A 69,596-nucleotide genomic window follows, 5' to 3' on the forward strand; every position below is an offset into this window, starting at 1 on the left:
TAAAGATTTTATTTATTTATTCATGAGAGACACAGAGAGAGAAAGGGGGGCAGAGACACAGGCAGAGGGAGAAGCAGAGGCAGAGGGAGAAGCAGGCTCCATGCAGGGAGCCCAATGTGGGACTCAATCCCAGGTCTCCAGGATCACACCCCCGGCTGAAGGCAGCGCTCAATCCCTGAGCCACCCAGGCATCTTTCCACCCACCTTCAAGCTGTAGCTCTACCACCTACCTGTGGGATCTGTCCCTTAACCTTGGGGACCCTCAGTGTCCTCCTCTGCAGATTGAGATTGAGAGCACCTCCCTGGCAGGCTAGCTGTGGCGATTGGCAAAAATGTACATAGAACCGCCCGCAGTGTGTTTGGCCCATATGGTCACCTGAGAAACGTTCATTATTAATAAGCTAGATTATTTTTTTTCAGGGGAAATCATTCATTTTCCTTGCTTTCATCCTAGTGACACACCCCAAACCGCTATGATCGATCCTATTATATCCACTGTGTGCATGGACGTGAGCGCCTGGTGCCACAATGGCTTGCTGTTTTGAATTGCAATTGTTTGAATGCAATTGTTGTTGTTAATGTTGAATGTTATCGATGGGACAGTCTCTTTTCAAGATAGATTCTTGCATGATAAGTAGTTACTTGTAGCTGAACAGGTCCAGAGAATGAAACCTAGATTGCTTTATGAATTTGGCCTGTTTCGGGTTTGGAAAATGTGGATTAATCTGTCAAAAGAAAAAGAAAAAGTATTTAACCAATGGGGACACTTGGACTAATTGAGTGTTGATTCTGTAGCTACTCGGGGTATCCTTGGCAACTGTTTAGGGGAGCGCTGAGCTTGCTAGAGCTCTGCTTTCAGATGGAGGACACACAAAGGTTATCCTTTCAAAGCTCTCTGTGTCTGTCAGCTAGTGTCTGCAGGCAATATGTGTTTTTGAGAGAGCCTGATGGATTACAAGGAAGATGTGGGTGGCCAGATTCTTTGCTTTGCATAAAAATATTACACTTTTTAAACTAATGTCTGATCTTGATAGTTCTCTGGTTAAGAGGTACCCTATAACAGTATCTTAACCTTGGCTTAAGAGCAAACAGAAAGGTTACTCTTTCTTTGCATCTTTATGCTGGAAGCTAATGCTTTTCTATTCACAGGCCTTCCCTGAAAGAGCTCTGCTACTTGAATGGGCCATTGGTGACCTCAAATACAATGATGGGACTCTATTTTTTCTTTTACTTTTTTTTTTCCCCAGTATTGAGTATTTGCTGGAAACTATTTTGGTACATCCTAGTTGCACATGAGAGTATACAAAAAAAAAAAAAAAATTAGGAACACCAAAGAAGTTTAAGACATTCATATCAGCCACCTGAAATGTCTAGCAACGAAGTCCTGGGTAAGGGGTTTTAGAACACACCAGACGATGCAGTTTCACACAGCCGCTATAAGTTGTACTCATGGGAAGTTTTTAATGGGACACGTGGGGAAATGCCTGTGATGTAATGTTAAAAAGGGCATAAAATCATATGTAAGTTCTGATCTTGGCTTCACCAAAATAAGACATGAAGATGAATGAAGTCTGAAGGGATGTGTGCCAAGCTGATAATCGTCCCCAAGTTGTGCTTGTGCGTGGGACTGTGATTTTATCTTATTTTTTTATATCTTCTCATCTGTTTTTTTTTTAAACTTTTCCCAGTACACATTAAATACTTCAAGTAAGAAGTTATTTTGTTAAATAACAAAGGTAAGGACAAAATTCTCATAGGTTCCTGGAGGTGATAGCGATAGAGTTTTTAAACTAGAAATTGGTAGCGAGGGATAGCCGTTGGATATTAATGTTTAGCACTTACATAACATTTCATGGGAGGCTTTTCGGGTGTTTTATAGCGCCTGAGCTCTCATTTTCATACCATCCCCGTGTGGTAGGCAGCAGGAGTTGTAACGATTTTGTGCACTTAAAAAAAAAAAAAAAAAAAAGAAAAAGAGCAGGTGCTAAATGAAGACGGCATTTTGCTTGCTTCTACAGATGTTTTTTAGCTGTGAGATTAGACCCTGTGTGAGGACATTTGCCACTGCGCCGCATTCACAGATGCATAGGTGATCAGGATTGGCAGGAACCCTAGAAATAGCATATAGCCCACTGCCTTGAAAAGAGGAGACAGAGATGAACCCGTGAGCTTACCTAGTGTTTGAAAAGCTAATTCCCACGCTTTCTTGCTCAGCATGGAGAATGTTCTAGAGGCGCTTTTGCTTTTACATATAATCTATTCTTGCTGAAGCCCTTTAAAGGAAAAAGGAGGTAGGGGGGGTGCCCGGGTGGTTCAGTAGGTTAAGTGACTGACTTGACTTCAGCTCAGGTCATGGTCTCGGGGTCGTTAGAGGGAGCCCCGCTTTGGGCTCTGCACTGGGTGTGGAGCCCACTTGAGATTCTCTCTCTCCCTCTCCCTCTGTCCCTCCCCCTGCTTGTTCTCTAAATAAAAGAGGGTGGGGGGGGAGGAGGGATACTGAATCATTAAGGTTGGGATTGGAAGTGGGGTAGAAAAAAGGCTCTTGGCAGCCAGAGAAAGTGGCCCCAACTCCTGCTGGCTGAATTTCTACCAGGTCCGAGTGTCTGGTGCTCCTCTGGTCTCCTTGTGGCAGTGAGACCACCTGAGCTCTCCTCTGTGCCCGCCGCCCACTCCCAGTCTCCCAGATTTCCATGTCACTAGTGTTTCTGACACACCCGCCTGTCTATGATGTTAACTTTCAACTCTAGGAGTCAGGGTATAGAAGAATTTGAAGCTTCCCTCCCTCCCGGTTTCCCGATAGGGTTTTTAAGGGTGATCTGGTTCAAATATAGGGGGGGCAAATGCACACATTTCCCCACAGTTACCGTCTCTGCTGTTTTGATCAGTGCTTACCTGAGGATGGACTTTCTCCCATAGCACCCATGAGTTCGCAGGGATTCAGAGAGGGCAAATGTTAGCGCAGTAATGCTACTTTTGGAGTTCGATAGATACCTGGTTCTCCCTGTGGCTAGTAGACCCTCAATCTCTTCGGAGTGCAAACAGAAGGTAACGAATGAGAGCGGCAGCAGCTATATTATTAGTCAGGAGTAATAAGGAAATCTGGAAATATCAGTGCTTAATAAGGCAAACACTGATTTTTCTTTTTTTGCAAAATCTGCTGGGTAACATCTGGGCACTTCTCTATCTGATGACTCTGGGAGGTAGGCACCCTCCATCTAGTGTCGCTACATCTCAATATGTGGCATCCAGGATCAAAGGGTCAGAGAGGAGAGAGCTAAAAGGTCATGGACTAGCTCTTAAGTGTTGTGGCCAGAAATGACACATGGCACTTCCATTCATATTTTATTAACTCGGACAGGCCACACACGGCTTTGCTGGACCGCCAGGGGATTGGTCGTTCAGGACACACGGGCTTCTGAGTGAGGGCTAGATGTCTCTGGTGCCTGACGGATCTCAGCTGAGCCTCTCCTGTGAACCAAGCACTGTTGTAAATGCTTTACATGTTCATCCCAGTCGATCCTCAATCTTAGGAAGTAATCACTAATGTCTCCATCATACAGATGAGAAACTGAGCCACAGAGAGGTTAGGCGGCTTGCGAGCGGGTCCCAGTTATTAAGTGATGAAGCCAGGATTTTAAAGTCACATAGTCTGGCTCCAGGGCCTTGAGTTTTGAACCTCAGCACTGATTATCCCCCTCACATTATTTCTTCTGGGGGGATTTCTGTAAGATTATAGGCAATGTCAGTAAAACACACGGATGGCAGCGACTTCTGTCATTATAGTTGTGGGCTACCTCAAATCCTTTCTGAGTCAAAACAGGGCATAAATAGATGACTATGTGATAGAGCTTTATTAAAAAGGTATCTCTTTCATCCTGGCATCTGACGTTGCATGGAATGCCTTCATAGAACCTTGCAGAGAAGTATCAAGCAATTACCATTGCATGGGGGTATTTTAGCCAGCCGTGCCCATTCTTACCCTACAAGGGCATGAGAGCAAAGTTTAAATTTTAATTACTGGCCTGCCATGTCTCCTTACTGGAATCTGCAAGGCTGCTCGGAGCAAAATTTAAGGACACAACAGTAGTTTATTTTGTATTTGTTTTAATTAAACGCTAGTGCTGGTCTTGACTCGTCCTGTAGGTAGTTACAGCAAAAATACCATGTTGTAAAGGGATGTCTGAGCCCCTTCGTGGAACCAGAAGTATATTTGGTGTTGAAGTGACTCCCTGTGCATTCCTGCCATGGGTTAATTGATAGCGCTCCTGCCCCTTTATTAGGAAGCCTCAGCAGCTGGAGACAGCCTGGTGTGGAGGTGAGAAGGCAACACTACCCCCAGGAAAGGGACTGTTCGGAATTCTCTAGCTGTGCATAGACCAGGAAAGGACATCACTGAGGTTGTAGAAGGACTAGGGCAGTGAATGGTGTGCATAAACCCGAGTGGCTACGGCGGTTGGTACCATTCCTCCGTGCCAGGTGGGAGACGGAACACAGACTCTTGGTACTTGAGAAAGATTCCCAATTCATCCCTAATTCTGGGCATTGGGAGATGGCTCCTTTTTATTTCTCATCTTCTTTCTGGTGCCTGGTTTCTGCTTTAGATTGCAGCCCACCGTCTCTGACAAAGGGGGGTGCCCTCCTAGGAATCGCTGGCTCCCTGAGTTTAATCCCTGTGCTGGGCAATGGGCCAGGAGAGAAAGGTAAGGAGACACCACCTCAGCGCCAACCACACACACAGATGGGTAAACAATAAGCTAAGTGAGAGCGAACTTCAAATGTGCTCCGCAGAGACACGGGGGAGGAGGGGGGAGTGCAGAGGAGGGGCCAATTAACTCTGAGCATTGGGCTAAGATTGCTGAATCATGTCTGTGGGTGCCTCATTGTCCTTTGAGACTAATCAGAATCCATAGATATTACTATTTCTAAGAACTAAATAGGTTGCGTTAGGTAATGTAATCCCCCAGTATCATTTCAGCTTCCACTGAATATCATTCTGCAGGATCTTTGGATCAGGTATGGACAATTTAGGCATTGGGAGCTACATTCGCCAGATATTGGAGAAATATTGGCAGGTGTCTAAAAAGAAGTACTCTGAAGAGTAGCATGAATTCTATGATTACAACGATACCAAAATAGCTATGTGTGTGGCCAGCCTCCAGGCGGGAATACGCAGGGTGGTTATTTTATAGTGGTAAGATTACGAATTAATTTTTTATGAAATAGCTTTCCAATATAATATGGCCTTCAACTTAAAGAGAGAAGAACAAATAATTATTCTGTTATGTCCCAAACATTACATTTTTAAAAAACCAATGGGAAAAGCATCCATGGTGTGGATCAGAAAGGGAAGCTTTGAAAATAACTCAAGAAGAGTCACTCTTTTTTAAAAAAAATATTTTATTTATTTATTCATGAGAGACAGAGAGAGATAGAGGCAGAGACATAGGTAAAGAGAGAAGCAGGCTCTACGTAGGGAGCCTGATGTGGGACTCGATCCCGGGTCTCCAGGATCAGGCCCTCGGCCAAAGGCAGGAGCTAAACCGCTGAGCTACCCAGGGATTCCCCTCCCCCCCACTCTTTTAAAGATTTTATTTATTTATTCATGAGAGACACAGAGAAGAATAGTCACTCTTCATGGAAATTCTGACCTTTGAGCAGAGAACCTCAGAAAGGGGTTTTATAAAACTGAAACACATTTTTAGGGAAATACAGGATGCTTTTCAGGAGTCAATCGATCCTGGTCATCAAGGATTTGCTATTGATATAAAGCAAAACTAAGAATGCTCTAACTTGAAGAAAAATGACACAATGCCATAATGACATAAATGCCATAAATGAAACTATGTCTCTGTTTGTTCCTTAAGTTATAATATTTGCCCACATGCATGCACAAATTTAACATAGCTGTAGACATACTCCCCCCATAAGAGACTAAGTATTTTTATGCAATATTGTATTGTTTTAGGTTTTTCTAAAAAGGATTTACTGGCTACATTTTAAAATGTGGTTATCCTGGAACATTTGTTGAAATAAGCTATTTGGCCTTCTCTTTTAAAAAAATCAAAATTAGGGACGCCCTAGTGGCTCAGCAGTTGAGAGTCTGCCTTCAGCTGGGGTCTTGATCCCTGGGTCCTGGGATGGAGTCCCGCATCGGGCCCCCCCGCAGGGAGCCTGCTTCTCCCTCTGCCTGTGTCTCTGCCTCTCTCTGTGTGTCTCATGAAGAAATAAGTAAAATATATTTTTTTAAAATCAAGATTATAGTTGAAAGGAAAGAATGTCAGTCTTATCTTTGACTTAAAACAGACATGAGGGAAGGTGCTGGTCACAGGTGACCTGGACTCCCTCGGCTCAGGGACGAACTCCATGGCAGGGACTGTGTGGCCGAGGGCGTGAGCCCTAAGCTTCTTGTGAATGCTCTAGAGCCTTTGAGCTGTGGGGCTGACATTCTAGGAAGCAGAGCCTCACGGGGAGGTCCAGCACAGAGCCTGCCCCAGAACCCTCAGGGACCTCATCCTGGTGAAAATGGGGTACACACGTGGCAACTCAAGGAGATGCGGTGAGGATCAGAGTCCAGGACTGGCCTCGCCTGCCCAACCCTACCCAGCGCTTTATCCCTTTAAAACCAGATTGCTTTTTGAAATCTAAGCTCCTGACCAGTTCCTGTTCTGCCCTGATTCAACCTGCAGAGTCTGATTGCACCATCTCTGCCTGGTCCTGGAAGAGCGGTACCCCCACCCTGGCCTTCCCCAGCCGGCCAAGTGGAACTGCTGAGCAAATGTCTTACCACCCCCAGGCCTGGGCCCGGTCCTCCTGCCGCTGTTGGGGGCACAGTGCCATCTAGTGGAAAAAAAGAAGAAAAGCCCCCTCGGTTGCCTTTTTCTTTTTTTTTGAAATTAGTGGAGCATCATTGAAATAGACCAAAGAAATCAGCTGCCCTCATTTGATATCAAAGAAGCATCGAGAACCAGAGAAGGATATGGACTTCCCGAATGTCACACAGGCAGCCAGAGGCAGCTTCGACGTTACGGATCGTCCGGGTGGACCCTTGGCTCCAGGCTCTTGGAGCTGCATGTACCACGGTAATGAAGCCTGAGGATGAAAGAGCTTCTGGTGTCTGTGGCACTGGAGACCTCTGCTGAGGTGGAGGCGAACGTGGGCAGAGACCTCCGTTATTTACCGTCCTATAGAATGCCTGGGCCGCACTCTCTCGGCCACGGGTGCCAGGCCAGAGCAAAGTGAGTCATCCGTTTGGCTGCACCCCCTCTTCCCTAAATCTACCCTGAAACTCTGCACAGGATAAGGCCGCGTCTATGATGTAGTGCTACGGAGCAGGAGATCTTGCAGGTTACCTATGTCCTGAGGGGAAAAGAGGAAGAAGTGTGGGCTTCCAGCCCCAGCCCTTCCCGTGCTCTTGCCCTGTCCACTCTTTTGAGAGCCCAGGAAAAGGTTGTGCCTCTGATCTCCAGCCTACTTCCCTCTCCTCCCTTCTAGAAATTCCCTGCAAGTCTAAGTTTCCGGGTGCCCAGGTGCACAGGCTACCCAGACCCCAGGAGAGGGATGGGGTGCAGGAGGGGACACCGCACCCCTGTTTCCTGTGCACTAGGGACTGCCTGACCTTGACTAAGGCAGATTGCCGCGAGGAACTGCACACCATGTGGGCTTCTCAGCCAGTCTCCAGCTAAAAGGCATGTACACCGAGTAGGCTATTACCCACGATTGTGGAAAATGCACGCTGCATTATTCAGTGTCAGTGTGAGGGATGGAGGGAAAGGTGAACGCCAATGCCTAACTTCATTCCCCCAAAATAAAATCTTAAATGTTGACTCGAAACATATGGCTGTGCTTTGGGATAAATCTTAGTCTAGTTTCTCATGGAGATCCTAAAACAGCAAAAGGATTTCTTGACTGCACTGTCTTCCTTCCGAGTCTGGGCCTTCCCTTGACTCCTGGACCAGCAGCATTCCAGCAAGGAGCTCGAGCCCATCCCGCCCCGACCCGAAGATTGCTGGCAGAGTCCTAAGGAGTGAATGTGAGTATGAAGAGTGTGCTGCTAACCTTTAAGCGTGCTCCTTTCATTTCATTTCTTCAAAGCTGATTAGAGCAGAGGAACTTTTAATGCTGCTTGCTTTTCTAACCCAGGGAGTCTGACTCAGGGACTTTTGTGGACTGGAATGCCCCAAACTGGCCAGGATCTGACATTCCTTCGGTGCCCAGAGCATTGGCTGAGTCCCAGGCAGCATCCCCTGGCCTGATTTACCCCAGGCTGAGTGTTCTGAGGTCTCTGGATGACGGAACAGCCTCCGGACGCCGAGCGCAGGAGGTCTGCTGCCTGGCCGCCCCCAAACTGAGCCCCCCACCCCCAGGGAGGTCCTGCTTCCACCTGCTTCTATCGCCTCTCCACCATCAGTGTCTCCTGCCCTCCAAAATTCATTCTCCTCCAAAGCGCTTGGTTAAAACTGGGCTTTGTTGCCGCATCCAGGAATCTGTTGAGATGTAGAAGCATAGACAGCCCTGCTTTTCAGCCCAACACATCCCGGGGGAAGAGGCTATACAGAGGGTCTTCATGATGCAGATTGGATTTTCCCACAGGAATGGTTATAATTGGGGTGCATTGCTCACCAGAGTCCTGGCAGCGAACACATCACAGTGACATCCGGCAGCATGTCATAAAAGCCGACACGTCCCCAAACCTCTGTAATCATCTACCAGATGAAATCTAAGCCCTGACTAGCCTTTCTCTCTTGATTCCGGCAGGGCCTCGGCTCATTACTCAGTGTTCCTGAGCTGTCCCTCCCCAGCCGCACATGCTGGAGCCCCTTTCTTTCCTCTCCTGGCCTTGATCTTGAGGCCCCTAGTTGTGCCCCACGGGCCGGCTCATCTTTCTTCACTGAATCCCTTTGACTCAAAGGCCTTTGAACAATTCACAATTTCCTATGCCCTCCTCTCCCTCCGGCCCGGCAGGACGCGCACACACTGTGGCGGGCGGCCCTCCAGATGGTCACAACAGTGTCCCTCCTGGAGTTGTTGAATCTGGACGGTGATCAGCATGTAAACCAGGTTCCCACATAATGGCTTATAGGTCAGAGCCCTGAAACCAGGCTGATATAGCCCAGATCCACGGTGCCTTAAGGTGAATAGGGCATTCGTTTATTCCAAAGATATGACTGATTTTCTTTCTATATGCCAGGCATTTCCCAGGGCACTCGGAGCATAGCTGTGACTAAAACAGATAAAAACCCACACAGAGCTCTAGAGGGGAAGGCATAAGTGGCATTTGTCCAATGAGTAGAAAGACCATTGGCTCGGGAGTCAGGAAGGCTGAGGAGCTAGTCCAGATGCTTCTGCTAATCAGCCGAGTCCCTTCGTCCTCTCTGATCTAGTCTCCTCATCTGGAGAATGGAAAGACCAGTCTCGGTCCCCGGCAAGGACTTGCACCTGAGATTCTAAGAGCTCTTTGATTCGTGACCCTCCTTATACTATAGAGTTTTTGGCTTCCCAGTCGAGAGAGTAGAGCTCCCCTGCCTCTCCTTGAGGCATTCATGCCAGCTTCCCTCTCTGCCCCTTGCAGTTCCTTTCTGCTTTGATTGTTCTTTGGTCTTAAGAAAGCAGAGAACCTCTCCATCGAGTTAACCTGCCTGCCTTCCCTCTTACTCCCCCTGTGGTCTCCCTTCTCCATTACCATGTGGTCACAAACATTTTTCAAGAACTGTCAAACGACCCCATCTTCAAAGATGGTTTTTGTGAGTGCCTCTTTGGGGTCCCCATGATGCCTTTGGGGGTGTCTGTTCCCCAGAGCATGCTCAAGGAAGCCAGTGAACAGATCACAGGGAGGGATTCAGTACAGTTGGTGCAACAGAACCACTGGAAACCAATTAACAGCCTGGAAACCAGAGAAAGGATGGTGGCCAAAGAACAGGCACCCCGTGGTAAACAATTACCAATGTGGGCAGGGACAGCAATGTAGGTCAGCTCTCAGCCAGGAAATAGTTGTACAAGTGCAAAATGTGAATCCCTTCTGGAAGCAGAATCTAGGTAAAGGTTTTCTTTCTATATTTGGGCAGATGACCACCTGGTTGCCTTGCGATTCCCCTAGGTTTTTGAGACAGCTGGTCTTGGCTTCCACCTCTCCTCCAAAACAAAATGGCTCACGGGCTTTCTAAACCTTGACCCTCTGTTGATGATCGAGAGAGAGGGTTAGATTTTGCTTTATAAACTAGGTCTGGGCAGGGTACCCATACTGCACCCCCATATTCTGAGAGCACTGGATGTTTTCTGGCACAGGGTGCGGTGGATCCTTTTTTGTTTGTTTTGGAGAGCGTGCCTTTCGGCCTCTACAGTGCTGTAAAGATTTGCCAGTTTTAGGTGAATATCTGGGGAACCCTGAAATTAACATCAACACCCCAGCTTTAAGGACTATTCCGGCAGGGATTTGGTCAAGCAGAAACAGGGGACTCTGGGGTTCAGATCCAGTTGGGTATAAAACCCAGTCCTGTAAGCTGTCGGGTGGGTAGGGTCCCCGTGACATTTAGCCTCCTAACTTGACGTGGGCACAGCTTTTACAGGGTACGACATGCTTCTGTATGTGCTCTCTCTTTGGTTCCTCAGACCCATTCTGGAAAGTGGGCAGAGCAAGTGTTGACAACATCCCCACTTTGTAGAGGAGGCTGAGATTCACAAAGGCTCCAGGCGTGTGTCTGCTGAGCTGGTACATGACAGTCAGGACTGCGGTGGGGGGGGGGGGTCTCCCGGTACTGAGGCCAGGGGTCCTCCTACCAAACCACAGGGTGTTGGGGTGTCTCCTGAAAGCCCAATGTCAGGTGGGCGGTAGTACTTAGGACCGCACATTTCTGCTATCTCTCTCTCTTCTTTTTTTTTAAGATTTTATTTATTTATTCATGAGAGACAGGGGGGGGGGGGGAAGAGACAGAGGCAGAGGGAGAAGCAGGCCCCATGCAGGGAGCCCTACGCAGGACTTGATCCCGGGTCTCCAGGATCACACCCTGGGCCGCAGGTGGCGCTAAACCACTGCACCAGGGGGGTGTCCTCTGCTATCCCTGTTAACCTCCTTCTAGGCAATACTTCAGGTTTACCAGTAAGTCATGGAGGCTGATCTTCATACCCTACTTGGGAGAGGCGAGTGGCCCACTGATAGCGCTTTCCCTCAGAGGCCAGAGCCCCAGAACTCTGATGGGTGTTCTTCTCAGCAGTCCCTGACTCTGCTTCAAGACCAGAGAGGAAACAGTACCTCCTAAATATCCATGGCTTCCCAGGGAAGCCACAGTTGCCATATGTCAAGGGCCCCAGAGGCTTTCCTCTGTGGTCCCCACTCTGGTGTAGCTTCGCCCTGAGACTGTTTTCCTCACGTGTCACCTTTGATTTCTAGATCAAGTGCAAATGTTGACCAAATCCCAAGATCCTCTCTTTCTCAGGCCCTACATGGGGCAGCTCTCTGGCATACAGCCCTAGGGATGGTTGGACTTTCTGCAACTTTGTTCATAGAGGAGCAAAAAAATGTTCTCCTTCCCCAACTTGGCAACACAACCCTCCACCCCTGAAGACACCTGCTAGCAGCGAGTCATGCAACATTTCTTAAAATGGTACACGATAAAGTTTGCAAAAGCAGTTGTTTCGAATCCTTCTGTTCCTAGTTAACTTTGCCAGCCGAGTCGTCTTCCCAAGTTAATAACAGTAGAATCCCACAGGGACTCATCTCCAACCAGTCACACTAGCTGTAGCTCACACCTGACGCCCGCCCCCCCCAACCCCCACCCCCAAGATCCTTCCGTGCGGTAAATGCTTGGCATGAACCAGTTTGCTTCCAAGCCGCTCTCTGGGGCCTCGTTAGAGACGGGCAAATGTTAGGGGGCAAGGAATCCATTGTGCACCTGTAGAGCCTAATGTCTCTGGAAAACCATGAATTGGGGAGCTTAACTAATGAGCGCACCACGAAAGCCACAGATCACCTAGTTCAGTGTTAGAGTCACCTCTCAGGTTGGGTAGAAATGAAAGTCCCCAAAGAAAGGCCACTCCATCAATTAATGAAGAGCTTTTATTTTTCAGGCTGATAAATATGCAGCAGACGTTTTGATAGACAAAGAGTGTTTACTAGAGGCCTTCAAAAAAAGAAAAAAAAAAAAGCCACGCTGATTTCTGGTTGGGATGAGAGAGGTGGGGAGGAAGAGATTTCTCTACATGATGTACTCTGTTATCAAAACAGAGCAGCTGGTTGGAGATTTCGGTTCAGATGATTCTTCACTGCTCTGCCTCTCTCTGCAGGGCCACTTCTGCTATTCTGGCTTTTGCTTACCCTTCTAGAGCCTGCCCCTAGGACTGTCATGAGGTTAAAGGAGAGAATCCACAGAAAGCTGGTATTTTAGTGCCTGGCCTTGACGGTTTACGGGACTCATTACCCGCGTTATTCATAATATTGGCAGCTGGGGAGACGTGTCCCTTCCTGGGAAGGGGGAAACAGGCAGAGGTCAGGGGGGATTGCTGCCCGCGGCCGCTGGAGATCTCGGCTGCACTTAGGCTCATCTTCACAGGCCGATTGGACCCGAGCGACAGTGGTGGAGCAGCCCGGGCTGCAGGGGCGCCGCTGGCGGGGTCTGCTTCCACCGCAGCCCCGGACCTCCCCCGTGCACGCTGGCCATCCGCGTTGCCCTGAGACAGCGATGCTGGTCCACCAGCAGGACTGTAAATGCAAAAGCTCCGCTGCCCTTTATCGGGAACCTTAGCAACTGCCTAGTGGCTTGGAGTGAGGCCATGCTCATGCTGCCACGGCCTAAGCTCAGGCCTTCCAAACTCACGCTCCTGTTTCTTACCCTCCGCTTGCCCTTCCTCCAGCCACCAAGAGGCCTGTCTAGAACCAGCTGCTGATCTGGGACATGATACACTCCTGTTTTAAAGGGCCGGCTCTCCTTTGCCTGGGGGGTGGGGTGGGGGGAGTCCAGTCCACCCTCCTTAGAGAGGCCTGCAGGGCCCTTTACAATCGCCCCACTGTCCCAGGAGGACTCTCCTCACTCCTGGCAGGGCAGGCCCTTCCTTGACTCCAAACTTCGGCGCATGTTCTTCCCACTGCCTGGAGGCTATTCCCTACCTGCTTCTCTGCTTTGGCAAACTCCTGTTTGGTCCCACAAGACTCAGCTACAGGGTGGGCCCCTCCGTGTGGCCTTTGCTGACTTCCTCGAGCAGAGGTCCCACACTCCTCTGGGAGCAGGACCTCCTGCTTGGTGAAGGCAAATATGTTTCTTATCGCTCAAGAGGTGGCACCAGTGCTTCCCACCACCCACACTTCTGCGTGGGGCTTGGGTACTGCCGAATGGTGTGGAGCCTGGCAGTGCAAGACGTTCTTTTTTTTTTTTTTTCTCCTAATATATTAATGAGAGACACACAGAGAGAGGCAGAGACACAGGCAGAGGGAGAAACAACCTTCATGCAGGGAGCCTGGTGCGGTACTCGAGTCCGGGACCCCGGGAGGCAGACGCTCAACCACTGAGCCACCCAGACATCCCGGAAAACATCCTTCCAGATCTGGTGCTCTCAGTTTCGGCCTCCTTGGGAGACATCCTGAACCTCAGCACCAGAAATCATCCTAGACGTGGAAATGATGGAATTGATGAGATATTAAACGCCACTAATCATCTCATCATTGTTGTGATTACAAAAAGGAGAGACACCCAGAAGGGAATGGAAATGTTCTCTGAACTCCGGCAGGCGTTCCCAGCTGCGGGCGGGGGCGACGGTGTTTCTTCCTACACAGCCTAGAGCCTGGTGCCTCCCTCCGGGGGCCCACCCCACTCCCCTGCCACCTCCGTCCGTCCTGGTGGTCACTGAGCATCGGCGACACCCACGTGCTGGCAAGGTCCCTCTTCCTTTCTGAAGCCCCACCTGCTTGGTCTGTACACAGGCCCGGATGACGTCTGCCTCAGAAGAGCGTCCTGAAGATGGGAGGAGGGTCTACCTGTGGAGTTCTTAGTAGACACGGAACACGGTCCCATCCTCCGTCCCTTCCCCACTTCAGCTGGCAGTTCACCCTGTGCTTGGCAGCAGCCAGGAGAGAAAGTTCTCGGCTGTGACACAGAGAAGGGTCAGGCTAGAGGGGTGGCCGGGCCTTTGCTGCACACATCGGGACAGTGCCCAAGTGTCCACCTGATTTAGTCCCCGGGAGCAGCTGGGCCTGTGACGGACTGCCCCCCTCTTCCAAGCAGCATGGCAAGTGGTGCTGTGGAGTGACAGGAGGGCCCGCAGGGAGGGACCCAAAGGGGGCATCAGAGGGGTCACCAGGTGCCGCATTCAGTTCTGGTGCTTCATGTGTCAAGTTCTCACAAACTTGGGAGCTTGGTACACTAACTACTAAAAACACTGGGACACTGAGGCCCAGAGGGGCCAGGTGACCTGGCTGGCAGGTGGGAGGCCTAGGATTGAGCCCAGGTGTCCTTGCCCCAAGGGCAGGTGCTTCGACACCCACCACCCGACGCGCAGAGCTCAGGTTGCCCCAACAGCTTGAGCAACTGTACGTGGCTCCTCTAGTTGAGGTAGAGGCAGCAGCTCCGAAGCCAGGGGACAGAAGATCCTCCCTGGAAGCTGGGGATGCCACTTCCTCTTGTACCTTCTGGTTGCCATCTTCAAGATGCCCAAACCCAGTGGGCCAGAGCTGTGCCCTTGGGTGTGGGACGTCCATTCGTGTATTCAATACATGTTTAGCAGCCAGGCAGGGTGTGCCTGGGGTACGACAAGCAAGGTCCCAGACCTCATCCTGGGGTTGGTTGGGAAAAGAGCTAATAAAGAAATATGAAAAACTCAGGTAGTCCTAAAAAATGAAGAAGAGTCGAGGCAGGTGAATAGGGTAGAGATTGAACAGTACTGGGTGGGGGAGAGGTGGGAGGGAACAAGCTGGGGCAGCAGACAAGATCATTCTGCATGGATCCTTCTGTATGGATTTTTTTTAAATTTTTATTTATTTATGATAGTCACAGAGAGAGAGAGAGAGAGAGGCAGAGACATAGGCAGAGGGAGAAGCAGGCTCCATGCACCGGGAACCCGACGTGGGATTCGATCCTGGGTCTCCAGGATCGCGCCCTGGGCCAAAGGCATGCGCTAAACCACTGCGCCACCCAGGGATCCCTCTGTATGGATTTTAAACTAAATATTTCCCAATTCTGTGATCTCCTTCAGGCTGAGAAAGTGTCACCTGTCTTGTACAGCAGCTGTACACACACACACCCATATGGCTCCCTCTCCTGTTATAGCGTCGGCCTAGGCATGAAATAGGGGACGACCTGTACCCAGGAGGTTCTGGAGCTTGGTCAGGCTGTCTGTGTGCCTCACTTGCTCACCTGGCCTCAGGTACAGATGGTGCAGGAACACAGTCCTATTCAGGCTGGGTCGCTGGCCGTGTTCAACAGCCATTATTGAACTCCACTGAACTCCAACCTCAGATTTGAGCAGTTTGCAGAAAGGAGCCTGATCGCACTTTCAGCCTGGCAGCAGTGCTGGCTTCTAGCAAAATCTCCAGTCACAAGTAATCAAGACCCAAGCCCTGGTGTGCTGTGGGGTCATAGAATTAAAAGGGTCCTGAGAGATTGCCCAGCCTCTGTCGTCAGATAAGGAATGTGTAAACCACCACGCTCCCCAGGGCCCATTTCTCTTCTTGGATAAATTCAAGGACAGAGGTCACAGGACGGGGGCATCCCCAATGTCATCAGGGTTATGCTCTGCCTCAGGTCGATTCCCTGAGCCCAGGTCACAGTATTTTCATTCAGAAACGGAGTCCCTGAAAGAGGCCCAAACAAAGGCCATTAGAGTATTTGACGATTTGTAAGGTGGTGGTCTCAGCTGCAGACCGGGGGCTTCCGTGCTTGTGAAAATGTAAAATATTTAGAGAACAGGAACCTACCTGTCTCCACAGCCCTCCCTGCTAAGAATCTATTACCTTGATTAAGGCGAGGAGAGACGTGTGCTGATCACGTGGCTGAGGACCAAGCAGAAGGGCTGAACCGATCTGCGTTGGCCAGCTCTACACAGAGCACTTGTGAGGACACTGGAAATTCTTCCAAGTTCCCTGGGGACGGCATCGTTAGGGGACACGTCGCTGTGAACCGGTTGCAGGGCATGGATGATCCAAATGACCCAAGTTAGCTTTACACCTTGGATGCTAAGCAGGTGTTTTGTTTCGTAAGCAGGATCTTTAACGGTTTCATCCGGGGGAGGCTGGCACCTACCTTGCACGAGGCCCATTGCTGGGCACCCAGAGAACCATGAGGATGAATGAGTTGCAGGCTGTGGTCAAAGGGCTTCTGGGCCTGGAAAGAGAGGCCAGCTGTGTGCTGGTTCTAGGAGATTGATTGCTCCTCTCTTGGTTGGTTCTCTCCTACTCATCCCTCCCTCTGAGCCTCTGCTCCCACATTTACTTTCCAGAACCTTCCCCCATCCTCTATCTGTGATTCCCTACCATCTTTTGACGTATTCACTAATTCCACAAGCACTTACTGAGCACCTGCTGAGCTCCAGGCACTGTTTAGACCATTGCACTAGTCCCATGAGGTTATAGTTTTCTGTGTATGACCTGCTTCCCCACGCTAGACAGTTGCTACCAGGAGGCCAGCGAGCACACCTTCTCTTGCGCGTCCCCAGGACCTGGCCCAAAGCAGCTGCGCAGTAAATGTCTGTGTAACAAACGAAGAGAGGAAGAGCAATGATATTAGATGGGTGGTTACTGGAATAAGGACAAGCATTTGTGCATGTTTTTACAGATGTCAGACTTTCTCAATAAACAGAATGTCATCTGATTCTTCGCCACAGCCCCTTGGGAAACAGTTGTTTGCATCGGTCGGTGGGAAGATTTTTGATGCCAGTCCCGTGCTCTCTGGACTGCACATAGGACTATTTCTTCTGTGAGAACCTGAAGGGGGGAGAATGAGCCAGGGCAGCTCAGGGCAGGGAGGGATGGCTTCCCTCAGAAGCTGGGGCAGCTCCTGACTAGTGAAAGGGGGTCGATCCCCTGAGGAGGAAGCCCCAAGGGTAATTTGAGAGCAAGCCTGCCCTGAGAGGCAGGTTCAGAGGCCAGTCACTGATCTGGCTTGTTGAGACTGAGATGAATAGACTCAGAGATGATAAGTGTTAGTAGGGACCTTGACATGATCTAGCTTTGCCCAGCAGTTCTGAACCTGGCTGACACTTAGCGTTCTCTGGGTGGGGGAGATGGTTCCTAAACTCATGGTTCCTAGCCTCCAACCCCAGAGACCTTAATTCAGAAGATCTGGAGCAGATTTTTTTTAAAAAAACTTCCCCACCTGGCCCATCTTTAAAACCTATTATTCAATTTTTGCCCATCAAACACAGTCTTCGAGTTCAAAAGCCATTTAGGGGCATTTCGAGCCATGCTGAGTCAGAGGTTTGTTGGTGACTGTCTGTATTTTCCCCAGTGCTTGTCTGCCAGCTGCACCCTCTCCTGCTCCATCGGACACACTCTTCCACCTGAAAATGAAAGGATGGTTTCTGGGGTCGACTGTGGGGAATTATTTGAACAGCGTAGCACAGCCTGAACACCCAGGACCCAGACCAAGAGCTTTCCAGTAAGTCCCAGAGGTGTTGCCTCAGTGGCCCCTCTCCAGTAAATGGCAGTGGAGTCAAATGCTCTCTGTAGGGTGCACAGATTCCCTGCGCTCCCAGCCTGGTCATTGCCTCAGTCTGCTTGTCCCACGTCTCTTGCCCTCTTTTAAGACCCAAATTCAAAGGCATTAGGAGACAGTGGCTTGGTAGCCCAGGTCCTCAGACTGAATGCTCATGGCTTTGACCAGTGAAGTTGAGCATTCAGATATTCTTCTGAGACCATTTGCTGTAAGTCAGTAAGACTATTTTGCACCACTATTGTATTTTGTTGGTTTCAAACTATTGCCAAATGAGCTAAAAGACTAGTATAGTATTACCGCACATGTTTTGTTTGTTTTTGTTGTTTGTTTGTTTTTTTTTGTTTTGTTTTTTTGTTTTTGTTTTTGTTTTTGTTTTTGCATGATTCTTCCCACTAAATTGGAAACTCTTGAGAGCAAATACCTGATTGATCATTATGCCCCAGGTCCGGGGCATGTATGTGATTAGTTTGTTGGCTCAGTGAAAAGATAATGTATTTAACTAAGATTTGATTCCGAAAAATCCAACATACGTAGAGTTCAGTTCATGACTACATGTATTTTGAAAAGTGTAATACTTGAATCAGATAGAATGCGTAGATCAATTAATATATTGAGGACAAAGAAATTTATTTCTGAGCCCACCATCAGTCCCTGCTTGCCTTAGCTTTAACTAAAATAAAGTGCCCCAGGTTATGAAAGCAAAGTAACTGCACTGTGTTTTCTATTTTGACGTTAAAAATATGTTGAAAGACATGTAAGATTTTTAATATTTTAATATTAATTTAATATTCAATAGCAAAGATGTGCAAAATTATTTTTAGCCAACAAAAGTAAGGAATATTATATCCAAAGCAGTAGTCTCCAAGTTGGTGGTAATGTAATAAACTTGAGGTCCTTTCTATATAATCCTTCGAAAAGCAGAGCAAAATCCACAAGGTGTTTTTTTTAGATAATTTGACAGGCCAGTCCTATGTCTGGGAATTGTCCTAAAGAAATCATTCAAAAGATACAAAAAGCTACGTAGATGTAGCTTCAAGCATTGACTTTTTTTTTTTTTTAAGATTTTATTTATTTGAGAGTGAGGGAGAGAGAGAGCAGGAGCAGGGGCAGAGGCAGAGGCAGAGGGTGAGGAAGAAGCAGACTCCCCGTTGAGCAGGGAGCCTAATGTGGGGCTCTATCCCGGGACCCTGGGATCATGACCTGAGCCAAAGATAGATGTGTAACTGACTGAGCCACGCAGGTGCCCCCAAGCATAGACTTCTATAGCAAAACCTGGAAACATAGAAATGTTCCATAAAAGGGAAATAGCTTAAGAAATTATAGTACATCAACATGTTGAAATATTAGTCAACCTTTAAATAATTATGAAGACTGGAGAAATTTGGAAAAAGAATCTAAAATCGCAGTGTTTGTTAGGATTGCAAATGTTAAATGCATGCATGCCTACTGGCAAGTGAGTAAAGTGCAAAATGAATTTAATCTTTAAGAAAGAAACAACATATGTCAAAATATTAATAACCATGATCTCTGACTGAAAGGATTATGGGTGATTTTTAGTTTCCTCTTCCATCTTCTCTATATTTTCTAAGTTTTCCATCAAAAAAAAAAAAAAGGCGTGTGTTTTGTCTTAGAGACAAAGTGCAATGGATTCTCTAAGAGTGAGCCTCTCCTGCCTGTTGATTGATTGATGATGATGATGATGCATATTATGGGTTAGCATTTACTTTAATACTGTTTTTACAATAAAACTCAGTACTACTTTTTTAAAGATTTATTTGAGAAAGAGAGAGAGACAGGGAACGAATGGGAGGCACAGAGGGAGAGGGAGAGAGAGAGAACCTCAAGACTCTGAGTTGAGTGCGGAGCCTGATGTGGGGATCGGCCTCATGACCCTGAGATCACAACCTGAGCCAAACCAAGAGTTGGATGCTTCTTAACCGACTGAGCCATCCAGGTGCCCAAAAAGTAAGTACTACCTTTTTAAAAAGTAAAGAGATGATATGCCCAGGAGCTGACCCAGCTTCTCATGACATCTGTGGGTACCACTGGGATCTTCATCTCTTGCTTGGATGGCAAAAGTCATAACTTCTTCTTGGGATTCCATCTGCTACCTCTGCCTGTTCTCACCGCAGCAGCCAGATCGCTAATTTGGACATACATGTCAGGTACCGACTCCTCTGCTCAGCACCCTGCAGTGGCTCCCCATTTCACCCAGTGACAGTGCCTGGAAAATCCCGGTGAACTGTTCCCCCTGCCATGTCTGATGGCTCTGCCCTCCCTCACTCCAGCTACCCTGCCTGGGACCCTTCCCCTACGAGGCTGGATGTACTCACTCCTTAGGACCTCTGCATCCCCACTGCCAGGAATGGGCTTCCCCCACACCTCTCCTACCCTCTTTCTCTCACCTCCTTCAAATTCTCTGCCCAGATGCTACTTTGTCAATTAGGTCGGCCTGGACCACCATGTGATGTCTCATCCTCTACCATAGCCCCACTACTACCACCGTGGTCTCCAGATCTCCCTTTCCCTGCTCTGTTTTTCTGTTTTCCATCACCTGTATCCCCTTCAACCACACTGTATCGTTTATTACGTTCATTGTTCTTTTTCTGTATCTCCACATTAGAATGTAACCTGCATACGGGCAGGGACTTTTGCTCTGCTCTGTTCATTGATAGATCTAATAGGTACCTGGCAGATAGGTTCTTAGGATATACTTGTTGAATGAAATTGTTACAGATGATTCGAATAAGATGAAGGCTTGTTGGGAGCTCCAGGAAGAAGGCAAAGAGCAAGCCGAGGCCCAGGCTGGGTTGGGGGGACTAATCAACCCTCTACAGAGTCTAGATCCAGAGGCTTTGGGGACATGGTACATTTGAAGTCTGGTCTAGGGGGACATCTAGTTCCAAAGCTAGATGCAAGGCTGGAGTGGGGGCGGCAGGTCATTCCCAGACTCTACTGCCCAGTTGGGAGGAGAGTTCCTGCATTCACCCATGGTTTGTCCGCAAGTGGCTGGCCACTCTGGTCCACAGAGGGCGGGGTCTAGAGCTGACCTGGGGTGCCTGTCAGTGGTACTCACCGACCAGAGCAGGCCTCCATCTCCCTCACGGGACAGATGCCAGAAGGTGCTGTTCTCAGCCGGCCACAAAAAGGACCAAGGCCTTACTGCACAGATCTCCTCATTGTAAAAAAAACAAACAAACAAACAAAAAAAACAAAACAAAAAAACAGGTGGGCATGAAAATCATGAAATTTGGAAGCTTTGTTAATTAGGTCAAAGGACACTGGTTTTATTTGCCCTCCCAAGAAGAAATGCATCCCCAGTCAGCTGCTGGGTTTGAATGAACAGAATGGAGGCAGGCAGGAGCGGGAGAGGTAAATGATGTGTCATTTCACTGGAACCAGGTAGATTAAGTAACCTTGGCCAGTAAGCATGCCCCGAGAGTTTGATGGTAATTGATTTTCAGCGAAATAGTGACATTTTTAGTTGCATCTCTTCTCAAAGAGCAAAGAATGGCATAGGAATTCTCTGTAAACTTTTTCCAAAAAAGGGCACTTCCTTCCTTCCTTCCTATGAACATTGCTTCTGGTCAGTGCTTCTCCCTGCCCACCATGTGTTTGTTGCTGACATGTTTGCTCATTTTTGAAGGAACAGTCCATTATGGTGATATAGTCAAGTGACGTCCACTTGGGTAAATCCCAACTTGTCAAATCTATCTTGCCTCTTTTCTCCCTCGAGGGTTAATAAACAATGTGTCCAGAATTTGACACCTCTCACGACATCTATGGCTGCTGTTCTGGCCCAAATTGGCACCATCTCTACCCTGGTCACTGTCAAGGGCCACAGCTGGTTTTCCATCTACCACACTGACCCCTCCAGTCTACTCTCAACACAAGAGCCAGAGTGCTCCCGGCCGAGCACAGCAGTCCTTCTGATCGAGGCCTGCCTAACCACACCCATGGATGGTTGTCTATCAGTGGCTCAACCTCCTGGGACAGGATTCAAGTGTGTCCGAAAATACCTCCAGAGATTTGATCTTCCCCGTAAATTGTTCAGGAGCACCGCCACTTCCTGCACAGTTTGAAGGTAGAGAACACAGAGGTGTGTCAGAAAGGGCTGCCAGACACTGCCCTAATCAGAAAAGGAAAGTGTCACATCGCCAGTGTAGACGCAGAACATCCAATTTTATTTTTATAATGTGAGTTATTGTCTTGTGTGTTTGTGAGTCACTGAGGGTCGGCTCCGCTTGGATGTTGCCAACGCCTCCGCAGTGGCCTCTGACCTTTGTGGGTTTGGGTTGGTTCTGGCTCGAGGCGAGGGTGAGCAGGCTCCAAACTTTGCACTTGATGGTGGTGTGTTACTCATTGCACTGGGGAGACAGATATTCCTGCTGGCTTCTGAGACTGATTCCAAAGTAAGGCTAAGGTGGAATCATCTAGCTTTCTTTGCAATTCTATTGAAAAGGTAGGACAGTAGATCCTCTTACCCTATGAAAGCCTCATCGAAACTACACCTCATGCTACGGGAAACCACACACCCTTTTATCTCAACTTATTAAAACACTGTGTAAAGCGAAACTTTGTACCTCTCGGGGCAGCATGGCTTTATTTGACACTAGAAACCCACTTGAAATAGTGGTAAGAGCATGGACCAAAGTGAAGCAGCTCAGCTCCTGGAGCGCCTACGTTTGTAATGCATGATGGGGAGAGACATCTGACAATAGACTTGAAGGCTTTTAATTATAATGGAAACTTCAAGACTTGTCTACGTTTCTTTGTTTGTGGAGTATTTTCTGCAGGTTCTCTGGAGTGACAGTCACGTTCACCTGCATCTCTTCATCAGGACTGCCCTGGCTTGCCGGCTGTTGGCTGGATCCCCAGGTACTTTCAGGGCAAGGACTGTTGTGTTAAAACCACCTGCCATCTGTTGGTGAAAATTTTTTGGATTCTAAATGATGAGTCACTTATTTCTCCTGCTGTTCCTTCTGCTGCCAGGACTAATTTACCTCTTGGACTGTAACAGGGGATATGCTGGGAAAACTGGTCTTGAAGCTTTGTCCTATGCAAAGTTCACATCCCTAATGACCATGCTTCCCGGTGCCATCACTGGAAAGGTGGACTTGCCTTAGCATTTCCACAAGATGGCGAGGAGACAGCAACAGCGTATCTGACCCTCATTCCAGGGTCCTTCACGGATAAAGCTGCAGCCACCAACTTCAGTCGCCTTGAGGTTGAGAGTCCCAAAGCAGTTCCACATTTCCTTGCCAATGCCAGTCACCTGTGAGTGACACAGGAAAGATCCTCAGTGACCACTGGTTCAATGAATGAGGTCTGTGACTACAGAGTGGTCACCCAAGGCCACCAGGGGTAGTGAGCTGGGCCCAGGTTAGCCCATCAGGCCAGGGTGGCCATGTGGCAGTGCCACCTGTAGAGCCACCCCTCTGAAATTCTGATGGAGCTGTTCTTGCCAACCTCTGAAGGAGAGTACTTGGAATGATTTTTAGGAGGAATTCAGGAGACTCTTGCCATACGGAGCTCGGTGCTATCATATAACCTGAAAGCAAGATCTGTGGGAAGGGTGGGAGCGGGGAGCCTGGGGACGAGCACTTGGATTTAACAGCGCAGCCAAGTGCTTTTCCCAAGAGGTCAATGGGCCCCTCTGTCCGCTAGAGCACGGTGGCTGGAGTCCTGCACTAAAGTAGAAGGCGTGCTTCTCCACTGACTCAGCTTCACGCAAATCAATTTTTATTGTTTCACCATCCTTTTGTCCAAAAGAAGTTTATTAAGGTGGCTCAAGTCTAGTTCTAGTCACGTGTCCTAAGATACCCTAAAATATTTCTATGTTTCATGCCTTCCACATTTTTTTGCCACCCCCAAATCCCAAGCTAAATAGCAGCAGCAAAGCCCTAAGTGCAGAAGATTCTAGCTCCCTCGAGCATGCTCCGTTTCACTGAAGTTTTCTACAGATTTCCTGCCTGAAGAGATTACCGAGTCCCAGGTGGGTGGGATTTTATTCTTACCACAGAGTAGGTGTGATTTTGCGGGAGGCTCTTCCTCCAGCCTCCTAGATCAGAGGCAGATATGTGCCTGAGTCCTGGGTGGGAGGTAAACCTCCTGTACTGTGAGTACCGGCCTCGAGCCCCCCGTCCCCTCTGCCATGGTCGCTGGTCGGGAGAGGTGGCCAGTTGCGTGGGCCTGCCTGAGGCCCTGCAAGCCCCAGCTGACCTTTGCAACCGAGATGGTATTAGGAAATTTTACCACACATTCCGAAATAGCCCACTCTCGAGTGATCTGGGTGGTGTGGGATGCGGGAAGGACAAGGCGAGCCTTCTTTAGAGGAGATGAAGTTGGCGTTAATCTCCGTGGCTGAGTATGAATTTGCTGGAAGTAACATTTCCAGCCACATTCCTTATCTAGGTACAAGATGCACTTGCTGCTGAGGCTGCCACGCTGATAGGCTTCTAGAACTCCTGCCTTCCCTGTGTACCCAGGAGCAGAGAGAGGCGCATCGGTACTCGGGGCTTTGGGATGGCTGAGATCTTGAGGGATCAGTTTCCCTAATCTGGATGGTGATTTGGCTATAACGAGGATCAAGATGAGAGGTGGAAGTCTCGCTGAACTCCCGATACAAGAGAACTTTGGCAAATTGTCCACGTCACCACTTTAGAGTTGGAAAACCAAACAGGCTAAGGCATTCAGATGTACTTTGTGCCCATCAGACACTTGGGCACACGGTCTCTCAGTACGGGGCGCAGCCAAGTGATGCCCAACAGAGGCACCCTTGGCCTCGGGAGGTTCCGAAATCACAGAACAGGGACACTGGTGTCCCCACACCAGGGAGTCTCTGTTTGAAGGAGGTGAGACGCTGAAACCATGTGTCCATACCCAGATAGGCCAAGGCCTCCGGTGCAAACTGGTACAGACTTGTAGGTTTGGGCGGTTTAAAATCAAAAAGATTCCATTAGTGACAAAAGCAAAGGAAATCAGATTCCACTGGTTTTTCTCAGTTTGGGAAGAATGTTGCATGCAGAGAGTAGCTACCGATATTTGCAAACCTACTTATTCTCTATTTAAGAGTAGCTACTTGGCTAATCCACGATTGCAGAAGCAATTTACTTTCTCGCTCTCAGACTATTTCAGAAATGTTGATGTGTTGGGGGATTTGTATTAGCAAAAGACCTGTTCTCTCCTCTGAAGCCACATCACACAAACAGTAATCCCCAAGAAACTCTAGCCACCCGATGCCAGCAAAGGGGGCTGCTTCTAAGATAGTGTCAACTGCCTGTTTCTTAAAGATGCTTGCGAGAAATACAAATGCCAGTCCGACATTTCCTGAGCCCTGGTTATTTACCAGACCAGAATCCTCTCTGGGAAGTGTTTAATCCTGCATCAAATACAGAAAGGCAAACCATTGGCTTCAAGAGAGCGAGGGTTCGTTGTAAAAGCAAGCAGATGCTCCCGAAAGGACCCAGCTCTGGGCAAAGGAGGAGGCCTGGTCACGGCGGTTTCAGGAACAGCCCGGGTACCTCGCCAGTTCGCCCCAGTGCTGGAGGGACTTCAAAATTGGAGGAGAACCTTCTCAATACGCTTGGCGCACGTGCAGATTTCACTCCTTCAAAGGAGGTGCTGTGAGGACGAGTCCCGAGCATCACAGGCGCACCAGGTTCGCAGGGCACTGGGTACCGAGCTGCCCGGAAAGCCACAGCACCCAAGCGTGCTCCTTTCTCCGAGGCCCAGGACTCCAGCTGGGTGGCTGTGGACTCAGGGCTCCCCGTCCTCTTCTTCCTGTGAGATGCCCAGCACCGACTTGTGGGGGATTTTGCACTCCTGCAGAGATCTGCTGAGGTCAGAGAAACGTCTCCTGGGCACCTCCATGGTCTCGATGCTGCAGGGGTGGTAGGTGGCCTGGTTGTTGCGCTCGGCCACAGCAACCACGGTCTGTAAGGCGTCAGTGGGCCGGAAATGGTGAACGAACCTTCGGCCCGACGGCGATCTGATGGCCAGCAGCAGCGTCGCCTCTCCGTCTGATGGCTCCTCCAGGTCTCGGGCCCTGGATGACATCTGTCTCCTGGTTCGGACCATGACTGTCCTCTCTGGGGAACAAACTCGAACTCTGGAATCTTCTTCGCTTGCCTTCATGGTGCCCGTCTCCTCCCGGTAGAGAGCCTGGATGCTGCTCAGCTGCAGTGAGCCGGCCTTTGTGGCCACTGCGTCCACAGAGCCCTCCTCCAGGGTCTTCCTGTTGATGGAAGGGAGGACTCGGTATTTATTGAGGGAAGAGGAAGCGCCCATGGGCACCTGCTGCAGCAGCTCGGGGATCTCATCGGGCGCTCCCTGGTTTGGAGACCTGGGTGCGCAGGCTCCGGGTCTCTGGCTGCTTGGCGACTCGCAGGGGACGGCCGGGGGCAGGGTGGCCGGCGCGCGCAGAGAGCACAGCTGGGCACCCTGCGGACCCTGCGGTTTGTGTGGACGCGGCCGCGGCCGGCCCTTGGCGGACTTGGGCCTCGGGACGTGCATCTTTGCCGAGTCGGGCTGCCAGGCGAAGCCGTCAGCGGCTGGGCTGCCAACGGGGCTGCGTTCGGGGGCTGCTATGTTCACAGGGGCTTCTGTGGCCATTGCTCCTCAAGACCCCTAAGGAAGCGGAGGAAAGACAAGCCGCGGGTTAAACTTCCTGGGACTCTGGCCTCCAAGCCCGTGACCCCCAGGTGCCGGAGTTAGTGCCAACCGGCATGGAGTTAGGCGTTTCTCTCTGGATTTCGGGCATCGGGGGAGGGGCACCTGCTGCCGTTCATTCCTTCGCTCGTTCATTCATTTCAATCACTTGGAAAAAAATCAGTGAACCAAGACCGAGGAAAGACAGGTGTTGAGTCCACAATGAGAAATTATTGCCATGAGGAAATAAAGTGAGAGTGACTGGGGGTGGGGCTCATTCTTATTCTTATGAGGCAGGGGGGCTTTAAACTGAGAGACCAGAGGAATGAGAAGCAACAAGCCATGTGACAATCTAGAGCAGGGGCTGGCTAACTTTTTCTGGGCATGTTTTCAGCTTTGGAAGCCACATGATCTCTGGTCCAATGACTCAGCCCTGCCCTTGCAGCCACTGACCCGGTTCCCCTCGTCGCCCCCAGGCCTTACCTGACTCTTCCTGTCTACCCACACTTTAACCTTACTTTGTTTTCCTTCTTCCTGTCTTTTCTTTCAATCTTGGTAGGTGGCTCTGCACAAATCACTCCATGTAAAAAAATCCCTCCACCACCCTAACTTTGTAACCAGGGGGATGGGAAAGGGGAGGGGGGCACTGTTGAAAATTGGCCCCTTGGCCAGAACTCACAGGGAGGTATGCAGGTTCTAGATGAGGGGCCAGCAAACCTTTTCTGTAAATGGCCAGATAGCCCATATTTACAGTTTTGGCAGCCATAGGGTCTGTCACAACTCCACAAGTCTGCCATTGGAGGGTGACATCCGCCATAGACAGTAGGTAAATGAATGGGTGTGGCTGTGTTCCCATAAAGCTTCATTTATGGACACTGAAATTTGAATTTCATACAATTTTCATGTGGCACAAAATATTCCTCTTCTTTTTTTTCACCCATTTAAAAGTATAAAACCTATTCTTAGCCCACAAGCCACATAAAACTGGCAGCAGGCCACATGTACCAAACTGTGTCTTAGACCAACTCCATAGGGGACTCTGGACACGTGCCGATTCTACAGATGTATGGGCCAGAAGGGCAGAGCAATTGGCCCATGGTCACAAAGCCAGCTATCAGCACAGCCTGAACTAGAACCTGGGTCTTGTGACACCAGGTCCTATTCTGGAGGACCTAGGCTTCACCTTCTGTCTTCCCGGCCACCTGGTGAACACTTTGAGGGCCTCCGTAGGTGGGTCTCCTACGCTAAGGGTGCTCATGAGTGCTAGCAAAATCCCACAGAAGCCCCGTGTTCCCAAGCTCGGTAGGAGGCGTGGGCATTTCTCTTCTCAGGCCAGAATTGCCAGATCAGGTCTCCTTCTCCCTCCTCACCACCTTGGTGACCCCTTCATTAACACGGCTACCACCACCACCACCCCAAGGCCCTGGTTACATCCTTCCCAGGACACTGTGGGGAGGGGGGTGTCTAGGGCTCCCCTCCTCCCTTGGAATCCTGACCACCACTGCACTGCTGCTTTCTGCCCATAGGCTGACCAGGTCTCTCCCTGCCCTCTAGAGACCTTCTGGTAACTTCTCAGTGTGTCACCATCCCCAAGAAGTAGCATATTTGAGTACAAAGGAACCAGGACCTGGTGTCCCAAGTCTGGGGTTCCGTTTCAGGCTCTGCAGAGAGTTAGCTGTGCTACCATGGGACCATCATTCTACCTTTCTGATACATCTCTTTCCCCATCTATAGAATTAGCCATATGACCTTGGAGACATTATTTAAATACCTCTAGCATCAGTCCCTTTATCCGCAACAGGATGGTAGTAATATGAAATAATGTAACCAGGGCTATAAGTTCCAGGCTTGGCTTAAGAAAAGGTAAGGTGCTTTTGCTTTTGTTTTTGGTTTTCTGTTTGCTTAGTGCTTTCTATCACTTTATGTCCAAAAGTCTTACCTGTTGCTACAGAGCTTTTTCCCCAGGAGAGGGAAAAAGTGGTTCTACTCCTAGTCACCTCTAACCAGCTGGGCGCATTTTGGGACGTGCACCTGCCCTGCCCACTGCACAGAAATGCCGGAAGGCCGATTTTAATGAGCTAAGGCCTCTGAACTTGCCTCAAAAATGCAAAATAATGCTTTTCTAATAACGCTTTCTAATTCCACACTTTTATTGCATCCTCACCTCAAACTGACTCCACGCTACCTTTGTCACACAATCCTGAGCAACGTAATGCCAGCCCTGCAGCTTTCCATTCTAACATTACCGTTCGGTGCCTCTCACCCATCTTGCCAAATTTTAGAAGGTATCCCCTCCCTCTCCATTAAGGCCATACCCAAACAAAACACAGTCTTCCCCTATATCCCCGAGGCACTAGCCAGTTCAAAAGCTGTCCTCCATTTCTTAACTTAAAAGCCTCTGTGTTCGCTCCACCCTGTCCACAGACGGGGTCTTTCCACACTCCCATCTTCCACTTCTCGCTCGGCTTTCACACCCAGTCTGGCTGCTGGGAGTTCAGGAACCTTCTCCTTGGCATGAAAAAAGCCTGCCCATCTCCTTGTTAATTTAATCTATTTTCTGATCAACTGTGAAAAATGTGGTTTCTTCCCTGTTGGTTTAGTTCTAAAGTCTTTCCCTTGCAATTAAGCAGCTCTGCACTTTAACTCAGGATGACACAAGAAGGTCATAATTGTCCAACTGTTCTGCCAAAGATAAGCTCAACTCGGGAACCAGCTCCCCTTCTCGGCTCACCCTCCCCGCCTCAAGGAATGGCTATTAATTTGCCACAGCTTCTACAGAATTATCACAGACTTGGCTTCTAACTCCCACACATGCCTCGGGAAGGTTTAACTGTCAGTAAGTTTGGTAACTTAGAAACCTCTTCCTTAACAACTTTGATGAGGAAAGTCATGTGTTCTTGCAGGCTCTCTGCTGGATTATTTTTAACGTAAAACTTGAGTATGTGCATGCACTTTCTATACCTTTTGGTACTATATAATTATCCATGTTCAGGGGGTGTCATATTCAAGACACCCTGGTCATAAGATAACATGACTGCGAGCTATCTCAGAGAGAGAGAGAGAGAAAAAAAAAAAACCTCAATTATGACTAATTCCTATAAGCCCACTCATGGTTATTTAGAGACTAACACCTCCTTCAGGTAAAACCATTCCATCGAACCTGCTTTCATAACCCACTGCCTCCTCCCGAGCTCGGGGACCATCTGTTACATGGAGGGAGCACCAACTCTCCCCAGCATCTATCCCATGGAGAGGGGAAGCAGGGGAAACAGGTGTTTGGGGACCCTGGGCCAGCAGTGCCTCTGCAGCCACACCTTGGGTCCCCAAAGCCTGCCCATCCCGCCCCTGGGGCCAGGAAGACTCACGCAGAGCCCATCATTATCCCGGCTCAGCTCGTTTCCCCACCTCTAGGCCTGGCAGTCGCTCAACCACAAAGTGATTTGACAAGACCTAGGTGTAGGCATCCATCAAGCTGCCAGCTGATTAGGCAAGTGGCCTGTTTACTTAAACAGAATAGCTGCACCCCAGAGGCTTGCTAGCAGTCAGGAAACAAACATTGGTAACTGTTTCCAGGGAACTGCCAAAAGGGCAGGCACCCATTCCTTAAGATTAATCACCCAATCAACTGGAAAGGGAGAACATGTGACAGGAAAGGCTGAGGCCATCCTCCTGCTTTCCTAAGGAGCCCCCCCCCCCACCCGCCCCTCAGCACAGGGTCAGACCACCCTCATCCACTCACAGCCCAAATCTAAACCCACAGTAAACGCAGTAAAATACACCCACCCACGTACCATCTGCTGATGTATACCGAGGATGCATACATTTGAATTGGTCTTTTAAAAATGTTTATCAGTTAATACTATCCCCTGCCAATCCCCACCCCGCCCCCCTGGTGAGGCTGTCAGGATGAAAGGCAGGAAAGGCACTCAGAAGAATCAACAGGAGATGGTAGTTGGCCTGAGCAGGAGAAAACTTTGGTACCATTCCCAGTTCTACCCCCGACTAAATGAGTAGAATGCACTGTCCCACGCAGAGTGCCACGTTTCAAAGGGGGAGTGGAGACATTGGACCGCAAGCCATCAAGTGATCAAAGGTTTGGAAAAGGCAGTGGGGACGGTTGCAAGAGCAGCGTGGGGAGGGGCAGGTGGAGGAGGAAAGCTGCAGCCGATCTTCCAAGTGCCCGCAGGCCCCTCTAGACCCAAAGGAGCTGGAACAGCAGAAGCAGGCATTTGGGGGAGGGGCACGAGGGGACGCCTAGAAAGTGAGAGGCGCCCAGGTGAAAGAGCACGGGTCTGGGGGAGCTCCGGTCCGGTTCGGGCCTCTGGTGTCCCCCTGGGTCGGTGTCCCCGTCCAGGCCCCGGGGCTTCCGCGGAGCCCGGGAGCTGCCCCATTCCTGCAACGGTGAGCTGGGCCGGGCCTGCGTGGCCCCGGGAGTGGCCGCTTCTCCCAGGGCCCGTCCTGTCCCCGGGGGCGTCGCCCTGGCCGTGCCCCTGGCGGTGGCCGTATGGGGCGCGCTCACCTGCCGCTGCTCCATCCGCTGCGGTCGCCCCGCTCCGGCCGCTGGTAAACAGCCCGCGTCTCCCGGGCAACGCGCCCGAGGGGGCCACGTGCTTCCTTCTGGGCCGCCCAGCCTGGCCCCGGGGCGAGCAGGTGTGGGGGGGGGGGGGGGCTCCTGGCTTCCGTGACCTCGGGGCAGGCCCCAGCCCGTTCAGTGTCCCCAGCTTGGGGGGCAGCTGCCGGACTGGTTTCCTGCGAACCCTACAGGCTGTGAGGGTGCTTCTAGGGCATGGGTCCAGCTGGGGCCTTGTCTGTCCTCAGGGCAACCCCTCCAACTTCCTCATCAGCACCCCCACTTCCATCCCTTCCTTGGTATCAGTTGCATCTGCCCCTGCTCTGCCCCTCCTCACCGCCACCCCTACGCTTCCAGCAACCCCAGTCACTGCTACCCCATTTGTCTTTCGCCCCATGGTGGACACCCCAGCCCGTTGCCCTGTGCCCTTTCTCCCCGCGGAGGCCTGCCTCTTCCCTGCCCTGTCCAGCCCGAGGCCCTCTACTCAGACCATTCCCTTAGGAGAATCCCCCCTGCGCTTCTCCGGCGGCCTCTCCAGCCCTCCCACCTGAGGGCTGATGGAGTTTCCATCCATCAGTCCACCCACACCCAGGGGCTGGAGAAACCTTGACCAGCCGTGGTCCTGGGGGTAATGGAAAGGTGTGGTCTCCAACTTCTACTGGACCCTCGACACTTCAGAAGAAATCCTTCCACTTCCCACGGTTCCGTCCTTTCTCCTCTCTCCTCCACGGTGACTTCAGACCTGTCCTCTCTCCTGAAACCTCTCCTCTCTTCCCTCTCCCTGCCCCTCCTCCCACATAGAAGAATCCCTACTTCCCTCTTCAGGGAGAAAGTAGAAGCCATCCTATGGAAGCCTTAATGTCCTGCCATCAGACTACACACTTGCCTGCCTTCCTCCCTCTCTCCTGCTCGAGTGGGAGGGGACACGTCCTCTGAGTCTGTCCAAGACCTATGGCTCCTCCAGACACCACCCCTACCCCCACCGCACCCCCAGCCAAGCCAGTTCCCTGCCACAGGGCCACACTCCAGCATTGCTCCTGCTGTCCTCGATACCTGGAAGATCCTTCTCCACCCTCCCCACACTTGGCTTCCTCCTTTCCTTTGCCTAATACCCACTCACCCTTCAGATCCCGACTTGATGGATGAAGACTCTTCCGAAATGGAATTGAGATGGCTTCAGAAGGAGCCCTTACTGGACTATTATTGCCTGCCAGGCACTGTTCTAGATTCTTGGAATATGCAGATGAATAATTTCGTGACTACATTATTGGAAGATGATGTTAGTAGACATCCAAGAACCAAATTATCAGTGGAGAGGATTAGGATTCATTACCTAGCGTTGTGGCCAGATATTTGCTATCTAGTGTATCCCAGACGCATGGACGCAGGATTGCAGTAGGGCACAACTCTGCCCCACCCACAAGATGGTCACAGTCTGGTTAAGGAGGCCTGTCACACACCCCTAAAGAGTTACAAATCAGATTGTTTTCCATACAGTTTGAGCCAAGAATGGAAGAGCGGGCGCAGGCTGGACGTGATGATGTGCCAAGTGATTGGTGCTGACAGGAAGTTTTTCAGGCCCAGGGAAGGAGGGGATCATTTCAGCAGTGATGTTTCTTCCCATCTCAGAAAAGCAGTACCTGATTGTGGGAGCTGCTGTGGGGCAGGCCTCCTGCTAGGGTCACCCGCTCACCCGCCCTGGACATCCAGGGTGGCATCTGAGGCCCCAAGAGGTTGCAGGAAGTGGCGGTCTTAGGAGCTGTTGGCTTTGCAGCTCCATGCTGGTGGCTTATTTCTTGTAAACGATTCTGTCAGAAATATCTAAGCAATGCTCTTCAGGCCTTCGACGCCCACCCAAAAAAGATTAAAGTAGATTCTTCATCAGCTATTTTAATATCACCTAAGAATTATGCAATCTTTTGGAAAATCAAATTTGCTTCTCACCGTGTGTGTGTGTGTGTGTGTGTGTGTGTAGGGAAATGGTGCTTAGGCCTAAGGTCTGTTTAATATTTAGCAGTACGGGCCCTTTGGTCTCTGGTGCCATGTGATGTGCAGTGCCAGGGGGAGGCTGGAGGGAAAGAAAGGAAGCCAACTAGCCAATTGCTGTGCCTTCCTCCTCTTTAAAGAGAGGTTTGACTTTGCTACCTTTGTCTCCCCTTTTCCTTTAAAGAGCATGTCTTCAGAGGACAAACCCTATAGTGCCTGGTCTCTGGTGGAGCCGCAAAATGGATTCTCAGGAAATGTGGCCAGAGGTCCCTGCACCACCAGCTTAAATGTGGACTCATCCTCCTTTCCAGCCACGATTGCCTTACTCCTCCACTGACTCCATGAGTTCCAGCCAGCTTGTTCCCCAACTGGGCCTTCAGTCTTTTCACCTCCAGAGTCTTCTGCTCTTGCCTGCCCCACCCCACTTCTTTTCTCGAAGTTGATCCAAATTTACTGATCTCCTGTTAAAAAGTCTCCTCTTTCACGAAGGCCTTTCCTGACCACCTCCTCCCCACCCCCAAACTTCATGGGCTTTGGCTGATCCCTTTTGGTCCAGTGGAACATGCCCAGGATGGCACCATGCACCCTCACTACGTCAGTTCCTCCCATCTTCAGTGCTCTCTTCCAGAAAGGCATCATTGGTCTCCTTTGCCATAGAAAACAATTGACCTCAGGGTCCCTCAAGTTAATGAGTGGGAGAGCAGTTCCAGAACCTCTGGCTGATTCCAAAGCCCACTCTCTGTACCCCCAGAGCCCCACCCCGGCATTCCCACATGGCATCTTTACCTGTACCTACCTATTGCACTGGTGGTGAGGTGGCTGGTATGGCCCCTGGAGTCCAGGCTTGAGTGTGAATCCTGGCTCCACCGCTTGCTAGCTGGAGACCTTGGGTAGCTGATGACACTTCTCCGGACCTCAGTTTCTATCTCTGTAAGAATGTAGGTGGTAAGAATGGGAGTGTGGCAAGGGTGAAAGCAGATTCAACCTGGAAAGTTCTTAGCACAGTGCCGGGCACTTGGTGAGCACTTGGCGAGAACTAGTGTTCATTATCATGTTGGTCTCATCCTACAATGTGCCCCTGCTTTAGTAGGGTATGAGCTCCTCCAGGGAAGGAGCCTGTGCCTGTGTCTGAGTCCCCTGCTTGGCTGACACAGTGTCTGCTTCATGGTAGGTGCTCAGCAAATCAGAGTTAAATTAATGAAGAGGCAATGCTGACTCCATTGCTGGCTTTTCCACTGAGAGACTGGCTAGGTGCCACTTGGTATCCCCCAGGGATATCTAGTTTGAAGTCTAAATGACCTCCCCCAGGACTGGGCTCAAGGCAGGAGCTTCCGTCTCTTGGCAGCTGGTCCCCAAAGAGCAGTTGGCCTCTTTTTGAACTAGCAGCCTCTAGATTTTGGAGTCTATACCCAGTGTCCTATTCTGTCCTCGATCCCACCAGATGTGTCGATTGAGACCACAGATAACCTTGGTCTCAGAGGGGGGACCAGGTGTGTGCTCTGGTAGAGAGGCCCAGAGGCTGGCACAGTTACTATATATCCTGATGCTTTGGCTTCCCAAGGGGACCTGCAAGAGGGAAGTTTCTGGGTAATGAAATTTACCTCTTAAAGTACTACAGGTTTCTACGGTTTCCCCATATTATTGGAAAACATCCATAATGTTCTCCTTTCCTGTCTTCTTAAACAAAACATAGCAAACATGGTAACTCACCTTGGCTACTGTTGACTAATCCCAGGTTGTTATCTCTGGAACTTGTTGAATCTTGCTGGCAATCCACAGGGGGTCAGGCGCATTGTCTCCACCTGACAGATGATGCAGCTAAGGCTCAGTGCACTTCAGTGGCTCTGCCAGGAAGTATAGAGCCCTGCTCCAACCCTCTTCTCCAACAGAGAATCTGAAGTTATTTGCCTTGCGCCTTTGCAGTCTCTTATACAATGCAGCCTTTTCTTGATGACTTGACATCAATAACCACTCCAGGCTGATGTAGCTAGAACCATCTGCCCCTACACTCGGTGGCCCCAGGTCCATAGGCTTGGTCAGTTCTTGTTTTGATCACTCCTGTCTCTCCCTTGCCTGCCTGCCTGCCTGCTTGCCTACTAACAGCCGCCCCTGTAATCCCCTTCCTGTTCATCCGCTGGGGCCGAGAAAGAGAGGCTGACCCCTTGCTGGCATCGTGCCTCAAATAAGAGTGTTCGTGGCATCTGCTTGGATGCTTGGGTCGTTTTGGTTTTGTTTTCTCAGCCCTGTTTTAGATAGGTAGAGCCCCTCGGCCCAATGACCCACAGGGAAGCAGACAGCTAAAGGTTAGGGATGCCGCCTTTGGTGTTGACACACCTGAGTCGAGTCCTGGCTCTGTCGATTTGCAGGACAAAATGCCTAACCTCTGCCAGTCTCTATTCTTTCATCGACAAGCTGGGTTCATCATCTAGGCCACATTGGGAGCATTAAAAGAGGGTTTAAGGAGATAATCTACAAGCTGTGCTTAGCCCCATGCTGGCCCCCAGTAGGGGATAGTTTTGTTTATATTTCTGTAACTTGAAGCATGATCAGATTCTGATCATTCATGCATTCATTCATTCCTCAAATATTTATTTACTTCCAACTCTCCATGCCTGGCTTCCTTATCTGCACCATGGAGGTAATGGCAGTATTTCTCCAGCTGGAGGCCGTGAGGACTTAATGAGTAACTGTATGTCAAGTGCTCAGAAGCCACCCAGGGTGTAGAAGTGGGACAGAAAAGTTACTCATCCTCACCATCAGTACTAGTGTGTGTCAGGGCCCACCGGTGCTGGTTAGGTACTAGGGATAAAGAGGTGAACGAAATAGAACGATCTTTGACTTATGGAGCTTACAGATTCTTTCCTCTTTATTTACTCCACGGGGAGAAAAACCAACCCATTTGTCAGCATTGTCTGTAAGATGAATTGGTGGGTCTGAGAGCGGTAGCTCACGGAGACCTGCCAACTTGCTGGCTACTCCCCCAGAGGCTGGCATTGGAGTCCATGCTGCCTTCCCTACCATGTTCTTGCCCTTCATCAGATCCCTGGGCTGCTGGCCCTGTGCTCTTGCTTTGGGCTCAGCACAATCTAAAGCACCTGCAAGCAATCAGTCAAAGGGACGAGCCATGCCGGTCTTGCCTAAGTCAGAGTGTGAAGGCTGGTGTCTGTGAAAATGCCTCAGAATGCCACATGGGCAAGAGGTCTAGGCAGGGAGCCTGGCGAAGTAGAAAGAGCACTAAATTTGGAAGTTGGGACCAGAGGTTCAGTCCTGGTCCTGCCACTTGGTAGCTGCGTGTCACTTTTCTCTGAACCTTGCTTTTCTCAACTGCCAAGCAAGAAGGTGATAGGCTCTACCTGGTAGGGTCACGTGGGGAGCAAAGGAGTGGAATATAAATTTAAGATAATTCAAGTCCCCTTCAAACCCATCCTTTTGGACATGAGTTCACTGCTTATCACTCTATATGGGCTTAGATTGGCCTCCCAGGACACAGACCCTGAGACAGAGAAGTGCATTCTCAGGAGGCTCCTAGGAGAGACACCTGTCAGGAAGTGAACAAAGCAAGACTGGAGAGAGGGAGAAGCTGACACACAGGAAGAAACTGATGTTCAGAGAAGCTGACACACAGAGGGAGAAGCTGGCACACAGAGGGAGAGGCTGGCATACAGAGGGGAAAGCTGGCATACAGAGGGAGATGCTGACATGGAGAAGCTGGCACACAGAGGGAGAAGCTGATACAGAGGGAAAAGCTGGCATATAGAGGGAGAAGCTGACACACAGAGGGAGAAGCTGACACACAGAGGAAGAAGCTGGCATCAGAGGGAGAAGCTGACACACAAAGGGAGAATCTGGCACACAGAAGGAGAAGCTGGCACAGAGGGAGAAGCTGGCACAGAGAAGAAGAGCTGGAGCACGGAGAGACACTGATTTCATTACCAGTAACGCACCCAGGTCCCTTTCTTTGTCTCTCCAAAACGTCATCACCTGCTCATTTAAAAGACGTATGTGCCTTCTTCTTGGACTAAACCATCACACGGTTATTTTTGCAGACTCAGAAGAGGAAAGGGAGCCAGCCCAGAGACATGGAACCTAATTTAAAAACCTCCCTGCGGCACTTGAAACAGAGACTGGCTGGGACCAGGACTGGTCAGGGCCTAGCCGGACAGCCTCCAGCAGAATCTGGGCAGAGAGGGCCAGAGGTAGCAAAGACCCCTGATGAACTGGCCCTGGGGCTCTGCAGCAGGACACTCATTTTGAAGTTTTCCTGGGAAACTTTGTCACAGAGAGTAAATCTAGCCAAAGCTCTGTACCTGCCAAATTCTCTGGGCTCAACAGAGCTATTGTTCATACTCCAAGTCCTGCTGTTATCAGATCTGGGCTGATTTCTGATGGGCCACATCAAGACCACTTGAATTTAGAGAGAGCTGTTGCCAGAACGGGTGTAGGGGTCGGGGTGGCTCCTTGGGATGACAGGGGATGCCCAGCCCTCCTCTGTTGTCCTGTGGGAAGCGAGCCACGTATGGGGACCCTTACTGTTGCTAAGAGTAAGAAGAGGGGGTACGTTTTGCTGTCACAGCATTTCACAGTATTGAGCAGTTTTACCTCCATTGTTTCCAAAGGTCCCCCCAAGTCTGTGAAGCTGGGGGTTATGTGGATTCAAGGAAGCTGTTCTGACTCTTGTTTCTCTGTCTCCAAAACAACTACAGAGCCTTTCAGGTTATAAGGATTAAATCATGGAATACCCGTGAAGACCCTAAAGAAAACAGCACCTGGCATTGAGTCACGTCTTAATAAATGTTCAAAATTACTGATAGGTATTTTAGACTCACTTGATAGGAGAGGAAGCCGAGATTCAGAGGGGCTAAGCTCCTGAATGAGATACCTGATACCAAGGAAGAAAGACATGGCAGGGGCCCACCGTGCAGGTGGGGCTAGACTTCCTGGCGCGAGATTTCCATCACGGACACCCCCACCCACCCACCCCAATGACTGTAAACTTGGGAACAGAGGAAATGCTGACTCCTCAAAAGAAAAAAATAAAAAGAAGGAGTTGAAGGGATGATGTTGCCAGAAAAAGAAAAGAAACACTTGCACTTTTCAGACAACTGAGTCCTTCGTATCTTTATGTTTAGGTCTAAATACCAGAGGGGGGATCATATTCAAAGATAAATAGGTTTGAAAAGGATCCCTTTGCTCTGAGCCCTGCACTGTGATTGGAGTTTTGCACCCACATGGCCTCACCTCATTTTGGTCTTTTTCAGGAGTTCAGCTGGCAGAGGAAGGTGTGATCCTGGTGCCTCTGACCCCCCGGTGTCCTCGGGAATGAAGGCCTTTGGGGTTCTCGTGGTCTTTGCCTCCTGCTGTAAGTAGTATGGAGCTGAGAGAGCTCCAGGACGTCCTCCTGTCTGGGTGCTTCTATGTCTCTGGGTGGCCCCTCCTGATATGGCGTCGAGTGAGGGGAAAATCAGGTGTCACTCAAAAGAGAATCAGGAGTGGAACAGGCTCCCACCAAAGTCCTCCTCCTTCTGTTTCTTCTACAGAATGGATTGGCCCCAGAATTGGGACCTCAGAAGACTTCTAGAAAATCAAAGATTCCTAACCATTTGCCAAGAAAAAGGGTCTTTGACTACTGTTTTACCACACACCCCCTTTCACCCCCTTTGGGAGCCTTTTTTTTTTTCCTTTGGATGCTGGTTGGCTTTGTTTAAAGTCATGTAGATTCCAGAACAAAAGCACAGACATATATCGAGCTAATTTAGGGACAATTAATGCTCATCAGAAAGGCTCTCATATGGTGACTTATGGAATAATGTGTAATTATAAGTCATTGCTACCAGGAGATCAGATAACACACCTCTGCTAAGTGAAAAAGAACTTACTAGGAAACAGTGTTGGGTTTGTTGGGAAACGCTTTGACTCTGGTTTGATGAGTTTGATTAGTAGAGATTTCTCGGGGTCTGTTTTTCTGTTTCAGCTGCGTAGCTTTCGGGTCCCCAAGTCAAAACGCCAAAAGCAGAGCTCCCGTATTCCCTTAATCCATGGTGGAATTTACAGTTTTCAAGATCATGGTGGGTTTGGGGGGGTCCCCATAGGCAGGGAGGACCACTTCCACAGCCCCCGCGGTGACCCCCCTCCCCATATCAGTGCCAGAGGCAACCCTGTTCTCTCTCTCTGGTGCAGGAGGGTGGAGGGGGTTGCTGCTTGGACAGCAGTGACCACCCCAAGCTTCCATCCCCTCTGCAGTGCTTCACGACAACAAAACCCGCAGCTTCACAGGGGAAGTCTCTCGTGAACGTTTCCCAAAACCCTCTCTCTCCGTTTTTCTTCCTCAAGTTCATGTTTGCATGTTATTGTATCGCAAAATGAATATGTGCAGGACATGAAAAAGTAAAATAAGTGATTATCAACAAGATAAAGCCACCTCTCATCCCTCCCAGGCCCCAGTCCTTTTCCTACACCCAGAGGCAACCGCTCTTAAGAGCCCGATATACATGCTTCTAGGCTTTTCCACACATACATTTCAAATGTTTTAATAGAAAAGTAATACATGTTCATTGTAAAAAAAAAAAAAAAAGTCAAACAGCCTAAAAGTATATAAACGGTGCCTCTCATCTTCTCCACCTACTTCCTCAATCCCACTGCCCAGAGAGATTGCTATTAAAAGTAGATGTTTTCAAGACACCATTTAGTTATTCTCCCGTCAGTGGATATGTGGGTGGTGTTCAATTTTTTGATACCACAAGGGACGCGCTGCAGCAAATATCCCCGTGTGTGTGTGTGTGTGTGTGTGTGTGTGTATATATATATTCTTCCCCCACTTTCATAAACATTCTGTAAAAAAAAAAAAAAAGTAGATTGAGGGTATCTTTTCTGCCTCTTAAGTATTTTGTGTCTCCTGGGAGATTATAAATGCCTGATGATATTTGTAGGTTTTGGCATCTCAGGCTTTGAACTTTTCCCGTTAATGTTGCATCAGACCCAAGGGTGTTTCTGCCTAGGATGGTGGTTTTTCACTTTGCGGGGGAAGACATGGTTGGCAGTAATGCCCCGAACATCATGGAAGCCGGGTTCTCAGCCTCAGCTAGCAGGAAACTGGCTGTGGGACACAGTGTTTGGATCCTATTACCTTCCCCATGAGAGGGGCTGATGATCCCAGCCGTGCCCACATATGGGGGCGTGTTTTGGGGTCTCCTGATGTCCTGGATGCAAGCCCTCTGGGTACAGGTCGCCAGGCTGGGCTTGTCCTCACCACCCTGTTGTCTTCTTTCTTATTTTCTCCCCGGCAGTGATGGCTCCTGCCCACAGCAGCTTCTGGCAGTTTCAGAGGATGGTCAAACACGTCACAGGGCGGAGCGCCTTCTTCTCGTATTATGGATATGGCTGCTACTGTGGTCTTGGGGGCAAAGGGACCCCCATGGATGACACTGACAGGTGAGTCCAGAGGCTCCAGGCCTGCCTTCATCTGATTTGCACTGAAACCCAAGCCTTTGGGGTGGGGGGCAGGGTGTTAGGACTGTCGCACTGCGAGGAACAGAAGCCGTCTGTGGTTTGCCGCTCTGCAGCCGCCATCTTGAAGCTCTTGTGTTGGAACAACATGCCCCGAATTCTCATTTTGCACCAGACCTCGAAAATTATCTAGTCAGTCCTGCTCAGAGCCCCAGAAACATTTGCACTTCTCAAACGTCACAGCAAACGTGATCTTCTCTCAGCAACCCAGTTTTTTAGGATTAGAGCACAGCAAGACTGCCCTGCTGTCTCCCGGGCCTAATTCCACATTCCGGGAGAGAGAATCCCGGTGGCCCAGTTTGGAAAAGTTGTCCATCTGGGCGAGGCCACATGGTCCAACGTGGCTGCCAGGCCCACTCTTCAGCGTGGGGATGGGGAGCGTGAGTCCCAAGAAAAAGTGGAGGTTGGCATAACCTGGCGAGGGCATGGGGAGGTAGGTGACAGATAGTTCGCACGTCATTCATCTGAAGGGAGAAGAAGCCAGGTGTTTCTTTGTCACTTTGAACCTCACGTGGACAAATACGTACCTGCTGCAGGGACTGAAATGTCGCTCTTGGAGCTTGATTCCTCTGGGCTGGACTCCTGAGAGCATGGAATATTCTAGCGGGAGGGACCCCAGAGCCCTGCAGGGGACCTGACACTACCCATCATGTGTGATTTGCATATAGGGCCTAACTTAATCCTTACATCCAGTGGCCAGGGCAGTTACCATCCCCATCTTACAGGCACCAACCGTCAGGACCTGCTAAACCTCTTGGCAAAGTCTAAAGACACACCAGCCCCTGAGTGGCCAAGTCAGGACCTGAAGGAGAATTTGCTCGTCTCCCAGTCCCGGCCCATTGAGGCTCTGCGCCTCCCCTTTCAAGCCCAAAGGCTGATGAGAATTTTAAAGCACCATGAGACAAAGATGACAAACAGCAAAGAGCCCTCTTGCAGGGGGTGATGACGACAGGAAGGACCGAAGTGTCTGGTCCAGAGCATTTGCTTTTCCCTGTCTTGGAATCCAGCCCCCGGTCTCGGCCCTCCTGCCCTTCCTGCCCTGGCCAAGGCCGGCCCACCTGTTTTCTCTTCTTGGTGCTCTCCCTTTTCCTGCTCCAGGCCACTTTGAACATCGTGAGAACAAGGTCTAAAGGACTCTGGGGGTTTTTGCTGAGCCCTGTCTCCTCAGGGACTATCACAGTGCTTGGCACATAGCGGGTGCTTAGGAAAAAGTTCATTCCATGAATGACCGAGTCCCATGGACCTAGGTTTGGGCCCCAGGTCTCTCATTTTCCAGCTGGATAATTTTAGGAAATTCCCCTCTTAGGATCTCATCTCCTCCTCTACCAAAGAGGGATGATGATCACACTTCGCGGGGTTTCATAGAGGAGCTAATGAGGTAGCAGAAGTTTCTAGAAAGGGCTCACTGCCTGTTAGTGGTTATGTTTATATTGTTAATATTTTTAGGGACTTCCCTCCTTATTGTCAATGCCGTCTCGCTCCAGGGAGGATACGGGGGAGTCCTTCCCAGGTTGCACCCTCCGTCTCCACCCTGCTGATGCCCCAGGGCCCATCCACTGGGGAAGCCCCTCACCCCCTCTGGTCTGGCCCCCAGATGCTGCCTGGCACATGATTGCTGCTACGGGAAGCTGAAGCAGCTCGGCTGCCAGCCTGTGCTGAACGGCTACCAGTTCCACATCGCCAACGGGACCGTGGCCTGTAAGTAGCCCTCTCTACGGGGAAATGGCTTTGAACCCGGGCCTCTCCTTAACGTCTGCCTCCTAGCAGAGGCGTGCTTTGCGACAGAAAGTGACAATTCTAGGAATCAGAGCTTCTTGGGAGCCCTTACTTGGTCTCTGGTCTCTCCTGTCCACGGCTGTCTCTCTAGTACCCCCTGGGAGCGTGCAGCCCATGCCTGGGGTATAGTACTTGCTCAATAAATAGTTGTTGACTTGAGATTACACTGAATCTTGCAGCTTTGCCTGGCAACTGTTGCCGTTGAGAACATTCCTCCTTAGGTCTGTCATGTGTCACCTAAGCAGCTCATCTGTCTTTCGGTTGGACAAATATTTGTTAAGGGTGACTACATGCCAAGCACGGGTAGGTGCCCTGGGAGACACAAAAGTAAATAGGAGGGGTCAGGGAAGGGAACTCATGTGTCATCGAGGCCATTCAAGGAAGAGAGCAAAGGACAGGGTGGGCCAGTACTGAGTGTCGAGCAGGTGGGGAGTGGCCCCTGATACCCTAGAGCATATCTCTGGGGCTGCTAGGGTGTGGGTGTGTGTAGGGCAAGTTTGGTCAAAGCACATTTGAAGTCACTGCGCCTTCTCGTGAATGCCCTTCATTCCAATGGCACCAGTGGTTTGAATGCCCTTTAGGGCAACTGGCTTCCTACCTGGCCTTGTGGAGGTGCATGGACCCCTCTCCTCCCTGTGCGTATTTGTGTTCAGCTATGAATGTGTCGTAGTTCACCTGTCTCTTCCCCAGGTGAGGGAACCGCCACCACCCTTCCCTTCCTCTCCCCCACTTAGAGTGGGTGCTCAGCCCCCAAACCCCAGCGCTTCCTACCCAGAGCCCTAGCTCAGGACACAGCAAGACTGACCAAGCGTTAGGGCTGTGGGTTGTCCCTGGTCCAGTGATGAGACCTGAGTCTTGGGGGGTGGGGGGCTCAGACCCCTGCTTCTCAGCCTCCATGGCCCCCAGCCCCCAAGCACACTGTCGACTGGGAGAATCCTCTTTTTCCCACGTGAGTTCAACGAGGCTTCTGTGTCGGAGCTCTCTGGCCATGCTCTCACACCAGAGCAATGTGTCTTCTGGAAGGTCCCCCAGGCCGCGTGCAGGGGATGGGATCCGGACCTAGTGAGGGGTGGGGGCCAAGGGAAGGAGGTCGGAGGTTTTCCCCAAAGTATTGTTGACTTTGGCACATGATGCCATTGGAGGCAGAGACCGAGTCTCTGGCAGCCTCTTCCCACCTTTCCGGGCCTCACCTGGCAGGAGTTGGGGGGACAAGCCTGGGGTTTGGACTGGGTGCACACACACACAAAAGGGGCCTCTGACTCTTCTCAGCCTGGCTTATGGTCTCACTTCCCTATGGTTTCTGCTCATCTCTATTCCTCTTGATCATAACATATGTCATGTCAAGCGTTACCTTAAAGTGCTTGAAAAGTTATCACTTTTAGAGAAAATGTACTTGAGGAGCTCTGTCCTCTGATGCCCCCATAAGGTTCAGGGACTGAGGAAGAAGGGAAAAGGTGATCTGAGGAGGGAAGTAGAAATTCAGTAAGTGCAGAAGACCTGCCTGCACCCTGGTCCCGGGCTCAGGGCAAGCCTCTGCCCTCTGCACCTGGAGCAGCTTTATTTATTTATTTATTTATTTATTTTTTTGAGCAGCTTCTTTAGCAATCCTCTTCCTCCTGTAGGGCCAGAGCCACAGCCTGGGGGCCCCAGGAGATGCAGGAGAATGATCTGGGGTAGAGGCTGTAGCCCACCCCCCCACCCCGGAGGTGGCACATGGAAACATCTTCTGCTTGGCACCTGCTGGGTGGTGGTGGGAAGTGCAGGCAGGGTCTGAGAGCTGGGCTGGAAAGTTTGCAGCCTGGGCTGTGCTTTCCACCGATGCTGCCAGGAAGCCAGTTGCTCCCAAAGCTTGAGCAGACCTTCTGGACTCCAGAGCCCTGCTTAGGGAGTTAGCACGGGGAGGAGACGGATGCTTCCCCATCACCACCAGGGCATCACCATCCTCCTCCTCAGCTGCCCCAGCCAGTGAGTACCAGGCCAACCCCCCCATCCGCTCCACTCCACCTGCCAAAGCCCGGCTCCCAGGAGCAGGGCTAGGAACTGGGTGATCTGGGTTCTCATCCTGGGTCTGCTGCTGCTACATGCTGAGCCCACAAACCAGACCCAGTCACATTCATTTACTCGTCCAGTATTGCTTGAGTGCCTACTGGATGCCCATCCAGGGCCAGCGCTGTGCATGGGCCAGGGCACAGAGCAAGGCAGCCTTAGGTCCTGTTTTCCTGGCATTCTCCAGGGCTGAAAGCGCCCTAGAGACCCTCTAGACCAACCGCTCATTGTAGGGTCGGGAGGCTGAGGCCCAGAGGGCATAGAGTTTGATCTGAGTAACAGGCAACATTAAAACACGTGTGTCTTCAGCCTTTCCAATGCTCTGGAACATACTGCTTGGCCTGATTTTTCTGGGCCTGAGTTTCTTTATCCATAAAATAGGTATATTAGCAACAGCTTCAGTCTGTGAGCATCCGTGATAGACACTTTACACACAGCACCGTAACCCCCAGGATACACCTTTGAGGTGTGGGCATGGTTATCAAGAGGGACCCTGAGGCTCAGAGAGGTTAGCTGAGATGGCCACGGTCCCACAGCCAGGAAAAAAAGAGTCGCAAGTCAAACCCACATTGTCTGGCCGCAGAGCTGGTGCCCCTGTCTCACACTGCCCTCCCCAGCAACATGAGGCTGACGGGAGGGTGTTGGGGGGATGCACTTTGTTCCCATGAATGCAAGTCTTGCTGTCAGCAGCATGCTCATCAGAATGCTCAGCGCCAGCCCAGGGGACAGAGAAAGGCAGATGGAGACTCGGCTCCTCCGTGATGCCCCAGATCTTTCTGTTCTGAAAGATCTTCTGAGCTTTATGTCTCCTGCTAAGAGGCCCAAAGAGAGCACATCCTTTGGAGTCAGGCAGAGCTGGGTCTGAATCCCAGCTCCACCCCTTCTAGCTGGATAATTGCACAACTAGCCTGGGCCTTAGTCTCTTCATCTGTAAAATGGGGTTAACAATCTGTACTTCATAAAGTACTAAAGTAACCCCGATAAAGGGTCAGGCCCATAGCAGGTGCTTAGGTAATGCCTTTCCTTTTAGAAGCTGAGACTTCTATATGCATCTAAGTTTTCTTTTCCCCTTTTGACTTTTGCAGAAGAGCACTGGGATTTGCTTCATTACTGTTAGGAGATTTCTCTGAAGCATCTCCTCTGCACCTGCCGCGCCTCAAGCTACTATCATTAACTCCTAAGGAAGAAAAGCTCTTCCCTCACCCCAGTTCCACCGGGGTTCAAAGAGCTGCCCTGCAAGGGTTAACTGTCTCCCCCACCCTCCCACCCCAGCCTCCAAGTTCTGAAATCCTGTACCCAGAGCCTGGCCCTGGGTTGCTTAGCAACCTGCAGCTGATCCGGGATGCAGTTGGTGAGCAGGGAAGGGAAAGGGAAAAACAACTTGGCCTGTCCATGTCTTTAAATGTCACTGGGAGATCTTTGCAGAGAAAGGCCTGTAACCCAAGCCCTGGGGCTAATTTGCCAGGTGGGGACGGCTGCCCTCGAGCAACCAGGGAGGTTGTTATCCCTCCTTTGGGTGGTCTTACGTAAGTACTTGGCATTTGCAGGGGACTTTAAGATTAGCCAGCAGAGATACCCCCCCACCTCCACCCACATATGCACGTGTGCATTAGTGCAGGGGCCATGGGAGGCAGAGACCAGGTTCCAGCCAATAGTGCCACTTACACCTCCATGTCTGAACCTCGGACTTCTCCCTCTGCCAACGAGGGAAGGTGAACAATGGCAACCACTGGAATTTGCAGTTTGCAAAGACCTTTCTCCTTCATTACTGAATGTATTCCTTCACAACACCTCCACTCGCTGACACATCACCCTTTTCTTTCCTAGCATTTGTGTCTACCTGAAATTACCTTGCTTATTTATGCAGCCACTCTCCCACCAAACAGAATATGAGTTCTGGAGGGCAAGGAACAAGCCTGTCTTGGGGGTTTGGGGGCGGGGGCAGACTCATCCTCATTAGAACCCACAGAGAAGGATGCCCTGGGAGCTATGCAACGTGGGGCCTGCTTGCAGGAGGACCTGTACCTCTAGTTATTAGCCAAAGGCCTGGCACATGTTAGGAACACTGTACCTGTTTGATGAGTGAATGAATGAACAACTCCTGAAATAGTTAATGCAAGTGTCTGGTTCCCGATTTGAGAGCTGAGGCAACAGGCTTGGAGATGAACAACTTGCCTGAGATCCTAAAGCACGCAGATGGTGGGTCTGGATGGAGAAGCTGGCTTCCCAGGTTTCCTAGGATGGGGATCCTTTTGCTGCCCCCAAAGACAGTGAGTGTCCAGCCCCGTGAAGCAGTAGCACTTAGTGATGGGCTGCTCACTGCGTGTTTAGGGCTAAAGATGTGCGATGAGAAGACAAACTCCCTGCCCAGAAGGAGCTTGCAGGGGGAGGGGATCAGGTCCCAAAATACTCAGAAATAAAGTGCACTCAGGTGTGGATCAGTGCTGCAACAAGATGACAGGATATGGAATGACAGTGGCAGGGAGAGAGAAGGATGGCTACTTCAGGTGGCCGCAGAGGCCCTCACAAGGAAGTGGCATTTAGCCAGTGTGGCAGGAGCCGAGGCGATGGCAGCGGGACAGTGGAGGCTGGTGGACCCGGGGCCACGGGATGGGCCGACAGGGGAGGAGTGCACCCTCTCCTTCAGTAGCAGGGGAAGCCGCCAGAGCATTTGAAGCAGGATGTGCTCTAATGTTGCTTTAGAAAGATACTCTGGCCGCTGCCCATGGAGGATGGGGAGCAAGGGAAGAAAGATGGGGGGCCACTAGTGAGCACTGGGGAGATGCTTCCACAGGGTGGTGGACTGGAGGAGAGAAGTGCCAGATGCTGGGTGTTTTGGAGGTAAATTGTCAGGAGCTGCTGATGGATGAGTTGTGGGGTGGGAAGGTAAAAGAGACAGGATCCAAGGTTCCCGGCCCAAGCGGCCATGGGTAAGGAGTTGACCAAGCTTGTGCAGATGGAGAAGAACGGGCTGTGGAGACATGGCAAGCACTCGGCATGAGCCTTCTTGAGTTCGAGATGCCTATTTGATGCCTGACGGGGAAGTCAAGTGGACATGCACATGTTGGAGTCTAAAGCTCGGGGGAAACACCTGGCTGGGACGAGAACCCGAGAGTCATGGGCATTCAGATGGCATTCGGAGCCCTGAGACTGAACCAGAGGCCCAGGGAGGGGATTTAGAGAGAGGGTGGAGGCCTGGGGCACAGGTAGGCAGAGGCCTGGCAGGACCGGAGTTCGCCATGGGCAGGAAGGTAGAGCATCCTGCTTCCTCCTGGTTGTGGAAGTCTACTTCGTGGACTGAGAGAGATGGTCCTGATGCTATCAGTTCCCTTCCTCATGTCTCAGTTTCTCCACCAGCAAATTGAAAGACGTAGGAACTGGATTCAGACGTGTTTTGAAAAGATGGCTTGCAAAGAGGACATTTCTTGGCCTGGGGCTGCCTCTCCTTCTAGGTCTTGACAGGCCTTAGTCCGGCCATGGCTGTGGGATGCCCCAGAAATGATTGTCCACAGCCATTGACCCCTGCTCAAGATCAGTTTCTGGGGGGTCCGAGGCCCAGGCGAGGCATTAGAGGTCACACTGCACAACAGGAGAGGGTCATACTCCAGGCGTCAGAAAGGACCAGCCAAAGCAAGAAGTGGACAGCGAAGAGAGAGAAAGGACAAAGGACAAGTGAGACGGAAGAAAGGAAGAGAGGAACAGAGGACCGAGGTAACCAGAAAGAGGACAAGGAAGAGGAAGTGGCCAAGGCAGAGTGGCAGTACCTGGGTGAGTGACAGCACAGGGACACCAGGCCCTTTCTGGAGGAGAGTGTGGTTGAAGGGGCAGTGCCCTACACCCAAGTAGCCCCCTGAGAACACCAGCCATGAGTCTAAGTGGGCCTGTAGACCACAGCAGCCACCCCAGAGGGAAGCAAGGGGTGTGCTGGGTACGGCGGTGGCAGTGGTGACGAGAGGCCTGAAAGGGACAGGGGCTTGAGAGAGGCTCCTGGAGGAGCTGGGGCTTGATGGATCCTGGAGGATCTTCACAGATGGAAAGAGGGAGGGCAAAGGTGAGCCAGGTATCAGGAACAGTGGGAATGACGGGAGCCGAGAGCCAGGGGCAGGAGCATCCCTGGCACATTTCATGAGGGTGCATGGAGGGCACAGCTGAAGCATAGGGGGTGGGTGTCGATGTGCCTTGAGACACTGAGTCTCCAGAGAGATGTGGGAGGACAGCTTGCTGCCAGAATCAGACTTCAGAGGGAGAAAAGCAAACAAACAGGACAGCCAGCACTGGGGCCAACCTCAAAGGGCCCCTCTCCTTCCCAGATGCCTCACCATCACCGTCACCATAAGCCCTTACGGAGCACCCTGGGCGAGCCTGCCACGTCCAAGCCACTCCCTCTGTAAACAGCAGCGAAAATCCTCCCAACGATCCTGCCCAGTAGACATCATTATTTATTTTTGACACTAATATTTTAATCATCATTTTGTAAATATGGATACTGAGGCTAACTTGCCCATGGTCAACAAACTGGGGAGTCTGGCTGCCTCCCTTCCTCGCCCTCAACCCTCAGAGGAGAGTGGAACACACCCACAGGCACACACACACCCACCCACACACACTCTCTCTGAGCACTACAGTTCTGACAACTAAATAAAAGATCTCCATCTAGTGGTGACTTGGCCTAAGGGCAGACACTCAATCCCAAAGGCCCATAGAGAGAGGCTACATTGGTCAGCGACCCTCAGTTGAGCACCTACCATGCACCAGCATTTGTTCTGCACACTGGGGATGCTGTGCAGACAAGACAGGCAAAGCGCCGGCCTCACAGAGCTCACACTCCACTGAGGGAAGACGGACACGTGCAAGCAGACCCATAAGAGGCGTACGGGTTGTGCAAGGCACAGGGAATGAAATAAACGGGGTGTGTGGAAGAGTGGCTGGAGGGAGCCCTAGATCAGGGGTCTGGGAGGACCTCTCTGAGGAGGGGAAATCTGACCGAGACCCAAAGGAGATGATGGATCCAAGTCACCTGAAGATCCTGGAGGGAAGTGTTTTAGACAGAACTGTGAGAGCAAAGGCCCTGGGACAAGACCAAAGCAGGCATGTGATAGGCCAGCGTGCCTGGAGCAGAGCGAAGGACGGTGGGGATGGAGAGGTTGGCGCGGGCCGGATTACGCCTGGCGAGGATGTGGATGTCTTCCCCCAACACTGGGAAACTGCCCTGGGGCTTAGGCGGGAGAGAGGACCCCATCCAGATGACAGTTTAGGAAGGCCCCTGTGCGTTTCCTCCTGTTAGAGAGGAGAGCTGGAGGGGACAGGGATTGGGGGTAGCGGCCAAGAAGGTGGAGGGAAGGGGGTGGAGCCGGAAGTATTTTAAACAGAGGCATCAGTGGTGCTTGCTGTGGACTGGATGTGCAAAGTGGATGGATGTGCAAAGTGGAAGGCGGGGAGGAACCCAGGCTGCTGCTCACTTTCTGGCTCGAGTAGGAGGTGGTGCGGTTTGCGAGCCGGGAGCGTGGGTGAAGGACAGGCCGGTGGGTGGAGGGAGCGCTGCATCAAGTGTTCCCTCTGAACGCCTGAAGTTGGAGATGCCGGACACGTCCACGCGAGATGTCAAGCAAGCAGCTGGAACTGTGAGGTGAGCTCTGAGAAGTGGGTCCCGTGTTGTTGGCCTGCAGGCCGGCTCAGGGCACCCCTCCCCAGTGCGGCCCAGCCTCCCCACCCCTGCCCTCTCTCCCGTTTCCTCCCTGCTTCTCTTCACTCTAGTCCTTGTGGCATGTCCAGGTGTGACCGGGGACACAGGAGACGGACTCCCAAATTCCTCCCTCTCTGCTCAACCCTTGACCCCCTTGCAGCAAGCCTCTGTTTTCCCTGACCTTAGAACGAAGCGGAGCCCCCAGTGACCCTTCTCTCTCTGCAGGCAAGTGTGCCCTGGGTCCCAGCGTCAGCTGCCTCTGTGGGCTACGGGCATGTGAGTGTGACAAGCAATCTGCGTACTGCTTCAGAGCGAGCCTGCCCACCTACGAGAAAAACTTCAAGCAGCTCTTCTCCAGCCGGCCCCGCTGCGGCAGGAGGAAGCTCCAGTGCTAGGCAGCCACCAGCCCCCCTGTGGGTCAGCATCGTTTCAGTGTCACCTGTCCCTCCCGGAAGCCTTCTCATGCCATCCGCAACAGCTCCATTTCTGCAGTCACCCTTCAGCACCTGGCCTAGGGTGCTCCCAACCAGAGGGCTGCCGATCAGCAATAGAAAAGATAAAATCCTGGCACGCCATGGAGGGAGACAGCCCCTACTCATAGACACAAATAAATAACACCTTCTGAAAGTCGTTAAGTGCTAAGAAGCAATGTAACAGGTGACAGGAGAGAAAGATGTTCCCAACCCCCATCCAGGAATTTCCAGGAGGTGGAAGGGGACCCAGGATCTACCCTAAACTCTCCCTCCACTCCTACCCCAAAATCAGGATGCAGGGTGGACTTGGGGACTGGGCACACAACCCACCTCCAGCTGGGGGCAGAGCAGGGATCCTGCAAAACACGGTCTTTGCACACAGCTGAGGATCCGAGAGGTGCACTGGGATTTCGTCTCTCCTCTGTTCGGGTTCTGTCCTCTGACGTCCCTCAGGTAGGAAAAATTAATGCCATTTTCATCTGGACACAGTGTGAGGATATCCACAGCCACCACTGCCACGTGAGTGTCATGACCAGGACGTTGTCAAAGGGAGAGAAAGAGGGCCTGGAAGGGGGTGTCAGAGATCCCCGAAATTTCCGTCCAAATCCAGAAGCCCCTGGTGATATCAGACTTAGACTCTAACAAACACCGAAGTGACCTGACCTGAGCGGGCTCTGTCGTTTATAATGCCCAACTGGTATGGCAGGTTGCAAAATTGGCCACAAGTGTCCTTACCTCTCTTATCCTTGCCTCTCGTGAAGGGACGCTCAGCTCGGCCCATCAAGAAGTCGAGTCTATTTTTCCCAGTTGGAATCTGAACTCCACGCCGGCCTTGTGAATGACATCGGCCAATAGAATGTCGTGGAGCCTATGGACGGTCTCCCAGTTTCCCAGCCTAGGCCTCGGGAGGCCTGGTGCTCTAACTCTCTCAGGACGCCGAGCTCTGCCGAGAAAAAGCCTGGGCGGACCCCCTGGCGGATGGGAGCCAGAGTCCATCAGCCCTGCTGTGTCTACTCAGACCTCAGACATGTGAGAGCGCTCAGCAAAGATCAGCAAAGCCCACGCATTGCAGACGGTGACCCACGAGAGAAGCTAGCTGGAACTGGAACAACTGTGTGCCCGGCTCAGCCCAGGCGAAGCTGCCAATTGCAGAACTGTGAGCCGAATAAAGGCTGACATTTGAAGTCACTAAGTCGTAGTGTGGCCTGTTACACTGTATAGCTCACTGATGTAACTGGTCTTCATTCATGGAGACTCCTGGGTTCTCGGCCCTGTGCTGCAGCTTGAGGCCACAAAATATTGTGGACGTGGCCGCTGCCCTGAACCTTGCAGGTCTGGGAGGAGAAAGGCCACCCTCGTATGATAAGGGAAAACACGCAGAGGGCTGTAATCACACGGTCGTCCAACAAACATGTCGTGAGCCCCCCACTAAGCGTCGGGCACGGTGCAGGGCATCAGGGATTCAGAGGTTTTAGGAAAACAAATAAAATCAGGTCTAAAAATCCTGGGGAGAGCTTCAAAAGCTGTAGCAGCCTTTAGAAGTTCAAGTTCAGCCACTTAAAATCTGGATTGAGTGATGCTGTCACTCATGTGAAGAGACAGTAAGGGAAGCCAGGAGCGGGTGGTCAGCAGAGGGTCTGGGAGCCGGGGCTCTGGGCTCTGCCTCGCTCAGCTGGCAAGGTCGAGTGGTAAATTCATCCGCCCTTCCTTCTCCCTCCCTCCCTCCCTTCCTTCTCCCTCCCTCCCTCCCCCTCTCTCCTCCTTCTCTTCCTTCCTTCTTTATTTCCTTCCTTCCCTACCCGCATGTGCTCTATTAATTACAACTGCAGAAGAGGAGCTTGAGGTTGGTGGGCATCCATGGCAATAGTCGTAAAGGTCTGAGGTAGGTGGTTGCAGAAAAGCAGGTGTGGAATTAGTGTGTTTGGGTCCAAGCCAGGCCCCTCCACTCCTAGGGGCGTTCTGATCACAGCAGAGGCCAGCTCAGGACTCTGGGCATATCTGGCATCTGCCACAGAGGAGACAGAGGGCCGGGGCTGTGCCCAGTAGGGAAGACAGAGGCTCCGGTGAGAGATCCAGGCCACCTTCCTCTCCCTGGGTCTCAACCCCTGATGCGTAAGTTAGAGGGAATGGGCCCGTGCTGGCATCCAAACCCCACTGGGTTCTGAGAGCTGGGATTGCAGAGGGATGTCGTTGACTTTTGCTGAGAAATCTGCTCTCCTGGGAGGACAGCCATTCACCCATCAACAAGTAAACCCTCAGGGCCTACTCCAAGCCAGGCCCTGTGCTAAGAGCAGAGAAATAAAGATGCATCAGACTCCAAGTAGCTCACAGATCAGGGGAACACAAGCCAACAGACAATGATACTACTGCAGGCTGCAGAATGCTGGAACGGGGTCAGCGTGGGGAGCAATGACCGCCACCCAGGAGGGCCAGGCCTGGCTCCCCAGGGGGAGTGCTGGGGGTCTGACACCTCATCGGGGGACTCAGGATGGCCAAGTAGGGGGGTGCAGAGCCTCCCCGGGGAGAAGGATGGAAGGTAATTCAATATGAATCCCTGCCACCTGCCCCTCCCCATCTCAGCTGAGGGGCCCGCCTCCATCTTTGCCCCCCCCAGGCCAAAAATCTGCATGTCAAATTCATTCTCTCATATCTCACATCCCACATCCAATCTGTTGGCACTCCTTTCAAAATAAAACTAGATTCTGTATGTATTTATAAAATACTTAGTAAAAGGCACACATTAAAAAAATAAAATGAGAGAGGAAACATCTCGAATCTGACCACTTCTCACCACCTTTGTGGCTGCCACAAGGGTTGGAGTCGCCATCACCTGGGCTACGGCACCTGCTCTTCTCGTTCTCTCCGCCCCCACCCGGGCCTCTGCAATCTCTTCTCCACGCAGCAGCTGGTCAGCAAGCACAGTGCCTGGCGTCTGACCAGGTCCCCGCTCTACTCCCGTCCTCCACTGGCTCCCCTTCTCCCTGTAAGAGCCAACGTCCTCCCAGGGCCCAAGAGGTCCCCATTGGCCCCCACTTCTTGGCTCGCCTCCTCTGCTCTCTCCCCACACCACCTCAGCTACTCTAGCCTCCATGCTGGTCCTTGAGCACCCCGGGCACGCTCCCTTTGGAGGACCTGTCCCCACCTGGCTGTTCCCTCTGCCTGGAAGGGGCTTTGCCCACGGCTCACTCGCTATCTCCTCCAGCTTTGCTGCCATCTCACCTCCCTCGTGAAGCTGATGCCGACCACCCTATTTGATACTGTCCCCCACCCTCCGGCCTGTGCCTTCTCCCTTGTCCTGCCCCTTCCAGTTCTGTTCCCTGCAGCTCAGTGCACCTGTACTCATGGTCCGTCTACCCCGCGGGAGTGTAAGCTCATGAGGGCAAGGGCCTCTGCCCATCGCTGATGTGGATTTTGAATGACACGTGGCCAAGAGAACATGGACTGTGATGGGATCACAAGTAGCTCCCAGTGGGGAGCGTGGAATGTGGGGAGTGGTTTTCCAGAACCAACAAAAGTGAGGAGGTGGGCAGGGCTGGGTTGAGGAGAGCCTTGCGGTCCCCCTGAGGAGCCTGGGCCTGATCCTGGGAGCAGTGGGGGTCCCCCACCCTCATTCTCTGCAACACAACCACTTTCCACCTGTGTGCACTTGGGGAGCTCAGGCACCTGGAGCCGCAGTGTCCTCGGGGGCACGTGGTAACAGGGAGGATGAGCGTGAAGGCGGCGGGTCTCCCTCACACTCATTCCTTCACCCCTTCACCGCTTGGCACTGGGGGTGAGCCCCCCGCCTCGGGGGAGACAGCCTTGCAGCGAATGTGGATGTATTTTCACAGTAGCCCCCTTTGGATGGGCTGTTTCTCGTGTCTGGAGGAGCCATCAGCCAGCGAGGGGGTGGGGCGTGGGTGCACCTTCCACCCCGGGCAGGGGCCAGGCTCAGCGCCCCATGGCAGAAACGCTGGCTGCGTGGGTGGGGGCCGAGTCTGCGGAGTCACGGTCCCCGTTCCCACTCCCGGGGTGTCTGTGAAGCTGTGAAAGGCGCAGGGATGAGCAGATGTGGGGAGCTCAGCATATGGCATATGGCAGCGGGGGCCGGCTGTGGGTCTGGGAGGCGGGCGCGGGCTGGGGCGTGGTGGGGAGCGAGGTGACTGGGTTTCTGGGTCAGTGAGGGCCTGGCCTGGTGGCTCCTGTGAAGGGTCAGGCATGACTGAGCCCACTGGCAAGTGTGGAATCCCATCCAGATGGGAGAACAAAGTGGGGGCATGGCCCAGGCCCCGAGTCCCTGAGCGAGGAGACGGGGAGCCCACATGCCCCCCAAGGAGCCCCCAGGGGCTGAGCGCTCATCTTGTCCAGACACAGTGCTACCTTCGAACACAGAACACCTGACTCATCCCCGGGCAGGTGTCAAGAGCTCCACACGGTTAACACGTCCAGAGCAGGGGACTTGAGCCCAGTGTTGCCAGCCTCTGCCCCCTGTACCCCACCCTGGGGAGTCCTGGTGGGGAGGGGGCAGTGACCAAGGAAGTTACTCCAGGGGGTTAAACACTGGCCCTGGAGGGAGGCCTAGGCTCTGGTTCTGGCTAAGCCGCTAACCCGTTGTGTGGTTTCGTTCATCCATCACCCGAACACTTGGTGTGGTGAGATTGGGCTGAGTGCAATGGGTTCAGGGGGAGTAGGAGGGCTCCCCCCTCAACCTGAGCCCCCTGGCCCAGGTGGGGACACACAGGTGACAACAGGACAGTGAGGAACGGGGAAGGAGGGTGCAGATGCAGGCACTGGGGGTACCGCATCCGGGTCTGCTGGTCAGCAAAGCCTTTGGACCCACCTGGAGGATAAGTGGGAGTTAGCCGGGCAAGGCAGAGAGGAGGGGCCTGTGCTGGGGCGGAGGCCAGGAGGAAGGCTGGGGTCAGACAGGAGCAGAGATGAGTGCAGAGCAGGGGTGAAGCTAGAGGGGATGGCAAATGGTGAGGCTTGAGAGAGAAAGCCCAGGTCTTGGGGGGGAAGGCAGCTAGAGAAAGGATGACTTCACACAAGCCCCTCTTCTTTCTGGGCCTGGGGGACCCAGGGACCAGCGTTTTCATGGGACCAAAAACTTAGTATTTGCGCCCATCTGACCGTTCTCTTTCCCAAATCCATTGTCTTATTGATCATCGGAGGGATCCCAGGAATTATCCATCCTCATTTCACAGATGAAAATAGAAGGTGCAGGGGGGCAGGTAGACTGGAGTTGGAACCTGTGCCTTCTGACGCAAATCTCGTTTCCCAACCCCTTTCTCCAGAGGAGGGGGCTGGACTGAAGCTAAGGCTCTGGAGTCAGGCTTCAAACCTGGCTTCTGCTGCGTGACCTCGAACTTCTTTAGGCCTCCGTTTGCTCCTTTGAGAAATAAAGCTGTGATGAGCCCGCACCTGGCAGGGCCGCTAAGAGGATCGAATGACATGGCATGCACAAAGCTCTGAGCACATGTGCTTGGCATACAGTAAGCGCTTAATAAACCCCACTCTCCTTACAGGGCCCTGAGAGCCTGAGAGCCTGGCCGGCCTGCCCAGGCAGAGCGTGGGTATTCCAGCTGGGTTGCTGTTGGCAGGGCCCAGCGCCCGCGTGCCGGGCACCCCTGCCTCCCGGACTGTGCTTGTCACAGTTGGTGGTGTCAGCTGCTCGTTAGGAAGCCACTACTGGGTAGCTGACAGCCAGCGTTGCCGTGCCAACCCCTGGGGAGGAGAGGGCCTCCTCTCCGGCTCATGGTCCAGTCCTGAACAAGAGGGGGGATGGCTCTCAGGCCCAGCTGAGTGAGATCAAGCCTGGGCAGGTGCCAGGTGCCTGGCTGTGGGTTTGGGGCCACGGGTGCTCCCCAGAACCTTCCCACTGCCTCTCTCCCCTCCTCCTTCTCTGCCTCCCTCCCTCTCCCCCTCACACCCATATGCACGGAGCCAGATTTTCTTGCTAAACCACGGCTTTGCTTCTGCCAGGTTTCCATTTTGGGGAGAATGTCCCCATGAATGTTCCATAGCTCCTTCTTCCTTCTACTTACTGCATTCTGCCAATCTGGCCCTGGGGACCTTTGGTCTGAAATGCCAGCCAAGGGCACAAGTCACCAGTGCTGATGGTTTCCATTCTTCACGCCAGGCCCTGTGCTGGGACATTCCCCTCCATGGCCTCATTTCATCCTCAAACCCCACAGTGTGCTCTCCATTAAGATGCACATTTTGCAGGACGGAGAAATGGAGGAGGTGTGGGCAGGGTGGGGGTGGTGTGCTCAGGGCCGTGTGGCCCGGTCTGCTCTCTGTGGGAGGCAGTGTTGATGGCAATAAAGGATGACAGAGGTGATGCTGATCATGTCCCTGCGCTCTCCCGGGCATCCCCAGTCTGCCACAGGGTCCAGGAGCAGGCCCCCCCCACCGCGCCCCCCGACGGTGTGGAGCACAGCTGGGCGGCCACCTAGAATGACCACTAGGTGTCACCCGAGTCCCAGGAAAGTGTTGGCAGCCCCTCCCTGCAGGGCTCTGAAGAATGGGGTGGGGGGAGCAGAGCTTCCGGAGGATGCAGGGTTCTGACCTAGATCTGGGCAGAGATGCTGATGTGGAAAACCAGAGCCGGACAGACGTTCAAGGAAAAGCAGATTTTATTCAAGAACTGAAGCAATGAGGGGAAAAAAAGACCTCACTATACAACTGCCCTCAACTGAAGCAGAAAAGTGGGGATTTACAGCCAAGGAGGGTCTGGGGGTGGCAGTTCTGTGGGTGGAGAATCCCTAAGATGGTAGGGGGTTCTTGCTAAAGTGATTTAACAAGATTCTTGCTGGGACACCTGGGTGGCTTAGTAGTTGAGCTTCTGCCTTGGGCTCAGGTCATGATCCCGGGGTCCTGGGATCGAGTCCCACATCGGGGTTCCCATGGGGAGCCTGCTTCTCCCTCTGCCTGTGTCTCTGCCTATCTCTCTCTCTCTGTGTCTCTCATGAATAAATAAATAAAATCTTTTAAACAAAACAAAACAGGATTCTTGCTGAAGGCAGGCCTGGTGACCAGACATCACCTAGGGGGTGCTGAGGGTGACGAATTTAACCAGATATTGAGGGCAGGTGGGTGTTCTTGCCAAACTACCACAGCAGAGCTTTTGCTACATGATGGAAAGGCATAGATGGACACAGAAGCCCAAAGGTCAGGCCTGATTGAAGAGGGGATCTCAGAGGAGTCTCACTGAAGTTTGGTCAAGGAGAGAGTCTTCATCCATCCCCATTCTTGTTCGAGGAAAGAAAAGACATTCTCTTTTCTGAACAATATGAGTCCATTTCTCATCGGTCACTTTGTTCAGAAATGACCCGCAGAACCATCCATCAGACTTGGAGTAGAGGGCGCTTGCTGGATGCTGCAAAGTACCAGGTATCTAAGTGAGGGAGGTTTCTATGCCAATAAAAGAAAACCAAACGTCGGTGGCTGGTGCAAGACGACACCTAGTTTCCGAGCCCAGAAGGCAGCCAGTCGAGATTTCTAGATGTGGAGCCTGGAACATCTTCAGGTGGTGAGATGAGAACAACAGAGGGAATCCAAAGGAACTCCTGGTTTGTGGCTTGAATGTCCTCAGTGACGGCCCAGTCATCAGTGGCCCAGCTCGTGTCTATTTCTCCGAGAAGAGAGCGGAAATGTCCAGCCTCAGCTCCCAGGGTTTCTTCAGATCCTCCCCATAAGGATCTAGGCAGTGGGATTTAGTTCTCAGTAACTCCAGGTCAGCAGGAAAATTGGAAACATCAGGTTGGAGAGTTGTAGCTGGACCTCGAAGGAAACTAGAAGATCTGACACAGCATGCAGACGGCAGGATCCAGTCCAGTTTATAGGTAGGCAACAAAATAGACAGGAAAACGGAGTTTCACCAAAGGCCAAAATAGCTCAGACGATTAATAGGACTATAATTTAAAAACCCAGGCAGGTGGGCCATAGTTTCCCACTAAAATTTTGAAAATCTGTCTCTACGGTCACCTCTCTTTTTGACTCTTGCTTATTCAATAGGTCTGATCTCATTAAGTTTGGCATGATTTTTCACACAAGGGCAGCAAAGATGACCACACAGGCATTTTAAACTTTTCTTTGCTGGAATCTTTCATAAGAAAGCAAAGCCAAGAACTCACCACCAGATCTTTCTGGCAATACCTATAGATTTGGGTGAATTCCTCTCTTCTCAAGGTCCCCCAAGATGTCCTAAGGTCCCTGGATCTGCCAGGAAGTGACATTCCTTACTCACCTGCAAGGCTGGGCGTCCATAAAGCCAGGTACCAGGCTGGTTTTTCCAACAGGGCTTTCACACATTGGCTCCATAAATCAACCTTAGTTTCTTCCATTGTGTTCTAGGCACATCATTCTCAACTATGACAACCCAAGCAAGGCCTTGGGAGTATAACCAGTTTCCAATGATGTCCTGTCATAAGGAAACAGATCCTTATTGAACTTAGGTAAATAATTATATTACCTTGAAAAGAATACTCCATATGGGTTTCCAAATTCTGGAGGGATCAGGGAACCTGTTCTGTTTCTGTTTCTGTTTGCAAAAAGCACCATCTACTAAATTGTCCTGAATTATAGACAGCTTGAGATAAAAGGGAAAGGAATTCTTTAAATCCAGAAAATAGAACATTAAGAAAAACAGCAAAGTTCGGTGCAAAAACTGAGATCATCCTTCACTGGTTAATTCAGTCCCATGCAATTAATTCTTGTTCTGCATGATCTTGGGTTAGCAATTTGATGAACCCATCAGCTTCTCTGGTAGTTCTGGAAATCCTTATGCAAGGCAGCTATGTGATCTAAAGGTTATTCAATGTCATCGGAAGACTGTTCCCCAGAATACCTGCCCTGGTCCTTTCCCGGGGTCTCTGAAATAGTCTTTGCTAATTAGGATGAAGCATTTTGGCTGCCAGCTGATTATATGACCTTTTGGGGAAAGCATCAGAGGAAAACTTACTATCTGTAAATGACAAAAGGCTTAAAATGGCTGTGGCTAAAGATCTGGTGAGAGTTCATTATAATACAATTAACTGACAAGGGAATGTAATTGTCTCTATGACTTACAACACATTAAGATAATAACTAGAATTATGACTAATAACGTTATACCAGGACATTTCAAAAGCTGCAAAGCATTGACAAATTTCTATGAACTTCATGCAATTTCGAAAATATTTATATTAATTTAAAATATTTACCCATACAAATATAACAGGAAAAGTTAAAGCACTTCTGATTTGACAGTGCCTGCCATGCGATTCAACGTGTCAAATAAACCGGATTATTTTTAACATCTCTCTTTTTACAAATGTGAAAGAACAAATCCCTGGAGATTTTCCAGGGACCCAGTTCAAGGTCAGTTTAAGATCAAGATTTCATTTAGGAATTGATTTTTGGGAAGGCAAAATTGTCAGAAATATAAAAACGAAACAAAAACCCTAGATCTATTAAAAGAAAAGTCTGGGGGGCGCCTGGGGAGCGCCTGGGGGGCTCAGTGGGTTAAGCAACTGACTTCAGCTCAGGTCATGATCTCAGGGTCATGGGATGGAGCCCTGCTTCTTTGCGCTCAATGGGGCTGGGGGGGTGGGGAGGGTGTCTGCTTCTCCCTTTCCCTTTGCCCCTCCCCCAGCTCTCTCTCTCTTAAATAAATAAAACTTTTTTAAAAAGTGAGAAGCCTGTGTTCTCTTAAATAATCAGTGACATGATATAGTTAACATAAACTTGTGAAATTATGCGGATAAAACACAATCTTTGTTTCCTAGGCAGTTTTACTTAAAAGGTAAAGAAAAGCCTACAATCTCTTACAAAGAGCAGACCAATAATCCAAGAAAAGCTTTTTGTTTCAGCAGAAACAAAACCAAACTCTAGTTTTGCACCTGTACACTATCTGGCTCATTTTTAAGACCTTATAAATAAATCAATTCGATCTAAGCCAGCTTGACCGTTGCCATGAAATTCCTTTTCTACTAACTCCCTACACCTTCTATATCCACTCAAATGTTTTTTTTTTTTTTTTTGTCCCTTATTTTCCTCTTTCTCATTCCGGAAAAACTATTAAGCAACCCCTAAATAACTTGCACATTGAAGGCAAAATTATTTTTTTTAATTTTTATTTTTCAAAGGCAAAATTATGCTCCTTTTTCCTAAATAGAAATATAGCTCACATTCTTGCATATTCTGCATGCAGTTTTTTCCTTTCACCCTTATTATTCCTAGAAATTTCTAGCAATTCATTTACATATTTTGATTAGAATTCTTAATCTTCATAATCTTAATTTCCAGTGAAAACAAAGAAGTAGATAATTAACTGTGTATATATCGATGTTCTATAGTAAATCAGCAAATTTTATGAATATGCCATCTCACAATTTCTTGAAATATATGGTTCTTCTAGTATGACTCAAAGAAATTTCTTTATACCATATAAGAATAAAAAGTCAAAAGTGTATAAGCTTGAATTTGTGCTTGGTAATTAATGTCTTAGTGGTTTATCTGACTACTAAGTGATTAGAAATGACTTTTTAAAAATATTTTATTTATTTATTCATGAGAGACACACAGAGAGAGGCAGAGACATAGGCAGAGGGAGAAGCAGGCTCCCTGCAGGGAGGCAGATGCAGGACTCAACCCCAGAACCCTGGGATCGGGATCTGAGCCAAAGGCAGACCCCAGGACCCCGGGATCGTGATATGAGCCACCCAGGTGCCCCTAGAAATGACTTAGATATTTAATGAATATCTATTACTTAATTTAATGTAGCATAACTGTTAAGATTGCAAGCCAGTAAAAAAAATTCTGGAAACTGTTCTTAGGCGGGCATATTAGAACATTAAGCAACACTATCCAGCATCTCAAGTTATTTCCACTAACCATTTTTACAGCCCATACATGTTAGGCAAACGTCATGAAAACAAAAGCCTAAAAAGTTGAAGACAAGGGTTTTCTCTTTTCTGCGGTGCTTGATCTACACAAGGTCATGGATATCAAGCAATTCATTTTTACTGCGTCTTTACTCAGCATTTGTCCTTAGGTTCAATTTATACTTTTTTACAGTCTTAAACATCTGGTAGATATGACATTACCTTATTTAACTACTGATAAAACATAAAACATATGCTCGAACTATACTTCAGTGCTGATAAATCAAAAGACATGGCTGTTTTTGTCCAACCAATGCTATTAAACTGTTCTTATTTGTCCATATTTCCTCAAATGGTATGGGCTTGAAAAATATTTTGGTTAGTTTCTATATGTCTGGGTGTTTCAGAAAGACTTAATAGAAGTGCTGATTTCTATCTAAGCCGTGTTGAATAGAGCTCTGCTAAGGGATTCCATGAATTAGTTGGCAATGCCATCTTGAGTACACCTTGAGTACAATATCACATACATATACACACACACAAACGGACAGGGGCACACAGAGATCTTACAGGTTTCATTCTAAAATTTTAGCCATTTAGTAAAAGCCATTTAGTAAAGCCATTTAAGTAGCAATGCAAGCTCCCTGGTTTATGGATAAAATAACTGGATCTCATCTTCGCTCCATTTTGTATTTTTACGTGAATTGTGTTTCTGGCAGATGGGACAAGTTGAGTTTGTTTATTCGGTATGAGAGCTAAAGCTTTTTGCCAGTGTTTGTGGAGGAGACATCTAAGCTTTTCAGGTGCCCCAATATGTAATTTTTTTAAAAAGATTTTATTTATTTATTTGAGAGAGAAAGACAGGGCAAGCAGGGGAGGAGCAGAGAGAGAAGGACAAACAGATTCTTCACTGAGTGAATAGCTCAGGATGGGGCTGGATCCTAGGACCCTGAGATCATAATCTGAGCCAAAATCAAGAGTCAGATGCTCAACCGACAGCGCCACCCAGTCGCCCACCCCCACCACCAATGTGTAATTTTAAGGAGGCTGTGTAATACATTTTAGGGGAGAGATTGAGGGGACCCCCAGCAGCTGCCTGGAAGTCGCCAAAGCCCGACTAAGCGAATAAAATATCCAGTCTGTTTCCAAAGAACATTATTCTTCTTAGCTTTGGGTAGTTGGTCCCAGGAGTCCCTGGGTCCCTTGAGAAACCCCGATGGAGCCAGGGAGCTAATTATTCAAAGGTCTGGCAGGGGCAGACAGAGGGAGGGAGAAGGCAGAGGTTTGAAGGGACCTATCAGGGGATACAAGGGAACAGATCAGACCAAAGGTGGTAGGAGAGGCCGTGGGAAGGGAGGGGTCTTCGAGGAAGCAGTCAAGTTCCAAATTCGGCAGAGGGACGGGTAGAGGGGCTTCAGTCTACTGAGAAGTTTCCTTGGAAGAAGCAGGATCAAAAAGAATAGAGAGGCTTCCCAGAGAGCCAGGAAAAATATTTCAGCCTCGGGAGTCAGGGAGTGAATCCTCACTCAAAAGAAAGGGCCAAGAAGAGAGACTTCCAGCCCAGCGGGTAGCTGTCAAACAAAGTAGCCTGTGACTCTCATCCGGCTTCACGGAGTGTACGCAGAACCTTCAGAACCGAAACCTGTCCCAGCCATGCTGCAGTGGACACTCACCGGGAGCCATTCCCGACCAATCGGTCAGGACTGAAGACAAAGGCCTCCAGATGTCCACTTTGGGGATCACAGGTGAAGCGGCCAGGGGTCGATGATGATGACTGATCTCATCCAAGTCATGGCACCACGGCTGTTAGGATACCAGAGAGCCCGACAGTAGTTTAAGTGGTAACCACCGATTTTATTCAAGAGTGATCACAAGGGCCAGTGTACAACTGGGCTCTATTCTGAATACAATTATGAATCCTCCCTTTTCTTAGGTGGTGAGTTTATAGCCAAGGAGCAAGGAGAGGGGCTGGTGGATGGAAGATTGCTGAGAGGGCGGGATGATTCTTGTTAAACTGACCTAACAGGAGATAGATAGATAGATAGACAGATAGATAGACAGATAGACACATAGATATTCTTTCTTATCGGAGTTCGATTTGCCACCATGCATTATACCACTCAGTGCTCATCCCGTCAAGTACCTAACAGGATTCTTGCAGAAGGAAGGCAGGCCCGGGGGAGGGGGGTGATCAGGGACCACCTGGGAAACAGTTCAGGGTAAGGAATTTGATCAGATATTGGGGAGCAGGAGGGGATTCTTGCTAAAATGGGGCAGTGCTATGATGGATACAGAAACCCTGAGGTCAAGGCCGGGTTAAGAAAGGTCTCAAAGGAGCCTAACTAAAAAAAAAAAAAAAAAAAAAAAAAAAAAAAAAAAAAGGAGCCTAACTAAAAGTTGGGTCAAGGACAGAGTCTTTGTCAATGGAAGCCCCAGACAGTGCAGCCCGTGCAAAGCAAGTGCAATCCCCTCCTCAAGCCTTAGGATATAAGACGTTGGAAGGAGTCCTGGGGAAGGAGAGAACTGCCCCCAGACTACAGAAGCAAGGGGCCTCCTCCTCAAAAAATGTGACCCCCTCACCCCTCCTCTCCACCACCAAGGACCTCAAACAGGCCATCCTAGCTCCACCCCTTATCAGGGGCTCCCCTCTGGGACTGCCATCGACATCCTTGGGGCTTCAATCTCCATGCTCCCCACGATGCTGCTTGGCACCATATGGCAAGGTTACCACATGCCTGCCTTCCCCTCCCAGCCTATGGGCTTCCTGCAGGTAGAGTCTGTGTCTGATTAGAGGTACCCCCCCACCCCACCCTCTGGTCCACAGAAGACCCTCGGTATAGATCCACTGAATGAATGAATCAATGGATGATCTCGTCCAGGGGTTTCCAAGCTTTCAAAAAAGGTACCAAAGAACGTCTTTTCTTCTTACAGCAGTTCGTGTGAATGCTCAGTATACACGACAGGAAAAGCAGAGCTGCTCAATTAAACATTGAGGTGGGGGGATCAGAGCCCCAGAGATCATCCCAGGTGTGCCCAGGAAAACACATGGCCTCGGGATGCACCTGAAACAGCTTCTCTGGTCCCTCTGCATGTGAGGAAACTGATGCCCACAACAGGGAATGGACCTAAGTCAGAGAAGGGGCCACGGTGAGGACCAGGACTTTTTGCTCTGCTGGATTTCTGGTCGCTGGTCCTGGCCCCAGCTGCCCCGGTCATTATCAAGAAGGCGCAAGGAAGGGTAGTTAGAGGTCAGATGGGGGAGCCTGGGTGACTCAGTTGGTTAAGTGTCTGACTCTTGATTTTGGCTCAGGTGGTGATCTCAAGGTTATGGGATCGAGGCCGGAGTCAGGCTCTGCATTCATGAGTGTCTGCTTGAGATTCTCTCTTTCCTCTTCCTCCTGCCCCTCACCCCCCTCTTTATTTCTCTTTCCCTCGCTCTACCCCCCCCCACACACACACATTAATTAATTAAATCTTTAAAAAAGTCGGATGCTGAGGAGTCAGCCTCAGCCTCATCACTTACAACCTGCGTGACTTTGGACAAGTTACTTTGCCTCTCTGGGCCCCAACTGTTAAACAGTAAAGGATGGGGTGCAGACTAATGCCTGACAAGCACCCAGCCCAAAAGTTATCACTGAACAACCCTTGGAACACACCACTTTCCAGCCTTCCCGACACTTGTCTCTCTGCTGGAGCAGGGCCACTTCACCCAGGCGGGGAGCAGGAGGGGACAGGCCATGCCAGCTGCTGGTGCCAGGGAACCTGCTTCCCCCAGAGCTGCAGATGCTGGAGGGAGTCTCTGTGCCCTCTCGTGATGCCCAACCAGTGGCTACCATGCCAAGGAGGATAGCAGTGGGGAGCTGAGGCAGGAGGCCTTTATTAGATTGAGGATGGGGAGCTGAATCCTGTGGAGAGTCTCTGGGGTGCAGCATCCCAGACAGGCTGGGGCAAGAAGGGGGTTGGAGGGGGCAGGCAAGACTCCTTGGCAGCAGAATCTCATCCCAGCACACAGACCCAGACTCTCTGGTTTGGAGGTATGTGCAAGGTGAAGGGGCATAGCCAGACACCTGGGCTCCCTGGGTGAGGGCAGAGGCCTCTGCTGACCCCACCTCCAGGGGGGACTCTGGGTGCCCCATCCTGGCTCCACCCCTGACTTGGCTCAGAGATAACAGGTCCACCCAAGATGGCCAGGAGAGGGTAGTTTGTGAACAAGAAGATGTCAGTGATGAGGCTCACAGGGGACCACAGCCGCCACACCACGACAGTCAGCAGAAGGCGAGTGGTGTCAAGGCCTTCTCTCACGCAGTGACCGCAGACTCCAACCAACAGTTTCATCCTCGGTCCCCAAGCCTGTGTTCTAGAAGCTGCAGCTCGGCAAGGCTCCTGCCAGTCCTGCTATGTTTGGGGTAGATCTTCTCTCCCCAGCTCCATGCCTCCCTTGCCTCTGCCTTTCTTGACCATCCCTAATGGCAGTGGTCTACAGGGTACTGGTACTGGCAGGGCGGGTGGAGCTTCCTGACGGCTGCTCTCGGTGTCCGGGTGGGTCACAGTGCTGTCACTGGGTCCTCGGGGGTAGGCAGGGCGTGCGGGCTACTCGGGCTACTGGGAGGCCGCTGAACTCGAGGTCAAGAGGCGAGGCGAGGCAAGCAGGACAGGGGAGGGTGCACCTGGAGAAACAGCAATGCTGGCGCAGGGTCAGGAAACCTGGTCCCACTGAGGCTGACCCTCCTCGGCCTCTGCCCGCAATCCCAAGGCCTCAGTGGGGGCCTTTCAGCCCAGGCTCCTTCATCCCACTTCTCCTGCCACTCTGGTCTGGACGTCTCACCTCTCTGCCCTCTTCTCCCCACCCTTCCCTCTTCAGACTTCTCCCTCCTCCTGCCTTCCCCAATCTTCCCCACTGCCTCCTCCCCATACCTGGTCCCTCCTGACTGTTTCCCCCTTCATGGAGGTGGGTCGGACCCCGGGGGTGCAGCCTCACCTCTCCCTGGCAGGGAGAGAGGGGCCTAGGGTCCTTCCACTCACTGGCCTGGCTGCTGCAGGAGGGTGGCGGGGGGCGGGGGAGGGCCCTGTCCCCTCCATGTCTGTCGGGGTCCCAGGAGGCTGGAGTTGGGTGCTCCTCAGAGCAGGGCAGTATTGTAGGGCCGGCTCAGCGAGGAGGCAGGGGAAGACTGGCAAGTGTTGTCAGAGCCCTGGAGGCTGCTCTGAGGCCAGACTTGGGGGCTGAGACACTAAGCTCTGTGGCCATCTTGTGAGGTCTGGGCCTGGGCTCGGGGCCCCCCACCCTTAATGGGGTTCTGGATTGCCACTAAGCCCTCAAAGCAAGGATCAGCCTGAGTCATCTCCTAGGGGCAGCCAAGAGGGCCCCAGGGCCCAGGCTTTGGGACCGGCACCCCGTCTGTCTAGGAATCCGTCTGAGGACACAGCGAGCTCTGGCTGCACTGGCAGCTCCGGATCTTGGTCTCTAAGGCTCCGGGACCAACCTTCAGGGTGAGGCTGAGGAAGTCAGGCTGGGGCCCGTGGCAACGGCGTTGCCTTCCACACTCAGGAGAGGCCCCAACAGGCCACATGTTCCCTGCCAAGTCTAGGACCCGCAGCAGGACCCAGCCATGCCCAGTGTCAGGCCGGAGGACCCTGGGGGGCACAGCCAGGGCCCAGGTCTTCCAGAGTCCTCTGGGGCCCGTCTTGCCAGAGGGCTCCAGGGAGGAAGCAGCCAGGCAGCCCCCGGGGCTCCCAGTCTTCCCCACCTCCCCTTGCTCCATCTGTCTGGTCCCCAGAGCCAGAACCTCCACCCCTCTTCTCTGTCAGCCCCAGAGGGCACTAGGGAGGTGCAGGGGGAGTGGGGGAGAGGTGTCCATAGGCCGCCTCCTCCAGGGGCGGCTCATAGATGCTGCAGTTGGGCGTGGGGCCCTGACAGTAGATGTTGAGGTAGTTGCGATGCTTCTCATTGTACTTCTGGTTCTGGAGGCACAGAACCACGTTCTTGTCGCACTCACACGTCTGCTTGTCACACTCCGTCTCGTTGAGCTCACCTGTGGGGGGCAGAGGTTCTAGTGGGCCCCAGAAAGGGGTGGAATGGAGGGCAGCACCAGTGCCACCGGCGGGCCACCCCAGGCCCGAGGGCTCAGAAGCTCTTGGCCGGGCCCCGTGGTCTGTGTCAACAGCCCTCCTGGTGGCTCTGGAGGGTGCTTAAATCAGAGAACCCCTGAAGTCCAATGTGCCATTTTATAGCTGGGGAAACAGGCCCAGAAAGGGGCATGGGTTTACTTAAGTCACCCAGTAAACCCGAGGCAGAGCTGGGGCAGACGGTCGGGTGTCAGAAAGCCCCGCACCCCCCACCTTCCTCTCTTCCATCACAGAATCACGGGACCCCCCCCCCCACTCTGGAGGGGGCTGGTGGTAAGGAGCTACTGAGGAAGGGCCTCCCATGAGCAAAGGCTTGAGATCTAGTCACTGTTGCTGCTGCTACTACTCTTAGCCCCCAGAAATCAACTACTCTGACCGCTCTCAAACTTAGGGGTGCACTAGGACCCACGGTGGGGCTGGGGGGTGCTTTTTGAAACAAAGACCGCTGGGCCCCAGCCCTACAGCTTCAGATTTGGTAGGTCTGGGTGGGGGCCTGATAATCTGCATTTCTAGGCAGCTCCTAGGTCATGCTGATGTTGCCGGTTCGGGGAACACCCTTTGAGAACCCCTCACTAGCTCAGTAGTTTGCAAACTTCTCAAGCTTTCCGTCAGCAGAATCCTTTCTCTTAAATAAACTCTTTGCGGGAAGCTAACCTATCAAACGGTCTTAAGAGAAGCCGCCTGAGCTATAAAATGGGTTAAAGGGGCCGGCTGGACCACTCAGGACTCCCCATCACCTGACCCCAGGAACCCCCGAGCCCAACGTGAAAACCACTGCTTGGGGTAGTCCGCTGCCCTTTGGGGATCCTTGAAATGCTTTAATGAGGGGATACCCCCTCTCCCAAGCCAGGCCCTCCACTCCACGCTGGAACAGCAGAATATGAGGACCTCAGGGCCCTGGGCGCCCAAGGCTCCCCAGACGTGCCCAATTCCCCACCAGACTCTTTCTCAGAGAACAGGAGACTTGGGGTTTTGTTTTGTTTTTGTTTTTTGCTGGGCTTGCTTGTGAGCTCTTAGTGAGGGATCGTGAGCAGAACCCGGTTAAGACCAGGAAACAGGGGCAGCTGGGTGGCTCAGTAGTTGAACGTCTGCCTTTGGCTCAGGGCGTGATCTCGGGGTCCTGGGGTCGAGTCCCGCATCGGGCTCCCCGCATGGAGCCTGCTTCTCCCTCTGCCTGTGTCTCTGCCTCTCTCTGTGTGTCTCTCATGAATGAATGAATAAAATCTTAAGAAAAGAAAGAAAAGACCAGGAGACAGAGGGAGCCCAGGGCTGCCCATGGGACCGTGCCGGAGGCACCTGTTACCTAAAAGGAGGCTGGACAGGGGCGATTGGGCCATTAACTAGATGCCACGTCCTTCAGTTGAGGAATGGCCTGGAAAGTCCACGGTAAGGGAGGAACCCTGGCCAGGCCTGGTTCCCATAGCTTGAATCCTGGAAACACTGAGTGTCCCGGGAGGAGGTCACTTTCTGGTGGGGCCCCAAAGACAGAAAAGGAAGGGAGCAGGTCTGCTCTGATCCAAACCCTGCCACGGGCCCATGGAGACACAGGCCAGATAGGGAAGCGGCCTGTGTAGGGTTTCCCAGCAGGACATGTGGGCTGAATCCAGGTGTGAACCCAGGTCAGCGTGTCACAAAGTCTCACCATCACCAGAGGATCTGGTAAAAACGGATTCCTGGGCCCTCTCCCAGACCCAATGAATGAGAACCACTCCCTAAACTCTGCCAAGCTTCAGAATCAAGGGCTAGAGAACCAGGGCGCAATTCAGGCTCGGAGCATCAGAGCGCAACAGGAGGAGGGCCGTGGCCAGCGTCCCCAGGTTTAACAAACAGACAAAAACAAGAGGCCAGGCTAATTTGAATTTCAGACAAAAGGTGAATATTTTAGGGTATGTAGGTCCCAAATATTGCATATATTTCTGCTAATTTTTAATTTTATAAAATTTCATATTATTATTTCATAGATATTATTTCATAGATATATTTCTGCTAATTTTTAATTTTATACTAAAAGGGACTGATTTTACACTAACATTTAATTTTTAATACGAGTATGACCCATGCCATCCCATCCTAGTAGCCCATATTTAGGATATCGTCGTGTGAAAATATTTTTCGGTGTTTATTTGAAATTCAAATTTAACTGGGCGTCTTGTGTGTCATCTGGCAACCCCGTGCACAGCCCCAGCCCAGGGCGGGGTGGAGGGCGGGGGGTGGGGGCTGGCCATCCAAGCCCTTCTCCTCGGTGGGGAGGGGGCCAAGGCAGGGGGAGAACTCACTGCAGACGATCGAAGTGTTATTCTCGATGGTGTACTC

The 69,596-nt window shown here is 51.1% G+C and overlaps 3 protein-coding genes across 6 annotated transcripts in view; 1 reads left to right on the forward strand and 2 right to left on the reverse strand.

Annotated features, from left to right (window-relative positions):
- Window positions 1–20,888: 20,888 nt before the first annotated feature.
- UBXN10 (UBX domain protein 10) lies at window positions 20,889–38,269 on the reverse strand. Of its 3 annotated transcripts, XM_072750988.1 has the most exons (4): window positions 38,074–38,269; window positions 34,546–34,637; window positions 33,632–33,763; window positions 20,889–26,258 (listed from the first exon to the last, which is right to left on the reverse strand). In XM_072750988.1, the coding sequence occupies exon 4, from the start codon at window positions 26,241–26,243 to the stop codon at window positions 25,389–25,391; it is 855 nt and encodes a 284-aa protein (XP_072607089.1). In that variant the 5' UTR covers window positions 26,244–26,258; window positions 33,632–33,763; window positions 34,546–34,637; window positions 38,074–38,269; the 3' UTR covers window positions 20,889–25,388. The 3 variants fall into 3 exon arrangements, 2 of the variants coding, with proteins under 2 accessions (XP_072607089.1, XP_025867843.2); XR_012000164.1 differs by lacking the exons at window positions 33,632–33,763; window positions 34,546–34,637; window positions 38,074–38,269 and adding an exon at window positions 30,799–30,905 and having other exon boundaries at window positions 20,889–22,905; window positions 23,648–26,258; XM_026012058.2 differs by lacking the exons at window positions 33,632–33,763; window positions 34,546–34,637; window positions 38,074–38,269 and adding an exon at window positions 30,799–30,905.
- PLA2G2C (phospholipase A2 group IIC) lies at window positions 30,355–53,091 on the forward strand. The gene is made up of 5 exons (XM_072750990.1): window positions 30,355–30,372; window positions 38,094–38,194; window positions 40,119–40,263; window positions 41,933–42,036; window positions 50,069–53,091. The coding sequence occupies exons 2-5, from the start codon at window positions 38,155–38,157 to the stop codon at window positions 50,236–50,238; spliced, it is 459 nt and encodes a 152-aa protein (XP_072607091.1). The 5' UTR covers window positions 30,355–30,372; window positions 38,094–38,154; the 3' UTR covers window positions 50,239–53,091.
- An 11,930-nt stretch (window positions 53,092–65,021) lies between these two features.
- Window positions 65,022–69,596, reverse strand: part of PLA2G2F (phospholipase A2 group IIF) — a 9,998-nt gene continuing 5,423 nt past the window's right edge. For both annotated transcript variants that reach the window (XM_026011894.2, XM_072750989.1), the window contains exons 4-5: window positions 69,560–69,596; window positions 65,022–67,189 (exon numbers count right to left, since the gene is read on the reverse strand). The exon at window positions 69,560–69,596 is cut by the window's right edge and continues 73 nt beyond it. In XM_026011894.2, coding sequence (XP_025867679.2) covers window positions 66,978–67,189; window positions 69,560–69,596 — 249 coding nt within the window. In that variant the 3' untranslated portion in view covers window positions 65,022–66,977. The remainder of the gene's footprint in view (window positions 67,190–69,559) is intronic.

This window comes from Vulpes vulpes, chromosome 2, assembly GCF_048418805.1.
Source record: "Vulpes vulpes isolate BD-2025 chromosome 2, VulVul3, whole genome shotgun sequence".
Taxonomy (NCBI): domain Eukaryota; kingdom Metazoa; phylum Chordata; class Mammalia; order Carnivora; family Canidae; genus Vulpes; species Vulpes vulpes.

Coding starts and splice junctions, on each gene's coding strand:
- UBXN10 (XM_072750988.1), bottom strand. CDS start 26,243: ATGGCCACAGAAGCCCCTGTGAACATAGCAGCCCCCGAACGCAGCCCC.
- PLA2G2C (XM_072750990.1), top strand. CDS start 38,155: ATGAAGGCCTTTGGGGTTCTCGTGGTCTTTGCCTCCTGCT. Junction 40,264..41,932: donor CCCATGGATGACACTGACAG/GTGAGTCCAGAG, acceptor TCTGGCCCCCAG/ATGCTGCCTGGCACATGATT. Junction 42,037..50,068: donor CGCCAACGGGACCGTGGCCT/GTAAGTAGCCCT, acceptor CTCTCTCTGCAG/GCAAGTGTGCCCTGGGTCCC.